The following is a 70,001-nucleotide window of genomic DNA, read 5'->3' on the forward strand; positions in this document are numbered from 1 at the left end:
TAATAAGCTATTAAGCTAAGTCATTCATATTCTTACTTTGTGCATTATGCGGATGCTAATTAATTAAACTTTCATGCAGGTCAAAGTAAAAACATGAATTAAAATAGCAGAGCCCATTTTCATTTCAGTCCTAATGAAAGGAGTATCTTTGCTGTTCCAGTTTCCCACCCTTTAAAACTCACACATCTTCTGACCAATTCCTTACATCAATGTTCAGTTTGGGTATGAGTATTAGTATTAAACACCATATATTAATGAATAAGCAAGAGTATTTAATGCAATTCAAATATTAATATTACAGGTTACAATGTGGCAACTTTAATACAGCAAATTACATAATCACGCAATTCCAAACAAAGAAAGTCAGGTAATTGACTAACCTGCTTCAACTTTTGAGGGCTTGAGGTAGAAAGAAATGAATATGGTAAACAGTTACAATTAATACAAAGTTGAAAGTTTAAAAGCTAAGAGATATACATTACAATCATTAAATCCTATGCATTTTAGCAAAAAAGAGTCAGTTACCACTACAACTTCTCCCAAACATTCAACTTACAGTAAATCGTTAACTTTTGTCACTAGGTGGTACTGTACTTACAATAGTTCAACTGACACAAATGTATTTTTCTGAAGTTATCTCATAGCTTATGACTGTACAGGTCATGTGGATGGTTCCTGCTTGGGGACTGACATTTCAATTGCCTCAGCAAACTGTAATCATCAGAATTGCAAACCAAGGTGTATTTACCAAGTGCTCAAGTTTCAAAAGTAGTGATCTAATTGTTACAGTCAAGTGCACTCCTTTTTGAGGCCATCTTCAGCTTAATCATCTTGTTACATGTGAAAACATCAAATCATACTCACATATTCAAATACTTGCTTGAATCAAAGTTAGGTTTTTTTTAATAACTGGCTTCCTTTAACTCTTTAATCCCTGATAATGACTAGCATCTAATTTCCCCTTTCAATATCACCCCTGAATCAAACATTATAAGGTTATGAGAATAAAGGCAATAATAATAAACTGAAGAACTTCTTGATTGTTAACAAAATTCTCCCCGCTAGCACATAAGGAAATGTATTGAGAACAGTATGGAGTATATGCATACTGATGTTAGGGTATAAAGGATTAATAGTGCTCCAAAAATAGTAACTAGTATTAGAGAGAAGGAAAGAAAGTTCTTATAACATTCTTTGATAAATGAAACTTTTTTATGAATGTTGATTGCGACAGCAATAAAAACATCTGTGAAGCTACAATAACAATTACCTTTCCATGTAAACAAACCATAATAAAGCATGATGTTGATAAATGTAATCTCGCCCAGTTTGAATCTGAGATCTAATAAACTTATTAGTGAATAGGGAAAAGCCCAATGTGTTTTTCCTGCTTCTGTCATTCTAAATATCACAAATCAATCATGCCACCACTTTAATGTGATTTTTTTAAGTTGGGTACTTTTTCTTATGGTCATCTATATTTAGTGCCTATCTTTTACCAGCTGACATCTAAGAAGAATCAAGTCCACACTGGTGATTTGACACATTGTAAGCAAACCCTACCACTAATTAAATTTTATTTGATAAAAAACATGAAGGGCAATACAAGAAATTGGTTAGCACAATTCAAGTTTCCCTTCTTAAGTATTCTGTGATTGTTTCTTCTACCATAGGGTAAAGGTTACAGTTTCCCTCATTTCACTGTCTTCTGTTCATTTGTTTGCTTTCCAAATCTTCTCTATTGTTGCTAACAAATGCCATGCAGCTAGGAGCATATAAAATGTGTACAGTTATTAATACTTTAATTCCTGAGAGTGACTAGTATCTAATTTCTCCTTTCAATATCATCCCTAAATCAAACATTATAAGGTCATGAGAATAAAGGAAATGATGATCAACTGAAGAACCTCTTGATTGTTAAACAAATTCTCCTTGCCAGCACATCAGGAGATGTATGGAGAACAGTATGGAGAATATGCATACTGATGTTAGGGTGTAAAAGGTTAAAGGCATCATGTGATCAGTTTTATATATGTAAAGTATTGCTTGATTATATAATTGTGGTGAGTGCAACTGCCTGGTAAACATCAGTTTATGGTCTTCTACTCTTCCACCTTGGATGGTGCCTTGTGTACAAAGAAACTTAAGTTCAGTGCTTTTACCAGCTTTTTTTGGCTGAAAAGATCAACAAAGAACAACAGCCACAGCAAAAAAATAATTCATGAAAAACACCTCTACAATGGTAGGTACACACAACTGACATGTTTGAGTGAAGCATATCAAGCATTGAGGTATGATTGTCAGTTTGCTTTTCATTAGTCACAAACAGCTTATTTCTATCAGCTTTGAAAACTTCTATATTCTAGCTTTCGCTTTCCCATCAACATTTAAACATTAAAGACATAAGCTACCAACAACAGGTTTTTCCATTGTTTCATAACATCACATTATTTTTTATTGCATTTGAAAGCATAAGAAAAATTTAATCAATTCAATATAATAAAATCCTCCATTTTAACTGTTTTGGTCCCACTAGTGACCTAGACTAAATTTCTCCTTACACTATCAAGCTGATAAGTAATGAGAATATCAACAAATATCAATCAGGGGATAATTTGTTGATCCAATTCTAAATTCTCCAACCTAACATCACATAAATTGTATGGCAGACAGTAAAGAGAATTACTTATGAAATCTTGAAAGTTAAAGGGTTATGTAATCATATGTACCAGAAAGACAGCAAATAAATGTAAAATACTCCAGTAAAGTGAATGAAAAATGAAATTTCCAACGCATTGAAATTAAGTTGACTTCATGATTCAGATTTCAGTTTAAGAAAGGTGTAATATATCTTTACATGGATGAAAAGAGAGTGCCATTTATGAATTTTAAAATAGTAAATGCAAAAATCTTAAAGATGGAATTTAAAAAAGACTGCTAAAATATGGCATACATATTCACTGAGATTTTCATCATTGGCTGGCACACAGAGATATAAAAGAGGCTTTGTGAAAAAGACCAGGGTGATAAAATTAAAGATTCAGGAGGAGCATATGATATGAATTAGTTTACTGATGTTCCCACCTGAATTCAGTCTGACTGATAAAACAGAAGTGTTGGAGAGTTCTCTTTAGAGTCTGTAAAGAGAACTCTGCAACACTTCTGTTTTATCTTCTCACACTTGAATTAAAACATAAAATTTAATTATTTGCTTCGGCAAGTTAAGGAGGAAATTAAAGGAATGGATATATGTTACATAAAAAGAAACCGCTTACAATAAAAATAAAGCAGAAGCATATTACCTACGCGTCTTTGCGTCTGAAGAAAGCTATAATAGGTATTTTTTAAACAATTATCTACATAATTATGTAAACCGGGTGCATTATACGGTCCTAAAAGCAATTTCATTATAACCTTCCTCCTTGAGGGGTGTTTTGTGTATCAAATATATCAAGTTTAGTACCTCCAGAGTCATAAGCCGGGCTTTTGGGGCTACAAAATAATAAAATAATCAACGCGTTATGGCAGGTCAATTTATCGAGAGTCAATTAAATGTTGCTTCCTAAAATCGTATGGAAAGTTTAAAATGTGCTTCATTTGTGCTACATATACGGATTTATCGTTCTTAATTACTCATTAAATTCCGAGAGTGTGACTCAATTAATTAAAAAGGAAATATCCAAGTAGGTTACAGAAATGGTTCACGAATTGTAAACTGATAATGTGTAAACAAAACCTCCCTAAATTATGGTGCCGATACGAATTCATCGTTCATAATCACTTATGGAATTCCAAAATTGTACCTCCTCGCGTTGCTCTTCCCTAGATATTCGTCTTTTTACTTATGTCTTTCCTCGTTCTCTTTCGCGTTCATTTCACCTTATTCTTCTCGACTCGCCTTACATATTTTACTACTTGATTTTTAGTTCGCTCAGTCTCTTTCTTTTTATCCTATTTTCACTTAAAGCCCTCTCTCCACAAACTCATAGCAATTTCCTCCTGTTGACAAAGCTTTAGTTCTGCCGGTATTGTTGCTTAGTGAGTTGATTAGAAATTGGAAATACTGAGAATAACTGTTCAACTTCAACCTCACTAGATTAATTTGGCGTTCAAAACGCGGGTTGCAAATTATTTGCTTACGCGGCTTCACATCTACTAGCCAACGTGAAATCCTCGAGCAATGCCTAGCCGTGTGCCCGTGGTACGCTACACTGAAGCTCGACACTCGAGTATGCGCACTTCATTGTCATCTGCCAGTGTTTCCTGGCACTCACTAATGGGGTATCTAAGTTACGCGCGCATTCGCGCATTCGCGCCTGCGCATTACCTTCTCCCTGGCCCTTCCATTACGTAATGGTTAAGATGGTGCCCGTGGTACAGTTGGCCGTGCATGCTTAAAATAGCACCTTGTACGGTCGGTTGTACGGTCACACGGTCGTATGGTCATACGTCCAAACTTTTTCAGCTTGATGGGTTACTACTATTTTGTATAATTATAGGGTTACGCTGCGCGCGTTCGCACGCTGCGAGCTCCGCTATTATGAAACATTTTTTGTGTGTAAGGAACGTGTCAAATCCATCGTCCATTGGTAATAAATACCAGCAGATACAAGCAGTGTTGTCTTGGCCCCAAATGAAATCAGTTGCGAAGTATGAATGTTCTCTTTTCGTGAACATGGAATTGCTGGATTTGAGAGCTAAATCTAAACTTCAACCCGACCTTTTCCAGTTCCTGAAAATTCAAGGGATTCTCAGAACACGTCGCACTCGAGCAGGCAAGGCCATGAAGCAATCGTATGGTTTCCACAAAATCACAGAAATTAGTTCTCTATGGAATGTTCGTAAACCTTCAAGTGTGAAATTATCTGTTGGACCTAATTTAAATAACTTGGTATCGATTAAACGACACCCGTTGAATTCTTCATCTGCAAATTCGCTAAACTTCTGCCTTCTAAATGCAAGATCCATCATCAATAAAACGCTACAAATTAAAGACTTTGTGGTTGACAAAAACATCGACATTCTTGCTTTAACTGAAACCTGGCTTAAACCCGATGACTGCTCTGACTACACTGTTCGTGATATCAGTCCCACCGGATATGCTTTTGTTCACATACCAAGACCTAATGGAAATGGTGGAGGTGTTGGCCTACTCTACAGGAAAAATCTGAAAATGGAGCAAATTAAATTGGATCCGTTTAAATCTTTTGAATTTAAAGAAGTACTGCTTCACTGTTCCTCATCTATCACACGTATTATTGTTATTTACCGCCCTCCAATTTCTGTCAAGAATGTACTTACACATCTGCTTTTTTTGATGATTTTTCCTCACTGCTGGAAAGGCTAGTGTCTTCTACCGGCCGTCTTCTTCTAGCCGTTGATTTCAATTTTCATGTCAACGATTCATCTGACAACACTGCCAATAAGTTTCACGACCTTTTAAGCTGTTTCAATCTGGAAGTCTGTAATGTCCACACCCCGACGCACAAAAACAACAACGCCCTTGACCTCATTATCACATGATCCGGCGAAGAAACTGTCTTAAATTTATCCATCAACGACCCGGTTATCTCTGATCACTTTGCTGTTCATTGCACCTTGGCTATCAAGAGACCACCTAAAGCTAAGCTCACCATCTCATCACGTAAACTGCGTACCATTGATCCAGACAACCTACGGCGTGATATTCGTTCCTCCGCCTTATATAACTCACCATCTCAGGAAATTACGGAACTCTATGACCAGTATGACTTGGTTTTACTTTCCATTTTAGACAAACATGCACCTTTGCGCACAAGAATCATCAATCTGCGACCTAATGCTCCCTGGTACAGCGAGGAAATCAGAAAACAGAAAACAACCTGCCGCAAGTTTGAAAGGCGCTGGCGACGCTCCAAACTTGAATCAGACTATCGACTTTACGCTAATCAACGCACTATTATTCAGAACACCATTTTTAAGTCAAAAATGGATTACTACTCTAATCGTATTTCAGAGGCTGGAAATGACAACAAAGCCCTATTTCGATTAATCGACCGTCTCCTCCACAGGAAAGCAGAGAAAAGTTATCCAACCAGCACATCAGCTGAAGACCTCGCTAATACATTTGTTACCTTCTTCGAAGATAAAATAACCCGTATTAGAAGTATACCTACTCCTTCTGAAATTCCGGATTACTTTTCCTCACTGGATATTTCCACCACTAATTGTGAGCTTAGCAACTTCTCACCTACTTCAAATCTTGAACTATCGAAGATTGCCCGCTCTGTTGTGCAGAAATCCTGCTGTCTGGATCCTTTACCAGCCACGTTACTTAAAGAACATCTGGACCTGCTCCTACCATCTATTTGTGGTATTGTAAACCTGTCACTGGTATCTGGTTTTCTACCTTCGTCCCTTAAAAACGCTGTTGTAACCCCTCTTCTCAAGAAACCGAACCTGGACCACGAAGTTCTTAGTAATTTTAGGCCTATTTCGAACCTTAAAGTTATCTCGAAAGTCATTGAGAAGGTTGTGGCAGTGCGTCTTCAAGCTTATCTTGACTTCTACCAACTCACAGAGCCGCTACAATCTGCCTACAAATCATTCCACGGCTGCGAAACCGCCCTTCTCCGTGTTCAAAATGACATTTTGCTTGCTATCGATAATCGCCACTGTGTCATGCTCCTGTTACTAGATCTCTCCGCTGCATTTGACACTGTCGACCATGTAATACTGCTCAAAAGATTGAATTCTAAATTCTCAATACGTGGCACTGCACTTGACGGGTCCTGCTCCTACCTTACTAACCGCACACAAGTCGTCCTAATCGATGGGAGGAAATCGCAATCTCGTGAGCTCAAGTGTGGAGTACCTCAAGGCTCCGTTCTTGGGCCGATCCTCTACCTACTTTACACTGCTCCTCTTGCCGACATTTTACGTTTTCACGACAGGCAATTTCATTTCTACGCCGATGATACTCAGTTGTACATTTCTTTTTCCGTGAACGATGATCTGGAAATAACCAGTAGCATTGCTAAAATCGAGAATTGCTTATCCGATGTAGATAAGTGGATGGCCTTAAATAAGCTGAAGCTAAACAAAGACAAAACTGAACTTCTCTAACTTTATTCAAAGCACAACCCTCAACAGTCTATACCTCCACTTCGTTTTGGTTCTGATATAATACAGCCGTCTTCATCTTCCAGAAACATCGGCGTCGTTTTCGATAGTACTATTTCAACGCTCCCTCATGTCAAATCTGTCTGTAAATCTGCCTTCTATCATCTTCGGAACATTTCCCGTATAAGGAAATTACTATCCATTAAGACCACTGAGACTCTAGTCCACGCCTTTGTAACCTCCAAGTTGGATCACTGTAACTCTCTTTTATACGGTGTCCCCAAATACGCTATCCAAAAGCTCCAATAAGTGCAGAATGCAGCGGCTCGACTTATTACCAGCTCTCGTAAATTCGACCGCATCACCCCTGTTTTGTTCGACCTACACTGGCTTCCAATTTCTGAGCGAATTAAATTCAAAATAATTCTGCTCACCCATAAAGCTCTTCACCAGCAGTCTCCTGTCTACATTCAAGACCTAATACGCCGTTATTCAACTTCAAGAACGCTCCGTTCGTCTTCAACATTGCGTCTGACTCCTTTCAACTTTAATCTCAAGTCCTATGGCTATAGAGCTTTTGCTGTTTCGGCTCCTGAACTGTGGAATAAACTACCTGATGACATTCGTTCTTGTGACAATTCGAATATTTTTAAACGTAAACTTAAGACTCATCTTTTTAAAAATTACTTTAATGTATGATCTCTTTTCTTATCCATGTCAAACGCCTATGTCTTAGACATCAGTTAACTTAAGACTTACTTTTAATGTTGTTTTGGCGTGTGATATTTTAATATTTTGTAAAGCGCTTAGAACAGGACTGGATAAGCGCTATATAAGTAGTTTTATTATTATTTATTTATTATTTCTTCTGCAAGTAAATGGAGTAGGGGTGTGGGTCGAATGCATCCATGCACACCACCCTCCTACCCCTGTGTTACATCCTTCTTCTCACTTCTGCTAAACACTTCATGCCATTCCCATTTATAAATCTTTAAATTTTGCACGCTATAAAAATTATCCAAGAAAACTTGCAAAGTCTATTTCGAAGTTAGTATGTTCTAAAGTCAGTCCTCTGATCTAGAATTTATTTTCTATCCGTAGATTTTTTCGTATAATCTCGGAAAATACCACACTTCTAAGTTTCGCCTTTTACAAGTTTTCCCATGATAAGCATCCTTGGTCAAAAAGTGGCATGGCTCATCTTAAAGAAAATCCAGTAAACCAGAGAAAGAAATATACACAATGAAGAAACATTTTACAGCGTCGATCTCTAAACTCTATGCAACAAATCGAAACAGGGTCAGGTCAATAATCAGTGGGACACTCCTTAATTTATCTGTTGCTTTATCTTTTTGGTATGGAAATCAGAAGTACTTGCTAGTGACAGTTGGGGTGTTCAACTTGCACAGCAAAGGGCGTCAAAATACTATGAAGTATTTAGTTTGTACAGTACGATTTAATAATTTGTTCATATTTTGTATGCAGTTACCATAGTTACCGTCAGCCCCCATTGAACAAAGCTACGCTTGAAATCCTTCTTACATACAGGGAGGATATAGTTTTAACTACTTGATGATTATTTACCCTAATAAAATCAGATTAATCATTAATAATTAATATATAATAATTCATTCAAGTACCTCTCAGCCTGATTCCATGTAGAGCGTCGAGGTGGGAAAAGGGGGGAGTGAGGGAAGGGAATGGCCTCTAGTGGCCTATTTTTGCTTCTGAAAGGGAAGTGCGTCTCGTTGTCTCGTTCAATCGAGCTTGATTTTGAATCTGCTGACAAGAATGATTTCGTTAGTTACGCCTGAAGATAAACAAAAGGCCATCAATGCAGCAACATCACAGTCTCAAACCATTATTTGACAAATAAAAGCAAGGTCTGGTCACATTTTAAGTACGCAGGCAATTAATTTATCATAGCATCCGAGTTGCACCTTGTTGCACCCAAAATTTTTCTCAATATGACCGGTTTTTAGGGTTCTAAAGTTCAAAACTACTCACCGGTCAAACTGTTGGTACTAAGCATGCGAAGTAGAACGCATGAAAGGTGCTCAATTTCAATGAATGCACAAGGCCTGGAGGGACAACAAGAAAACTCAGACATGATAAAATTTATTCGAGTCTCTGAATAAGGCTCTCTAAGAGTTCTATCGTGACCTAGTAAAACCATGTACTTTCTAGCTGGAAGGCCATCGAAGTGTTCAAAGTTCGGTTTACCTTGTATTTTGTAATATTTTGGGCCATTAACGCTACATGGTGGCATGGAAAACTCTCAGCAAGACATATAGCAGGTCCCAGTCATTAGCAAAGAGCGTAACAACCAATATGTGCTCGGTAAGAAAGTCATCCTGCGGACTGCTCTTGTCACGACTTTAAGAGCTTTAAAAGCAAGCCTTTAGAAAATTTAAGATCTAGTTTCATTGAAAGAAATGACCTTGCTTTGTATAACTTGAGAAAAACTAAGAGTTAGATCATAAATTCCACTTCTCCACACAGTATTATTCAAGTGAAGCTCTAGTAACAGTAATGTGGTGTTGTGAAATAGCTTACTTCGCCTCTTGCGTCAAGTGTCATCACTGACAGAGTCTAATAAACCGCCACAATTTTGCAATCAATTTTCCTTTTATTATATCTGTAGCACGGCATCCATGTAAATCTGTATCGTTAGTTAATATATTTTAATCTTTTAGAATAGGCAGAAGTAAGACGTTTTATTTGGAAGACTCAGTGTCTGTATTTGTATTTATATTTACAATTTTGTAAATCCTGAGGGATTAACCGTGGGTAAATGTAAGGTGTAGGTCTTTTACATCTATAAAGTGACACAATCTGACATGCGAAGGAGGCAACTTAAGTTAATAGCGTCTTATGGGATAATCATTCATTCCTTTATTCCTCTGTAAATTCATATATTGAATATGGTTTAAGCGTGACAAATCCTTGATGCATATAGAATGATGTTTTACTTGAGAACCCCAAACTCACGGCTTAAAAAAGGTCAAATCAACAAGCTACTGGTTTCACTTCTAATAATTTTTGGCTTTTATATTTTAGAGAGTTGTCTGATAACCCGTTGAAGATTTTGCCATCTGATATTTTCGCTACAAATGCTAAATTGGAGTGGCTGTAAGTAGATTTTTTCTCTATTGAGAGAAACCGAATGATCTTTGTCTTTATAGTTTAAGAGCCTGTCCACGAGAGGGCCGGGCAGGCGTGACACATGCCATCTCACCGATTTCTTTTACATTTTCACAGTTTATAAAAGTCAATAAGTTATTCAAGAATCCAAAGTAGTTCTAAAAACAACAGATGTATAGCTGGCGAGCTGAGGAGTCACTTATCATAGAAATTCTGTGACGCTGACACAGTCTATAAGAAAAAAAGATTCATAAATGTATGTACATATCATACATCAAACATTACCGAATCGAGTAATGGACGTCGGCAGTTGACAGCGACGTTTGTCAAATGTAATTTACACAAATGAAACACAGTACATACCCAAAATAATTTTACTCAGTTCGTCATAATATTTTCCTCGTTTTTTCTGTGGGAAGCTTTTGAGAAGTCTCCAACAAATCTTAGGTACATTACATTTAAGTTGTTCCTGTTACATTTAACTGTTTAGAGTAGTGTAGTCTATGTCAATTTTCCTCTTAGTTAACTACAACACTTTTCGGGGGACTTTGGCTGGACTGCGTTGAGGAGTTTGCAATTTTTGGAACGAAGTGTCGCAACTGTCCTTGATTTCGGAATTAAGGCCAGGCCACAACAGTATGAGCTCCGTTCCCTTTTCTTTACAAAAAGTGCGTGGGTTGTTTAACGTCCCCTGCTGACCAGTTATGGAAACTTGGGGTTCAGAGGTTGTTACATTAAGCCTTCAAACAGCCTTATATGGTCCGCTAAGTGGCTGAAGTAATCCCGTAGAAAACCCTAGTAATTAAAAGCTTTTTTTGAGTAGTTCCGGAAAAAGCCGTCCCGTTCCTGCACTCGCACAGCTTTGCTGCAAAAACTTAGATGTAGCTTCTTGTCTCAGAAAAGAAAGACGTGTCCTATGGCCAACACTACCTCTAAGCTTATTGCCACTGTAGAGGTATAGCTCCAAATCATCGAACAACCTAAACGACTATTTATTCAAATCCCTTCGAAACTAAATTGAATTATTTTTTGGTTTTAATGTGAGTATTTCTGAAATATTTTCATATTTAAAATCCTGTAAAATTTTACCAATCACGTTACCTAGAAAAGTGAAGACTACTTCTCGACTTATTCTAGCTAATCTCTTTCGTTCAATGTATGGTGTGACCAGATAATGCCCTTTATCCCAAACCATTTTCTCTATTTCCCGCTGACAAACTAGGGGGAATTTCATGGCCCAGTTCATAATTATGAGCATTTGGTAGGTGGCCAGGTTCTCAATAGCAGTGCAGCGTCCTAAAGGACAGGGATGTGCGCTATCCACTCGCACATAGGGACGGGCGCTATCCACTCGTTAATATCAGGGATTACGTTGACTACGTCATGCTGTAGTTCTTCCAGCTGACATTTGCTCTAATCATCAATTAAAGGAATTCCACCAATACGAAAAAACTCTGCTTACCGTTAGATAAAAAAACAAATCTTATAACTTTTTGCGTTCTTTTGACAATGGTAAGCCTTCATAAGCTTACTTGAATCAGAAATCTTCCAGTACGAATTCAGCGATACCCAAACCAGCAGATGTTTGCAATCGCCGTCAAGCTACAATTTAAAGTCACATGAGGCGTATTATGAAAGAAGGAAACGACTAAACAATGCCGGTGACACGAAGGCTGCGATTGAACAGTATGGGGAAGGGGGATGGATGAAAGGGTGCTACGTCATCGACGCAAAAATTCAAGACTTTTTTCCAAAATGTAAAGAAGCACGGCATGGCTGCCATTTCAGCCTTGAACAAATTTTCCTTTGAGTCTGAGAGCTTAGTCTTGAAGAACGTCTCGATGTTACGCCCCTGAACCAACCGAATGGAAAGAAACCTGTTAAATTATGTGCTAAGTGCAGCCGTTGGTGGAGCTCCGTCTACAAATTTATATATCTTGCGACAAGAGAATCGACTGTAGCACCAGCCAACTTTCCATCTTTCCATACTCGCGTGCAAAGTGAGGAGACCATATGAAGGCTTGAAATTATCGTACGATCGATTTTCATCAAGAAATGGGTCAGGAATATTTCAAAATAGTGTAAATAATCGTGAAAGCTGATCGCGGAAAAGCGATTGCGAGACGCTAGGTAAAGTTGTAAGGTGACATGTTATCAGATGCCAGACGAAAAAACTCTTTAGATTCTCAGTCTGCATTTTGCACCCATTCTGCAGTCCACATTTTGTACCTAGTCCAAATTTTGCATCCGGTCTGCAGTCTCCAGTCTGCATTTTGAACTAACAGGTATCTGTGCCACTAATACAGTTTATTTTTGGTTACAGCTATTCGCAAAACACACACAATCTACCACAAAATACCTGTGTGTGAGCTAATTCGACATTTGCGGTATTTTCCGCGTTAATACTATTCTCTTCTTTTTTAAGAATGTACACATCACCTACAATGTTTCAAGTAATCCACCCGCCCCCCAAAGTAACTCTTGCATGCATAGCAAGCCTATGTTTATTTTAAGCGAAAATATCTCACGCTAAAAACTCAATAATTACCAGTTTGAGTTATCTACACACTCCTCAGGCTGCATTTCTAAGATGACTTCATTCTATTCGTCATCTGGTTCATTGCTTTATGTGCACCCCAGCTCTGTACAATGCTATGCTAAATTTTCGTTGAATTCATAGGTACCTGTATGAAATGCAATTGCACCACCTACATCCAGGAATCTTTAACAAGAACACACAGCTAATCAAATTGTGAGTAAAACGTTTTTTCTGAGTAATACGCGGGTAAAGATACTTCAGGATCGTAAGCTTAATAAAATTAACAAAATTTTGCAAATCCTTTATTCATAATATGTAGCTATTTAGGTGCATAAAAAATTCCCCTACATTTAATACCACTGGTCAACTTTAGCACCTGCTCACTGAAAACTCTGATCCCAGACCAGCTGGACGACAGTAATAAAGGCCTCCAACTGCTTTTTGTTGTTGTCTTTGGTTTTTTCAGATTTATCAGATTATTCGTTTCGCTTCGAAAATTATGAATTTATATCAAACATCATGAAGACCATGCATCGACTGACCGATTATGAGATTTCATTCTCTGTATGAAAGGCATTACGAAGTGCCTTCATTGAATAAAAAAATCATTCAAATTTCCGTCAATAACAAATTTCCATATCTATGTCAAATGTAATCATATTCTAATGTTATAAAATGAGTATTACGGGTGAAGTTAGCATAAACAATTCTTTACTAGATGAAACTGATGCCGACTTTTGCTCACATTTTAAAACATTCGTAACCATCTTCGACCACAGCCCTGAAAGGCTTCAGTAATACCCCCATCCGAGCAGACAATTTTCTATTGGATGTTAAAAATATTGATCAGTTTTATATGGTAAAAAATGCAGACGCCTGAATGACAACGACATGAAAGGTTTGGATGGAAGTGCCTTCAAAAACTTGACAAGGCTAGAGGAACTGTAAGTTAATGTCTTAATACTGTTGTAGAAGGAATTTCTTATCCTAAAAACAAAATTATGCATGGTAAAAATTTATTGATTCCTTTGGCTGGATCAGTACATATCGTGGTTTGCTGAATTATGTTGTGAAAATAAAACAGAGACAGATAAACAAACAGCACTAAAAAAAAAAGTTTTGAAAATAGTTATTCAAACTGTAAAGTTGCCAAATGGTCTCAATTCTGACTTAAGCCGTAAGAGACATTAAGGCTTTGTCTTCTGACGCAAAGTACATTGCACGTTTTAAAATTTCAGAAATGAGAAAAGCCTCTTTTGATTTTATAGCACTGCATCGAGCTTGGGAACAGCAGTAGTTTGGTTAATTTTTTATTGTGTCATTGATATATTGGTATGCTGAATCGTATTTTTGCTTATTGCGTTGCATCCCATTGCGTTTTATTGTATAGTCAGAGATAATAAGTGGTTGTTGTGCATAAAATCATGCAGCCACCAAAAAAAGCTGTTTTCATAACGCAGCAGCATTCCCCTTTCCTACCGCCCCATCTATACTTGTTTTTCCATTTCCTTTTCTCTTTTCTCTTTTTTTCCCTTCCCATCAGTGATCATAAAACAAGGCGGTAAATAACTGTATTAATAAAACTAAATATATTTTAAGTAAAGATCATGTTTTTTTCAAATTTAAACACAGATGGTTGCAAGATAACTACTTCACTGAATTGCCTCCTGATTTATTCCAAGATCTAGAAAACCTGATAGAACTGTAAGTTAATTCTACCAAGCTTTCCCCTTTAACTGCGTAGTGTTCCAGCTTTAATTAAAATTTCCCTCTCTTTTGTGAAATCACAGCTCGTGTTGGCTAGTGTATTTTTAAACAGATTCTGCCAGCATTATACATTTCTTTTCTTTCATTAATCAAAGCATTTAAAAGGAAAATATTCTGCAATTTAAGATTTTATAATCTTCCTATCTGCACTGATAACATATTTTGGAATTGAACCATCCTGAATGACGTGTTTGTTACTGAATTGATATTCTCATTGACAACGATCAACATACAAATAGCAAATTTAAGAGAGATGCCTCAGCCAAACATTTGAAGTTGTGAGAGTTTGCTCGTTTGTTTGCTGTGATGGCGTGTTTAACTCTGGTCTTTCCTTCACAAAAATTAAATTCGAACGGCACACTCCAACACAAGGGAATTTAATGCGGCCTTTTCTCAAAAAATTCCTTCAATTTCTGTTGTGCAATTTACGGTACAAATGTCCAAATTGAACGGAATTGGAAAGACTCTCCGGGAGCGTATATTTGTTGTAGAACTTAAATTAAAACTTCGCTCGCTCTTTCACTATGAACAAATTTCTCGAGAAAATTCAGATATTAAATGAATGAAAGTTCCATCGTTCAGTTTAACTTTAACCAAATACCTCACGTTTCAACTTTCTGGATACTTTTTGTGAACGATTAAAATTAATTGCAGACGGTTTTTAGGCCGCTTGTCAACCAACGTAATGACACTATTGTTTATACAAATTCATTCTGAAACCAATATTTTTCTGTCAACCAAAGCGATTTGATAGAGAGAAAAGAGAGCATTCATAAGTTATTTATCGGCTTGAGGTAGTGACCGACGTGTTTGCTTAAAAATACTGCCCAGCCGGAAAACGAGGTATATTTATGAAAAATGACAAGGAAAGTTGGGATGTACTCGGCGACTCACGAAAGCGTTACCGTGGCCCGTGGGCAGAGATAGGAAAATACTGACCGGGTAAAGAACCAATCAGATTGCAAGATTCGTTGCCGTGCCCTCTAAAAAAACAATAATAAAGTTTATGCATGTTATGAATGTCGTAACTGTTTTCATGGGATATCTTTCTTTGTTTTGAACCATGTGGGAATCTTCTTAAATAACAAGCTTAATAATTTCTTTATTAATCCACAGAAGTCAGCAATCGGCTATGTTTTTCAGTGTGCACGCAAATTTCAAGATTTCAGCGGCCTGTAATTGCTTTTTTTAATAGATATTGACAAAACTAAATGAATGAAGTAACTCCTGGATATTTTCGCCTAACCATGAGATACATTATCCATGTCTGTGACCATATACTGCTCTTTGTTTGCTTTTAATGACAAGTATCTTTCGGTATTTTTACTTACAAATTTTCATTTGCATACTTAAAGACAATTCATTTTCTTTTCTCGTCATTCTTATCAGCTATTTGTCAAATAACAAGTTGAAGAGTCTTCCAGACGGACTTTTTAACAGCCTTTCCAAGCTGACACATCTGTAAGTGAAATAGTTATTTAACCAAGAAGATTATTGGGTAGAACTAAATGATCATTTTTAAAATATAGTTTACAAAGGTACAGCCGTCATAGCTAAAAAAATCATGAAGTTTTCTAGCTTGTATTTGTAACTCTGATCATTTGAAACAGAGGATGTTATTTTTTGTAGCAGTTGTGCTTTGGTTAGAAATATAAAAGTACTAGGAGGAGTAAAAGCTTAAAAGCTTCTGTTTAAACATACTTTTTTTTGGTTTTTTGAACCTTTTTTTTTATCTTGTTTGTTTTTTATTACGGTGAGAGGTTTCCCCCCGCAAAAATGTCGGGGATGGATATTTTCTTAATTGGCCTGTTTTTCGATTTTGTATTCGTGAAATACGTTTCACTTCTTGCTTTCTCTAAAAATGTAAACAGATTTTTTCATCATAGCGTTCTCGGTTAGCATAATGTGCTAGGATCTTCTTGAGTTGGAATCTAAAACAGTAACCTTTTTCCTAGTAAAATGTCCCAGGGATTTATGGAAAATGAACTGAAAAGGGGAAGCAGCTGCACAAGTAAACGATATTTTCTAAACGTTTTCCACCAGAAACCTCTGATTATTATTTTTTTATGAGTTCAGTTGGTAGTTCTGTCATAAGCGAAATCTTTGGAACTGTGGTAATAATTGTTTGCAGGGATTTGTCAAACAATGAACTTGGAGATCTGCCACCGTACATTTTCAGGAACATTACAGCACTAGAATTTCTGTAAGTAAGATTTACATGGGCACAAAAGATTAAAAATTATTGTTAGAGGATTTTCTTGAAAATAACAGAACTTGGTGGCTATAGAAACTTCCTAGTTAATGACATCTTACATTACAATTTACTCCTGGAAGATAAAGAATCTTTGTTTCCTTGTTACCCGAGTTGACAATATCTAAGAATTTGTTTTATTGCAGGATCAAACTACCCTGTCACTAATTTTCTAATTTGTAACGGGAAGTGAACCACCAAATGATTTTTAAATTCAGCTTTAAAAAACAGATCTCGTTGGAGGCCCATGGGAATAAACTTGAGAGTTTTGGTGCCTAATGTTAGGGCATTATAAATATGTTTAATGTGTTCTTTGAAGATTAAGATATAAAATTGAGAGCTATTTCACCGGAAAACATTGCCATTCCCTGCCTTAACTACAGTTACCTAAAAAACAGCAGAGTTAAAGATTTAACCACCCATGACGTTTTCTTCAGGAAAATGGACTACAACAAAATTGAGAAGCTTCACGAAGACCAGTTTAATGGCTTGGTAAAGCTATTCGATTTGTAAGTACATTTAGAGTTTAAATCTTTTTCCATGATGATCTGAATCGCACACCGTATACAGTAATATCATTTAATGTCAACTCCGTTATCGCGCAAATGAAAGTTGTCCTACCCAATCATATTTATGTTACTGCATTTAAATATTTATTTCATTATCTATTTTGCATGTTCAAGATATCTCTCGGAGAATAAAATCGGCGCTTTGCCTGACAAAATTTTCAAAGGCGTCAAAAGCCTGAAAGCTCTGTGAGTACAGTTAGTCACATAAAAACACATTCTAGAATATTTGAGGCGATGGAATGAATATAATAAGCGTTCAAAATCTGAGATTTTAGTCCACAAATTTAACATGATGTAGAACAGACGTGGTGCAAATTACCTTGCTCAACGAGGCAATGGTGTTCTGATTCATGTTGCACTAGAAATGTGCCTTTTTATATGAAATACTTTTAGTGAGCCAAAGTGCATATTATAGAAACGGAAACAAACATTATGGGGATCTATGTAGTTGTGATGAAACTTCATGTAAATTTATTAGGATGAGGAGAATGAAAACTGCAAGCTTCCGTTTAGGAGCTAATTGTAAATGATTACGTTCTTCGTTTCAGCAACATCTTCGGCAATAGGATACAAAACGTTAGCAGCACGACTTTCAACTATGCCCACGAACTGCGATTTTTGTGAGTTCACTGCAAATGACAGATGTTCATTTAGGCAACGAAACTTAGTTGTATATGTTGAAATCAGATATATGTACGACAAGCATGTAGGAGAGTATTCTTTCGATTTTTTTTGTATTCAAAGAAAAGACTCGTTAATAGTAATTTTGAAAGACAACATAAATATACCAAAAGAATGTACCCCTGAATGACTCCGGAAAGAGGCTTTTAAACAACGAACGAACACAACTGAATGGGCTGCCACGTCACAAAATCAGTGGCCATCAAATATTTCCAAGAAAGCAAGACGAGACTTATCTCATGCTAACTGACTAATTTTATGAAATATTTGAGAAAATGTCAAACTAAGGTCTGTATTAAATATCATCAGTTAGGGTTCCTAATTACGTTTATGTATTCCTTGACAGTTTATTTGAACAATAACATTAGCTAGATGAATCTTATTCATGGAGATTCATTTTTTGGAGTAAATCAAATTCTTCTTGTCAGGTCAATTATGATATAAACCAACTTAATGTTCCCATTATGATTACTTGATATTACAGGTTCATGCATTACAACCTGATGGCTGAGCTCCCCAAAGGCTTTTTCAGGCATTTGACGCACATCATCAGAGTGTAAGACTCATTTTAATAAGTCTATGATATTAATCGATTAAAGATTTTTAATGGCTTTAAATGATACAATAATAAAGTGTTATTTCTTCTCATATTCTCTTCTTTTTTTGAAATCTAGAACATTGGACACCAACCTGATGTGCTGCCATCTCGATCTTTTGAGGCAGGATGCTGATTGTGAATATGCCTTCAATGATAACTTCGCAAGCTGCCACTCAATGTTCCGCAACCGTGCTCCGAGGAGAACTCTATGGGTTGTCGCTCTTCTGTCGTTGTTAGGATCTTTGTTTGTAGTTGGGTGGCAGTGTTTCTTCCCTGATAACAATGTGGTCCAATCTATTATGTTGGCGAATCTGGGTGTGTCCGACGGCATCATGGGTATATACCTTATTATTGTAGGTATAAAAGACCTGCAATGGTCAGGGGAATACTACCTGCATGACTATGAGTGGCGCACCGGTTGGTTTTGCCATTTCAATGGTGCCATGTCTGTCTTTTCAAGTGAAGTGTCAGTGATGATGATTTCCCTGATCGCATGGGACAGACTCAAGAACATCGTGTTTCCTTACACCTTTGCAAAAATCACACCAAGGCAGACCCGCATAACGTGCTTAGTTATCTGGCTGTTGGGAGGCATTATGGCATTCCTTCCCTTGTCCGGAATGCACTATTTCAGTGAGAGGTATTATGGCAATAATGTAGTGTGCCTGCCCTTGCAACTTTCCCCGCGATTAGAAGAAGGCTGGGAATACTCCACCTCCATTTTTATCGTTCTGAATTTTTTCCTATTCATCTTCATCACGGTTGCTTACGTTGCCATTTTGTGGAAATCATGGTCATCGAGCAGACGACTCGGTGGGCATGGAACCATCCGTGAAATACGAGCAAGGGCACAAAGTGCACAGGCCAAAAGAAAAAGAGCACTTGCCAAAAGAGTCTTTTTCATTATTCTGACCGACTCCTTGTGCTGGATGCCAATCATTTCTATCGGCATCCGGTCCCACGTCGAGAAAACATTTGATCCTCCTGGTGATCTGGCGGTGTGGATTGCAGTGTTCGCTTTGCCGATCAATTCAGCTATCAACCCATTGCTGTATACGCTTTCCACTCCACAGGTAACAGTTTTTTTTTCTTACTTTGGAATAGCACCTACTGTTATGTTAAATTTGCTTTCGCGTCAGAGCAGACTGGCAACTTAATTTTGTAATTGTAACGATTGACATACAAAACAAGCATGAAAAAAGTAAATGATCGGACAGATTTTGGAAGCTTCTTCACCGTTGACTCTAACCATAGTGACTTTTAAAGAAGTTACTTGAAAGTCTTACATAAGCTATCCCATACATTTCGAATGTCTAGGTGCAGGCTGTGTTGAAAGCAAAACTGAGGAAGCTGTGGTCCAATGTTCGATCTATTTTCAGCAGAGGCCAAAGTCAAGAAGGTACAGTTTTAAGCTCCATTCAAAAAATACCATGGTAACAATAATCATATTGAAAGTGAAATGTGATCATCGCAGTAAATTTTCCAATTTAAGCAATTGCTTAAATTGGAAAATTTACTGCGATGATCACATTTCACTTTCATCTACAACCGCAGTACAAATATGAATTATTTCATATAAAACTTCACAATAATCATATTCCAAGCATTGAAATGAATAAACTTTAAGGTTCATCAAACTGAGTATGAGCAACCCAGTTTTCTTTAAGTAACTTTTGTCATTTTTACTCCCAAGGCTTTAGAGTTGGAAAAGGTTAGAACTGATATCAAATCGCAAAAAATTCATGTATTTCTTAGTTGTTTAAATTTTTAATTTTTTAGAATAAGAGACCGAACAAATTATTGGAACCACGGTGGCGCAATTGGTAGTATGTAAAGTTGTAGCAGGCATAGAGGAGAAAACTAATCAAGAGAGTGATTCTAGATAGAGATGGGATCAATGTAATAAATAATCGAGAAGAATAATAAATAATGAATGCAACGACGAGATTGGAAATCATGCTTTCAGTTCCATTTTTACAAAGTTAGTATCTCTAAAGTTATGCATTAGAAACATTGAGACAAATGGGTGCCATTTGCAACAAATTTTTCAAATGATTTTGGAAACAATTCTCAAAATATGAATGGCTATAGTTCTGTCATAATTTATCCAAATCTGAATCGTAAAATGTGTTTTTTTTTCTTTGATAAACCTGACAATGGCCAATAACTTTTTATTGGTGTTTTTTTTTATATAGAAAAAGCAGACAATGATCAGCAGGGAGAGATTGGAAATGGAGATGAACATGCTAACGACGAAGAAGGTAAAAATGTAGTGCTTCTCAGAGTAAATCACATGCAAAATATCTTCACTACGCCTCTGGGCAGGGTTCTGTGTGTAATAGTTTCTTTTCCTTTTTTTTCCATTCTTAATTCCTTTTATTCATTTACTTCCCCATAGGAGAAAAAATTGAAATGCAGGTAATAGAACACAACAAAATCCCAGAAGTGGAAGCCCCTGAATTTCCTGCTCAACAACCAAGTCAGTAAATAAATATATAATTTTAGATGCTAACAGCAATACTGTAATTGACTTTGTAATTAAACTCTCTTGTCGGGCATGTATAGCCTAATCAATAAGTCTTCCACATATTAGCTCTTTCAAATAAAATACCTGGAAACCTCAGCATTCATTTTCTGCTCTGGTAGCTCCTGAAGCTGCATTTTGAGTCAGAAGAGATTTACGAAGGGTCTCCCATATGCCACAAATGTGATGAAATTAGGTTGTATTACTTTTGAATAAAGGGGTAAGTTTCTAAAGAAACTGTGGTGCTGCGTCGGTGGGAGAGTATAGCAGGTAATTTAGTGCTAACAACTGGGTTGAAAACGTAAATTAGCCACTGTAAAGGGTAAAAAAGCTGACGTTTCGAGCGTTAGCGCTTCGTCAGAGCGATTAGAGGAATTGTGGGTTGTGTGTGGATTTATATGTAGGAAGTGGAGCTACGCCATTGGTGGGAATGTGGTGACGAGAAAACAGGAATAAATTAGTTGAATGAAAAGCGCTCGTTGATTCCGTGGGGACTAAGGGTGCCGATTTGGAATATAAATTTTTTTTCTAGTGTTTTACGGCTTTCCGAACTGCCTAGATTAAAGGAAAGGCCGCAAACTGCCATATGCTGTTTAGAATGATAAGGAAGATTAAAGTGTCTAGCGACTGGTTTGGATGCGTCCTTGTCATTTCTTTCCACATCGCGAAGGTGTTCTCGGAATCGGTCACCCAGTCGTCTTCCTGTTTCGCCGATGTATAACTTATTGCAATAAGTGCAAGTTATGCAGTAAGTAACATTGGCGGAAGTACACGTAAAGTGATCAATGATCTTAATGGATCTTTTGGGTCCCGATATTTTCTCTACGTTATGAATGAAAGGACAAGTTTTGCATCGTGAGCGAGCGCATTTAATAGTTCCAGATTGGTCATAGGTTTGAAATGAACTCCTGACTAAAAAGTTGCCTATGTTTTTGTCGCGTTTGAATGAAATAAGTGGGGGTTGCGAAAAGATAGTGCCAGTCTCTGAATCGTTTTGGAGTAATTTAAAATTTTTAAGAATGATAGATTTAACTGCGTGGTTGTGAGGGTGAAATGTAAGAGTAAATGGAATGCGGTCAGTGTTTTCCTTCTCGGCCGTTTGTAGTGCTGCCTTTCGATCGATTAGTTGGGCACGGTGGTAGCCCGCTTGAACGACAGAAACAGGATAGCCGCGTTTATCGAAAAACTGGCACATTGCCTCTGATTTTTCGGAAAAATCAGAGTCGTCACTACATAAACGACGAAGTCTGAGAAACTGTGAAAAAGGTATGGAGTTCTTGACGTGTGATGGATGTGAGGATGAATACAGCAAGTAACTATGTGAATCTGTAGGTTTGTAGTAAACACTAGTACATAAGCCGTTGCCTTCAATTGAAATTTTGATGTCTAGAAAAGCCAAAGAAGTGTCGGAAATTTGCCAGGTATATTTAAGAGCCGGATGAAAGGAATTGACGGCGGTTATAAATTGAGTGAGCTCCTCCTTGGTAAAGGAGGTAGCGCCGATGCAATCGTCAATGTAGCGGCCGTAGAGTTGAGGTTTTGGGCCGTGGTATTGGCTAAAAAATTTACTACTCCTAGAACTTCATGTATTTACTTTTTACCTACAATCCACAAACCTAACAACCCAGGTCGACCCATCGTTTCTGCCTGCAGTTTTCCCACTGAACTAATTTCCAGCTATTTAGACAAAATTATGGCACCTATCGTCAAAACTCTACCGTCTTACATTAAGGACAGCCAACACGCACTTGAAATTTTTCGTGACTTTAGTTTCCTCGACCAAAACAAACTTATTTTCACCATGGATATAACATCTCTTTACACTGTCATTCCCAATGACGAAGGTCTCCGGGCCCTCAAACATTTTTTTGATCTACGCACTGTTAAAGAACCTAGCTCTGAAACACTGCTCCGTCTGGCCGAACTAGTACTCACACTCAATTGTTTTTCATTCGGTGGTAACTACTACAAACAAACTAATGGCGTGGCCATGGGTACTAAAATGGGACCCAGCTACGCCAACCTTTTTGTAGGTTTTATCGAACACCAATTTTTTAGCCAATACCACGGCCCAAAACCTCAACTCTACGGCCGCTACATTGACGATTGCATCGGCGCTACCTCCTCTACCAAGGAGGAGCTCACTCAATTTATAACCGCCGTCAATTCCTTTCATCCGGCTCTTAAATATACCTGGCAAATTTCCGACACTTCTTTGGCTTTTCTAGACATCAAAATTTCAATTGAAGGCAACGGCTTATGTACTAATGTTTACTACAAACCTACAGATTCACATAGTTACTTGCTGTATTCATCCTCACATCCATCACACGTCAAGAACTCCATACCTTTTCACAGTTTCTCAGACTTCGTCGTTTATGTAGTGACGACTCTGATTTTTCCGAAAAATCAGAGGCAATGTGCCAGTTTTTCGATAAACGCGGCTATCCTGTTTCTGTCGTTCAAGCGGGCTACCACCGTGCCCAACTAATCGATCGACAGGCAGCACTACAAACGGCCGAGAAGGAAAACACTGACCGCATTCCATTTACTCTTACATTTCACCCTCACAACCACGCAGTTAAATCTATCATTCTTAAAAATTTTAAATTACTCCAAAACGATTCAGAGACTGGCACTATCTTTTCGCAACCCCCACTTATTTCATTCAAACGCGACAAAAACATAGGCAACTTTTTTAGTCAGGAGTTCATTTCAAACCTATGACCAATCTGGAACTATTAAATGCGCTCGCTCACGATGCAAAACTTGTCCTTTCATTCATAACGTAGAGAAAATATCGGGACCCAAAAGATCCATTAAGATCATTGATCACTTTACGTGTAACTCCGCCAATGTTATTTACTGCATAACTTGCACTTATTGCAATAAGTTATACATCGGCGAAACAGGAAGACGACTGGGTGACCGATTCCGAGAACACCTTCGCGATGTGGAAAGAAATGACAAGGACGCATCCAAACCAGTCGCTAGACACTTTAATCTTCCTTATCATTCTAAACAGCATATGGCAGTTTGGGGCCTTTCCTTTAATCTAGGCAGTTCGGAAAGCCGTAAAACACTAGAACAAAAATTTATATTCCAAATCGGCACCCTTAGTCCCCACGGAATCAACGAGCGCTTTTCATTCAACTAATTTATTCCTGTTTTCTCGTCACCACATTCCCACCAATGGCGTAGCTCCACTTCCTACATATAAATCCACACACAACCCACAATTCCTCTAATCGCTCTGACGAAGGGCTAACGCTCGAAACGTCAGCTTTTTTACCCTTTACGGTGGCTAATTTACGTTTTCAACCCAGTTGTTAACACTAAATTACCTGTATTACTTTTTGTTGATGAGTTATTTCAGACATTCTGGTGATAAATTGCCTTATGCACTTTTGCCACCTCCACTCACAAGATCCCCATTCCTTTACATTAGTAACCTGCTTAGTGTATTATGGAAGGAAGATACCATCATCTCCCATATGACAAGGTTGTAGTAAATATATGATACATATATATTGACAATGATCATTCATTGTTTCAAGTTTTCAGTTGTATTGTATGAAGAATAACTTAAAGATAACTCTTTGCTCTTTTGACAGTTATTAAACAAGCCTGTGGGGGGCATGCGAGTTCATCTTCCTCAGGTAAAAAATCTTTTTATGAACGAAATATAAAAGGAAGGCAGAGAAAACCGCTTTATTTATAAGAGTAGTGCTACAAAAGTCACAGTTATACCATGCGACTTCACCTGCATAATGCACTTTACAACCGGTCATAAGAATCGCCAAAAAAGAAAGAAAGGCAATGCATCTTAATAATTGTAATTGCAGATTTTCATGTGCGTAAATTAAGTTTTAGATTTAAATGTGAGCTTTGTAACTCAGTGATATTTAATAAATCAATGAATAATTGAATACATATGGAAATCTTACGTAAGTAAAATACGTTTGTAGAGAAATTTATTTCAGAATAAAACATGAACCATAGGCATCATGAAAGGGTTTACTCTACTTGTTCCTTAAAACAGATTATGAAGATGATTTTGACATCAGACCAGCCACTACAAAGACTGTGGAAGGTAAACACCTTTCCAATTTTCAAGTTTTTTTTTTTGGAAATTTCATAACTCTACAAACCAGCGAATGGTGGCTGGTGCTACTAAACTGGCGCACTTGGTATACTTGATTGCATGGTTTTGTATATCACATCAATAGGATAAGGGTTCTCGTGTAAACGCTTAATCATCAATCAGATCATATATCCTTGGTCTGTCTCATGAAAAACTTTACGAGAGCAGCTTGTTGGCCACTATTTCTGGAAGATAAAAAACCCTCTCCTAGTTACTGAACGTAATGGGCCAATGCAATTTAAAAAAGGTCCTGTTGGAACGTTTGCTGTTGTCAAAGACTTAAGACGTAGCTGTGTTATTAACGTTGAGCCTCTCAGGAACCACCCGCAGTCTATTTAAATGAATGGCATTCTTTATTGCAGTAACTGTTCATCATGGCGAGAGCCAGTATCGACGAAGAAGACAAACAGAAGGTAATAGTCGACATCTTGTGTAAGTAGAAGTGTCTCTAAACACTAATAGAAGTTTCTGATGTTGAGAATTGCCTAGTTTTATGGAACAGTTAGTTCCAATTGAAATTAGCCTAAAAACAGGTCTTAAAAATTACTGGTATTGATCGAAGGTTAAGGGTACTTAAAAGAACCTTTGTAATGATGGACACTCCCCTTCAGTGTAACTTATAGCTTCTGATACAATAACTGAAATATGGAGCGATTGTTGCGGATTTCAGTGAGCACAATACTTCACTTTCTATAACGTCAAGATACATTTAATGGAAACTTGTAAAACATTTCTGATAAAAAGCCAGCACTAGCCTGATTTTAGTCATTCTTAGTTCATTGCTTTGACAGAGTTACATTTTTGTAAAGTTCAGGTGTAGCTACTTGTAAGCTAGAGGGACTCACTCATCCAGTATGATAACGGGGGCAAAAAAGAAGTTAATGATAGGGTAAATTAGTAGCCTCCAGCCAAGGTTTTTAAAAGGTGATAAAAGTACACAGCTGACTGTTCCAACAATCTTGCATATTCAAGTTCCGCCCTGTCCTTGGTGATTCTCCCAAAATATCAATCACTTCGTCGAATGCAAGGACAAAAATTGAATATAATATGTCTTAAATATCTGTGTGCAGATCAAGAAGGAGGAAGTAGGCCTGAACCTAAAAAGCCAACTGAGAAAGGTAAACACGATGAAATGCTTTTTAGGAACTGAACATTTGTCCGCCATGGGTCTCATTTATTTCAGCATATAGTGTAAGTAGCACCTGGACTAATTTACTGGCTTGATAACGGGCAATGGGCCGCGATATCTAACCTCATAGATATTAACAATTAAGTCGATTTCACACAGCTGGTGAATCTGAGGAGCAGGAGATTAAAGATATTTCAGTGCCCAGTAACAAAGGTAAAGGAGATAATGGTTTTTGAGTGGTTACTGAAGAGATTAAGGCATTTTTTGTGAGTAGTTAAAACATCTCTTTTATCTTGGTAGTCACTGGAAAAATTCTAGTGTAGAAATTGGTGAAACATTAATGATTTTAATTCCTAAGTACAAAGACAAGATTTAATGACTGAATACTAACTTATTTTATATTAAAAAATCATTTTCTAAAGAAGCTAGAGAAGCTGAAGAAAAAGAGACGGTGCATGAGCCTGGCACGGATGCCGCAGAGGAAGGTAAAATTTTTTCATTACCAGAAGACATAAACTCAAATTGGTCCACACAATGCTTGATAAGGTGATGTATAATCAGTCCACTCAATTGCCAGAAGAACACTAGAAGTGTTCAGTCGAAAGGTCGCGACTCACATCTGGAGGTGACGATATTGAAAAGAAAACTACACCGCTTGAGAATTATTATACTTTCTCGTAACGAAGAGCCATAACTTTTTATGCAATGCCAAAATCCAATATTTAAGAATTTATGGAGCCGTTTTAATTGTTTGTTTGTTTTTTAAAGCGGTACATTTATAATTTGCCCAAATACAGAAAACTTAGCCGCCTCTTACCACAGCTAATAGAATGGAAATAGCGACTTTGATGTTGTGTACCTCAGTTTTCAAAACACTTCAACACAGACATGCAAAAATTCAATGAGCTGTGATAAGTGGCAGCTCTGTTTTCTGTATGTGTGCAATTATTACTGTATCGCTTAAAAAAAGTGAGCGCGTTGTATTTCTATCTCTTTTCGTATTCCATCCAGGGGAAGAAGAGGTCTTTGATACCAGGCTTTAGTTCTTTGTTTTCGAACTAAGGTAAGGGCCTATTACGTTTGCTTAATTATTGAATACCGCGGAAAAAGGGATGCAGAAAAACAAATCCCTTCAAAGAACTTGTGTTTTGATTTTAACATGTATCTTATAGAATTAGTGTAATATTTGAGACATCGGGTGAAAATCTCTGGTGCGTTACCGTGTATATGTATATATAGTTGACTCCTGATTACTTCAACAATCAGTTTCTTGAGCCCGATTTATATTTTGAATCAAAAGTGACTTTTTTGATGCCATCCTCATAGCGTAACTCTATCCTAAAGTTTTTAGCCCCTTGCTATTTCAAACCAATTTCAAATTTAAGATATCATCCGCTGCAACTGCAATGACTGAAGTTATCGGAGATGAATAAGAAAGTCTGATTTGTTCTAGCTATCATATCCTGCTTGCCTTTTTTCAAAGTCACTTGTGAATTGTTTTCAGGCATTCCATTCATTGTTGTCAGAAAGGGTACCAACAAATTTTCAAACTAATCAGTTTTTCTCTGCTTTTGTTGATATATACCGATTGACTAACTGACGGGTCAGTAGATCAAACAAACAACTAATTGATAAGTAACTTTTGCATTCATTGATTGGTGTGTTTTTCCCATTGCCCCCGACAGTTTCCAAGAGCCAAAAACATTGCATTAGTATGGAGACCGTGAGGGCTATGGACCAACTAGAAAAAAATGACAAAGAAAAGGAGAAAAGTAATTATATTAATCAATACTTTCTGTCTATGATAACATCTTAACTAGAAAAGTCTGGTTCTTAATTTCTTTTTCTTAGATTTAATGTTAACATTACTCTTTAGAATTGTTGTCTGAATTAATCACGATGATACGGTAACAAGGTATAGTTGGAGTGGAGCATATTGCGCTATTTCTAAGTGGGTGTGTAGAGGCAGTTCATCTTCTTTTTGTTTTATTTTGTCCGTTTTTTGTTTGTTTGATTGTTTGATTGTTTTTTTTGTCAATAGACCACTTCCGAGTTCTCGCGGTTCATTGAGCCTGTTCCAAAATTACGGCGCGAGAACGAGGCTAAGTGCGAAGTCGCCGAAATTACGGCGCAAGAACACGGCTAAGTGCATAATCGCTGTCGTCGGTACAAAGATCTAATTGCCTCGGTAGTAAAATTTGGGGAAAATGAGGGAAATTCAATGGAGCAGAATGAAAGATTATTTGTTTGAGAGGCATTCAGTGAATTGATGGCGGCAAAGGGAAAAAAGGAGAACTGTTCTATTTATGCAAGACAGCTGCGGCAATGGAGCAAATTAAAATAGCCTCTTCTTGCCAAAGACCGTAAAAAGCTGTTGGAGGAGAAATTACAAACAAGTGACAGCAAATTTTCAGTACCAATAATTTTAAATTCTTGAACGAGCAGCTTCTCTAACATTCCAGAGCTCTCGTTTGGCGTCCGCATGCAGCCTTGCCGTAGTTGTTTTTGATGTCATCATTTAACCATTGCTTTATGTCTTGCTGATTCGTAGCGAGGGCTTGCTGTAGTTTATGAAACGAAATTGAAATCAGTTATTTGTGAAATGAGCTCATTATGTGTATCTTTTGAAATGGGAATCTGTAATTAACTACACAAGAAGTGCAGAAAACTTAGCCACCAACCGGAAGGATTAATCGGTCAGTTCACTACCAATGTGGATTTCATACGTAACCTAGCAAATAATAACAACTACGGAAAGAGCGAAAGGAAAATCTTCGTGGTGTACTTTGCAAAATATTCATTTGAACGTTTACGACGCATAATTCAAATGCGTGACAAAACACTTTACTTGAGTTGGAAACGTCACGCATTCCTTTTCAGCAGGAAAACAAAACAGTCGTCTCATGCCATTGTTCTCATTTACAACAAAAATCTTCAAAGATGGAGGGAAATCAGAGAAAAGTTTAGCCTGGGGTTCAAATGTTAATAATAGTTAATATCATACGCTAGTGTCAAGCTGACCCACCCAACCTTTGCGGCCGGTTGAGTTTACCGCACAGATTCTCATTTCGTAAATTGCAAATTTTTCTTTCCCATATTACTGCTTTTCGTTTTGCTAATAACAGATTTGAATTCATTTCGCAAATAACAGATTTGCAATCCGTTTCGTTTAGATCGTTTCGCAAATTTCAGTCAGCCCTCGCTTAGAATCAGCAAGAAAGAAACAACGGTTGGTTGATGACGTAGAAGAAACTGAGGCTAGGCTTGGGAAATGGAAATTAGCCCTCACTTGTTTGTTTGCTTCGTTGCCGCATTTTTCTAGCATAAATCGAACAGTTCTGCTTTATTCTTGCCTTTGCCGCCATCACTAAGCTGACGCCTCTCGTCTACAAAAATGTTTTCTCTCTCTTAAAATTAATTCCGAGAATTTTCTTGTTATTTTCACCACCACGGCACTATATTACCTTTACCGATAAGAGCGGCTTCGCATGTAGCTTCGCCTTCGCACCGTAATTTCGCCACCAGATCACTGAACCACGAGAACTCGGAAGGGGCATGTTATAACATGTAAATGTACCTGACACTGTCAGTTTTAACGTATTTCTAGAGACCATAATTCTTAGACCGCAGTTGAGTCTGATGGCTCAAGACGGAACACAACAATATCAGAGGTGTAGCCAGCATACAGTCCTCTACCCCCTGGCCTAAATATTTTTTTTGCGCCCACTTGACGTTTATCATAAAACTTTTGCAAGTTTTGAAACAAAATTGAACTTTCTCAGGGTGTAGGCCCACGACAAGTCGAAAAGCTGGCTATGCTGTTAGTATGATAAGCCATTTTTGTCTGCATGCTGATCTTTCCAGCATTAATCATAATATAACTGAGTAAATGTTTTGATTAGGAATACCTCACTGGTTTTAAAAGTAATTTTTAAGCTCCTTTCCATGGAAACTGTTAAGCTTCTTCAGAGCTCACTCGTAGTTGAGAGGGATTTGATGTCACTGAATAACTTCCTTTTAGAGTTTCTAATATAGAAAAGAGCAATGAAGGTTAATAACGTGATAATAACAATAGAACACTAACGGACTTAGATGAGAATTATCAATATTTATTAGTAGAACAACCATTTGGATAGCTCATTTCTAAAATTTTGTTTAAACTCGAAAAATCATCCAAGACTTGACAAGAAAAACGTAGACAAATGTACGGGTCAAAGACGTCCACTAACTAGACTTTAGATAGTACGCTGGTAATCTAAATAGTTCATTTCTTAACATTTTTTAACTCATCCGCAAGTATTGAAGTCACACGGAGTTAAAGTCACGTTAATTTTGGGTGTCATGTTATATCAAAGAATTTAGACTTACGGTTAAGATTTCAGCTGGTAGACATTAGGCAGTACAGCAACAATCTGAAGAGTTCACTGACCACAACTCGTCCAGCGAGTATTCAGAGTACGTGTCGAGTTGCTTAATGTCGTTAGTATCTGTAGTTGAAAAACGGTTAAAATATCACAAAAAAAGAAACAATTACTGGATGAGACGTCACTTATTAGAGATTTAACAGTATGTTTAATGACCTAAGTAGCTCATTTCTAGAATTTTCATAACTCGTATGAGAGCATAATGATAGCTAAGAGGTAGAGTGACGTCTATTTTCACTATGTTACTACGTACGTTTTGAGTGCAAATTACATTAAAAAAAATATCAGAAAGATGTTGTGGAAACGAGTAACAAGTCAGATATAGGATATGAAGTGGTACAATAACAATTTGAATATTTCACTTCCGCAACAAGTTTACGCGTACTTTGCATGCAGACTGCGTTTAAAATTATAAGAGGAAAATACGCAGGGTCACAATTCATTTGTTAGAGATTTTGTAAGGCGCAAACGATCTAAGTAACTCATTTCCTAGAGTTTTCATAACTCGTTTGCGTGCATTATAGTCATTAGTTACCTCTGTCATGGCTGAAGCTTACGTCTCTACATAATTCGTCATTATTACTAACTTTACCCTGAAAATCGAAAAATAAGAAAAAAGAAAAAAGGTCTGTGATACCACTAACTTAGATGTTTGGTAGTGTTTTTAAGTCTAATTTTTAGCTCGTTTCTTAATTTTTTTAACTCAAATCGAGAATTCTAGTTCATTGTAGTATGTGGTATTTTTTGATAACTTTGTTCAAACGTGATCATGAACATGGCTTCTACAGTAAGAATAACTTGAGTGTGTAAGTGGCTTTTTGTGGGAAGTCACACAGAGTTACAAACAAGGGTTCCAGATCTACTGTAGAACGAAGACTTCAATAAAACATCTTTAAGACCTTACACATGAGTTCGTTCTCAGTTTACGCTATAAAGGTTTCTAAGTCTCGCTTCAGCTTCATCCACAGTGTGGATTATGTGCCACAATGACCTTGTGACCAGTGAACTGATACAATATTGCTTTTTTTCTTTATCTCTCGTCTTAGACGATTAAACGAACCTTGATCGCACGGGGGGGTCGGGGGGAGGGTAGATAAATGGCCTTGAATTACTCCTAATGTTTAACTTTTTGTTTCAATGAATTATTCAGTTTGAATTTTTCCCAAAAAACTGAGCTTTTCTTTTGACACCATAATGTATCTCCTTTACGCGACTGTCTTGAGGGGTTTTGGTTGTTCCCGATGTGAGGGGTCACCACTGTATATTTCCGGGAGGTTAAGAAACATTTTTAAGCTTAGCATTTTCTTTCCAAAGACTTCCTCCTGGTGAGGCTGGGGGTGACAGTAAGTAATTCAAAAAACCTCATATGTGAAATCTTTACTACACTGTGATAGGTTTAGAAATCTCGCACCACTCTTTGTTCTGCCTTTCAGGGTATTGACTCGTCATTAATTTGAGTCCTCAGTGACTACCTGTGATATTTCGTTCCTGTCAACCGTTGAGATAACTTGGAGAAATTCAATAATTTGCTGTTGCGGTTTAATTTATTAGGGGATAAGAATTTAAAGTCCAAATTCATATTTTCATCGAATGACTCAAAGCAATATCTGCATGTAGAGCTACTCAGCTAATTATGACCAAACTTGAAAGAAATCATGAGCTAAATCAGAGTAAATCGAGCTACAAACCGAAGTGAAACTAACTTTACGAAAACCAAGGTCTGCACAACCCACTAGAAGCAAACCGAAAAATCTTCCCGTCCATTCTACATTCTTTCTCATATTACGCGGTACAACTTGCCTCTGAAAGCCCGACACAGGAAAATCATTTTTGAGGACGAGCATAAAAGCGGGGTGAGTGAGAGTAAAATCTAACTAAGATGAAGGAAGGTGTCAAGCCTTCCCAGAACCTCGCCGAGTTTTGCTCGCTCTCTTTTACTCTTCTCTCCTCTTACCAAGAGTCTCTGACTGAAACAAAAAAAAAAAGAGACAAAAACAAAAAGCCACGAGTAGGTTCTCTCACAAATTTAATTCATTCGGAGCACATTTACATCACTTGGTCATTTTATATGATGAAACGTAGCGATAAAAGATAAATCAATAGAGGGTGTTCATGCAAATCACCTTGTAAATGTACACTTTTGCAGTTAGACCATTGTGTAAATGTAATTACAAATACAACATTCCTTTGAAATATGCTCGAACTTAAATTATCTTCAAACTCTCAGGTATATTTTGTATAAATTCCGTTGACGGGGCAAGCTAAACTTTGAACTCCACCATTCACTCCATTTTAGTTCGCATCTTTGATACGACCGTGGAACACCAGGGTACGCTATCGTCGACTCTCAAGTTTTTCCATTCCCATCTGAAATCGCGCCAGTTAATCGTATTCTTCCAGCCATTCTAGGCATCAAATCTTTACTGCCCTGTGATTCGCGCCACCCTTTTTTTCCTACATACGAATCTGGAGGACCAGGGTACAAGTTTGGTTCGTTGGCGCGTATTGTCGAATGCAACGCCTTTACGCATTGACTGGCGGATTGGAGAAAGACGGAATGTGGTTGAGACTAGGTCAGAATCATTTCATACCACTTCGATAAACGAATCATGGCCGTTGTTAGAAATTGACTCCAATAGCACGAATGGTAATATACTCTGAAGAGGTTCGAATGGCGAGGACTGAGCTACTCTCCTTGTTTCAGCCTATATGATGAGCACGTGATATTCATGTGATTGCACTGTGCGAGAGTGCAATGTGATAATGTCATAATTGGTCCAATTTTACGCACTATGAAGATGGAATTTTGGTCTGAATTGTTTATATCGATAGACGTCTACAATACAGCATATACTCAAGATTAAAAAAAAACAGATTTTCCTTTACAATTTAAAATTAAATTTTCTCGGCTAAAATAACCCCTTAACCAGGTAGAACTTTCATTTTCTCATTCAATTTCCCACTAATTCTTTAGCTATTATAAGGACCACGAGAGAAATGAATTCATGTAAGCTGAGAATCTCATTCAATTTCCCACTCATTCTCTAGCTACTATAGAGATCACAAAAGAGATTCATTTATTCAAGAGTCTCGCCGTCCCGCCAAAAGGGGCGAGCTCTGTGTCACGTCAGTTGTATGTGCAGGCACTCGACGTGATCAGCGGTCCGGAACAACGAATGATCACATTTCTTTTGAATCAAATAGAAGCTACTTCAGTGTATCACGTATGGCTCGTTGCAAGCGGCTCTGTCTCAATTCTTCGATGCTACTTAAGCTTCTGATGAATTTTAATTTTTCAGATCGGTTGTGAACCCAGGAAAAGACAAGAAGGTCGGCGTCTTTGACTTCTCCCTAAGTGGCACAAGAGATCGCGGAGTGGATGAACTCTGAAATGTTTAAAACGTGTTTAGTTTTAAGAGCAATTTTTTTTGAGTGTCGAAAGAGATCCCGGATTGCGTCTGTTTTGCATTTCTTTGCTTTCCGATTAGTCCATGCTCTTAACCAATCAAGTGAAAAACTGAAAAAATCGCACACTAATCTCTCAACTTTTCTCGCCAATGGAAAGATTGCTTCTTTTTACTTTGATATCTGACTAGCCCCTTGTGATATCTTTCCTTTCCGTCGAGATTTGCTCCCTTTTGATTTTACGACTGTTAATCGAATAGCGCCTAATGCGAATCGAACACCTGTGCCTTGGCCTACGGAAGACAACCTGGGCGGAAACCCTAGAAATTTAGACCTCGTTTGTTAACCTGGTAATTAGTGCCAAATTGATACTAGGCGGATATCGAACATCTGTTGCTTACTAATCAAGGGGCACTACCCTCAAGCTCTTTATTTTCATTATTGAAAAAGAAAGAACAGCCGGCAGCAGAATCACGACAGGTGAATTGTAGACGACACAGGGGAATCTATTTCTTTTCTCAAATAGCTACAATTGGCGGGAAAACATACCTCCCCGACATTTTCCTTCAAACATGTTACACGAAAAATGTCTTTTGAAACTTTATACAACCCTTACCGACATCATGTATCACACTCCAGTCGGTGCCTGGGACAGAAAAACCAATGAAACCAGATTCCCGCCAAAACTTAGTTACCAAAGGGCGCCCCTCGCCGTCGTAACCCAACACGCTTTTCAAGCAGTAATGCTCGACATTCACTAGGTCCCAGTAACATGGACCATCCAGTTTTGTGGGGCCATACAGAATCAAGTGCGAATATACGCGTGGTGTGACCAGGATGCGACACAATAACGTCTTGGCGTGGACTGTAGTTTCCAGGATGTAGTGATGCCACCTGTCGACGTCATCGTCAGCCATGGGGTAGCGTGAAGGCTTCTTGTTAACAAACCCTGTTTGTGGCGATAAAAATTAATGCGTAAGTTAGTATAGCACTTTGGAAAGAAAATTTTGACTTACAGAGAAGCCATTATGGCACATAGACCTTTGGGAACAAATTTTGAAAAGACAGAGCCAGAAGACAGCAGTGATTGTGATGTATCATCTTGGAAGTGTCCAGAGCAAGAGAATATCAACTGATATTCAACTTGATATTCTCTTCGTACAAAGAAATCATTTCCCTGAAAATTATGAACATGCTTTTCGGCGCATTTTGGAAAACTATTCGAGGAAGTGCTTTTTGTCACCTTCGTTTAACCCACTCGTAACCACGCACATTTGTGCCAGTGCATTTGCTTTCTTTATCCCTCTACATTATTGGTACTTAATTTCGCAAAATATAAGACCCGCGAGTAAGAATCCTCGCGATATTTAGACAAGCAAAAATTCATCTCCTATGGAAAATTCAAATAACAGAAAAATTGATCATGTAATAACAACAACACATACATAGCATAGGTATCGCTGTATCGACAGACGCAAAAATTATTAACTGTTCTTATTCGGTAGGTTCTGTTTTGTATCTCCTGTCGTGAAATGACGTTTTAAAATTTGCAAATATTTTGCATATGAAGTAGAGAATCTAGCTACCATCTTCATCTGAATCACTAGATTCGTACAAATTTTATGGAATATCTTTCGTACAGTTGCCAGAAGCTGGAAAAATTTGGAAAAAGGAAATTGAATCGAGAACGCTTAAATTGAGAAATTTGATGCCCCTTCAGTTAATTGCCTATCGATATCACGAAAATAAAACCCTGCGAAATACCTTCTCGCCAAAATCGCGAGATTAAGCACCAATAAGGTAACGTCGGCTGTACATACTTCAACTTTCCTTTTTTTTCTTCTCTTGCTCCTTTACCCAAAAGTGTAGACGGGCAACAAACGGTGCCTATTTCTTATTCAAGCTGGGCTTACTTTGTTTGTTTACCATTTTCTGTCCCATTTGCCTTTCGTTGTGTTCTATGGAAGCCCTGAAAGGAAAGCAGTCTACAGGCTGCTCCCTGGAAAGTCCTCGAGTTATTGCCAGGAACTGGCTAAATTTATCGATCTTGTTGCGCAAGGCTCCGCGAACCACCAAGCTCCAGCTGTAAGATGATCATCCTACGAAATAAGAATCATGGCGAAATTATAAGAGTTAGTTTGCGAATATTTACGACCGCTTTTAGGAATATAAAAATACGGTCATATTCTCAATAAAAATACCTCACCTTCCTTCCACAGTGCATCGCTTGTTATCTGACCGCTTACCATGTTGAAAAGAACCCATTTTAGCGAGTTATCCATTTCTGGGTTTACTACGTGCAAAAGAAAACATGAGAAGAGCCCAAGGCTGCACACTCCATTTCCGAACGCGCGATCCGAGAAGCGAAAACTCCAAGGTCAAAATGACCGAGCGGCCACAAATCCAACTCAGAATTCAAGCACATATACCGTGGTTTCATTTCAATTCACTACAAACTCCATCTTCCCCGTGAAACCGATGCCATCTGGACTTCCTAAGTACACATGACGGTTGAAAACCAGCTTGTTAACCCTGCCTCCTTTGGACACCGTAACTTGGCATCAATAAATTGTTTTAGAACCACGGGTGCTAAGTGACGGTGTGTGAGAATTTGACTGTATTTTTTTATTCCTAAGAGCGGTCGTAAATATGCCCATACAAACTCTTATAATTCCGCCTTGACTTTTATTTCGCAAGATGATCATCTCACAGCTGGAGCTTGAGCCGTCTGTGCGCGAACGTGTAGAGAAAAACAAACACTGTTCTACACCAACCTGAATCACCATGAAGATTAAGCAGCCACTTGACCCGCAGCCTTTTTTTTTCCTTTAGGATTTTCTTCAGCTCTCGGAGGTTGGTGTCTGTATTTGTCTCAAATCCAACACTTCTAACTTTCACGGACTCTTTCGCAAGAGGTGAGTCGAATGTTCGGATTTCTTGATCTATACCGTTGTCCTCAATCACTCGTCTCGCCTCAAATCGTTGAGAATTTTTCATACTTAGCCATTAGTTTAAAGTGGGCTCCTCTCCGTAGAATGAGGCGAGGTCGATTTCGCGTAAATGCCGAGACGGCTTTGGAAGCCAACGATTGACAGTGGTAATTTCCTTGTTCGTAAGGTCATCGTGAGACGTGCCAAACTTTAAAAGTCTTCGCTTTTGTACCTGGAGATGAGTTATCAAGAAGGAGAAGAAATCTCAACAAGCTAATACCATTTCTTTACCGCTCATTCCCAAAAAATATTAAAAAATTATTAAGAACTGGGTTTGCCTCATAGCAACGTATTTACACGCAAATTTAGAATATTTGTTCGATCAATAGAAACTATTTTAAAGTAATTTTTCTGTGGATTGATAGATTATGATAAGCTTGCAAACAGTTGTGGTCAGTCAACAATTAGTTAGAGCCAGAACTTACAAGGTATGCAAAGTAAAACCGGATACTGTCGATGAGTCGAGAATCGGCCGAGTGCGGCATTTTGTACATGTTACACGTGAAGGCATCATAATTCTCAGCTACACCCTACAAGTCATTTCTAATTTAGATAATCCCAAACGAACGTTGAATATCGTGAAAAAATCTAGCAGTTATATAGCACTCTTTCAAATGCCAAAAAAAAAAAGCGAACTTACCATAATATGTTTATTGCGACTTACGCGGTATTGTTTCTCAAATCTCTGATAGAGGTGAAGTGTCCTCTTCACGGATCTCAGAATATCTCATCAAATGAATCTTTCGTTCAGTTCTAGGTTCTTTAACCGCGAATTTTAGAGCAGTTTCTCAATACATATGCAATTGCATTTATCATTGGGAAATATCTTTCTTTCAATCAACTCCACACAGTTATGACTTATAGTTGCGCAAATCTGTTCAATTACCTCGACCAGGCGTATGACGCTTTTTACGATAAATCCTGTGTAGATTCTCAAGATATGGCGTTGAATAACTTGTTTTTTTCCCCGCATTTTGACGCAGACCAGCGTAAGAAAATGTTAGATGTTAGACAGCTTTGAACAAATGTTTGCTCACTTGTATCATTTGACTGGTGTTGGGCAGTATGAGGCTTCCTCAGTCTTAACAAACTGCATGCTGTGTAATTAGAATAGACCAGCAATAGATCAATAGAAACGTGCTTGGTAAATCACAGGGGACCGATTATTATCTGTTGTCAGAGTGGGCGGGTGGGTGCGTGCGTGCGTGCGTTCGTGTGCGTGTGCGTGTGCGTGTGCGTGTGCGTGTGCGTGTGCGTGTGCGTGTAGGGTAGGGAGGGGGGGGATTGCGGATGGGAGAATATCGCCCGCTCCTAGAACCAATCAGAACACAGAATTGTAAAATACCGCCCGTTCACGAACTGGAAAATAAAAGAGAAAGTAATGGTCAGCTATTATCCGGCTGAATAGTCTGCGTTGCTGGCGGTCTACGATTTTTTTTCTCTCTGCCCTCAAAATCGCAGAACGCCAGCAACGCAGGCTACCGACTAAGAGAAGATCCGTACGGTGAAATATTCCGACCTTGGACTTGAAAATACTGCCCTTTAGTGGAGATGTATCTTATAAGGACCTACTAGTCGGTGAAGAACACACTTATCTTTCCACTGACATGTCATTTTCAATCCAGGGACATTACATGGCGAAATAAAGTTATCGTTTTCGAGAAGTCGATGAAAGAAAAAAAGAAAATCCATTTACGATGAAAGACGTAGTTTTGGAATTCCCGGCTCAAAAAAGTAAGTCGGTGTTCATGAAAATGGAAAAAATATTTAGCGCAAAGAGAATTTGAAAAATACTGATACGAAAATGATAAAAACGTTGGTTCCGGTGAATAGTCAAGTTAGTCACGTCATAATTTCTTCAGTTCCTCTTTGGGATTAAAAGGGAAAAAAACGGTTTTTAGTTCATTACAACATGAACATGAACTAGTTATTAAAACTGCTCAGAAAGAAAAGGGAAAAAAAAAAGAAAAAGAAATAAATCTTATTTTAATTTCTCTTTTGAGGTGGAGGTGGACTTGAAAAAATTTCGTGATGGAAATTTTTGTCTGCCTATAACTCTCAATTCATTAAAAACAACAGTTAAAACAGCTTTAAAATCCTTTACCTCTGTATGAATTAATTTTCTTCTGCTTATGCGGATAAATGCGATCAGATTCTTACGGAGTAAAGGGAAAAATCAACATTCAGGTACTAAACGAAAAAGCTTCGTTTCTTTCTGTTGTTATATCATAACAGTTTAATTTATCTCTCTCGCTCATTATACGGTACAAAAGTTAGATTTGAAAGAAGTGGGTATTTGTTTGATAGGAAATTAGCTTCCTAGGTGTCGACAGATGGCAATCCTATCGATGAAATTATTTTTGTTATGTTTGCTACCACAATATTCATTCTAAACTATTGTAGCTCCCAGACTTATAGTTCTGTAATTCGATCATTTTAGTTTTTCTTTCTTTGTTTTTGTGATTTTTATGTTATCGTTAAGTTCATTTTCCGCGTTTCCTGAGAAACAAAGGACACGAAAAGAGTGAAAAGTAGATATTTTGTTTACATAACACTTTATATAATCTCTCAGAATCAAATTTCTCCTTACTAATATCGGTTCATTTTCAAAGAGAATGATGTTGAGAATTAAGGAAATTGTACAACATAGATCGAGTCCAAATTTTTCGACAAACGCAAATAAAAGTATTGCCTTCAGAATAATAAAAAAGAGTTTTTGTTTTCTGATGGTATTTTACAATAGAGATGAGAATTTTACCGAAAAGGAAACATATTCCTCGTAAGTTGTTCAAACGTAAATTTGAAAGTCAAATGACATCTGAGAAAAAAGACACGAAACAGTAACTTTGCAAACGATAAACAGGTATATTCTCAGAGTAACGGACGTAATCTTTAGAAAAAAGAGAAAAGTTTGCTACTCTTCAATTTTGTCGAGTCGTCGCAAAAGCCTTGTTCAAAAATCTATGTCCTGATAAGAAACTGAAAAACAACACAGGAAGGAGAAAATATATGCTGAATTAATTATTCTTTTTATTTGACATAGTAAGCGCACAATGCGTACAAATCTTTTTTTCTGTGAGTTCTTCGAGGATGTGCCTTGTAACAATTAATGCAGTAGAGTAATAAAAGCGCAATTTCTCCTTCTATCTTCAACACATGTAGATACTTAAGCAGATTGGCTGTGAGAATAACGAGACCGCTTAGCCCGCAAAATTGCAAATCTAACATTTCTCCAGCTTTTCTGCATATAAAGATTAAAAATGCTTTTAAATTTTTTTAATCGTTTAAAGAGCAATGGGCGTTCTCTTGCCAAAAAGATCGAACGGTTTCCGAATCACAGATAAATTTTAAAACAATGAGGAACCTCGTTATTCTACTACGAGCTCATTTTATGTAAAGGCGGTTAACAGTTCGGTTTTATCGCAAGATAACTACATATACACAGTCAGTACAGATGTCGATCTGTTTATGAACATACTACGTGCTTTACCACAATACAGTTCCTGATATGTCTAAAGTATTTCTCTATTGCAAAATCAACTTGATTCCTTTCAGTTTTTAGCCATAGTATCTGTGAGTTATGCTCTAGCTGTGCATTTTACGCCTTGCCAAAACCAATACACAACAAAATGAGTAAACTTGAATCAATTCATAACAATGTTTCTTTAATTCATCGAAATCTCATTTCCCTCCATGAACATCGTTATATTGTCAACAAAAATGTTGTGAGGATTTTTGGCAAACGATCAACTTCATCAAATGGAAAAGTCAAATGACATCAGAGCACAAAACAAGAAGCAGGCAGCTTGTAAAATTATCAGCTGAGTGACGGATAAAAGGATAACTATTCACAGCGCGAGGATTTCAATTTTTTTTGCCCCAAAACTTCAGATGTATCATCTACATTCTTGCTGAGGAGATTGGAAAACACCACAACAGAAACGAAGATGAGTTTCGTTGTAGGAAGGAAAATTCATACAATTTTGTAGATTCTCTCTTCGTGACATTAAAAATGCATAAACATAATGTTTATTTTGCGCAACGATGAGGTTGTGTTCAGCGCTTCAAAAGGAATAAAAAAATCACCGTTGTATTTCTTGTTAAGAGGATGAAAAGCACCAAATATAGTATGGAATATTATTATCGGTCGCCATGAATTAGCAATAAGTCTAACAACGATTCATCTTGTCGTTAGGTAGTCGCTTAGTAAGAATTGAGAGACTGATCCATTTTGGGTGGGTGCTGATGAACTGTGTTATTTAAACCTGACAATATGAACTCGTTCACATACTTAAGGTTGTATATGAAAGAAGACCAGAATCATGACAAGAAAACATAGAAGAACTAGCTTTTGTCACCTGTCTTTGATCAAAATAAAAAGGAAACAATGATTTTTATTCAAACGTTTTAATTAAAAAAATGGCCGACTCTGTGTAGATGAAGTTATTATAAAAATTGGTTTCTTATTATGTGAATACAAGCATTTAACTTATTTCACAAATGGCTTCCTTAGATACATATATTACTCCACACGTTAAGACAGTGCAAAAAGAATCCCATTCGTAAAGCTCTTTCGATTTTTTTGTATTCTTAGTCTAGCGTGAAATTTTACTACGTGTTTATTACTCTTTCTTGTTGCTTTTTGCTGACCATAGATAATGACTTTTTTCTTCGTTTTCATAAAATAAGGGGGGGGGGGTGGTGCGGATGGGAGAATATCGCTAGAATTCCCAGAACTAATCAGATCGCAAAATTGTAAAATACCCCCCGTTCACGAACTGAAAAAATGAGAAAGTAATGGTAAGCTATTAACTGGCTGAGGGAAGAATTGAGAGACTGATCCATTTTGGGTGCGTGTTGATGGACTGTGTAATATAAACCTGACAATATGAACTTATCGAGATACTTTGAATAGCCTCTAATCATTTTCCTGGATATTTTGGCTAAGGAAGGAAAAGAAGAGTAATTATCCACTCTATAAAGACTTCGTACATATGTTTGAGGTTGTATATATAAAAAATACACGAATCGTAAGAGCAAAACGAAGAGGAACTAGCTTTTGTCATCTGTCTTTGATCAAAATAAAAGGAAACGATGACTTTTATTAGAAAATTTCATTAAAAAATGGCCGACTTTATGTAGATGAAGTTAATATAAAAATTGTTTCTTATTACGTGAATACAAGCTTTTAACTTATTTCACAGATGGCTTCCTTAGATATATATATATTACTCCACTCGTCAAAAAAATGCAAAAAAATTCTCATTTATAAAGCTCTTTCAATTATTTTTTCTTTTTATTTCGTGTTCCTATTTTTGTATTCTAAGTCTACCCTTAGATTTTTCTTTTTGCTGACCATAGATAGTGACTTTTTTCTCCGCTATCATAAGAGAATGAAAGCTTAAAAAAAAAACGATATTCGAATTCAATTTTTATTTAAATTCTGAATGCAGAAAAGTCATACATCAGTAATATGGGTTCCAAGAATTAATATATTTTTTAAAGCTGATATAAGATGACATCGGGCTTTGTAATTAATGAAATACATTATACCAATTTCAATTTTTTGTTGTCCACTTGAGATCAACTTAATGCTAAGAAGAAGACTTAAGCGATATGCTAAATAATTTTTTCAAAGATGGAAGACGCAAGAAAGACTGGATTCTAAATTATACTTGTATTTTAAGGTTACGGGTATTCTTTTTTCAGCATAAGAAGAGTTAACTTTTTCAACGTATCAACACTTTTTCAAGGAAACAGGTATCGAGATTCATCATTCATGGAAAATCCTGAATAAACCGTGTAATAAAGGATCTTGTTGTTTTCAATCTTGGTCCCAAACTACGTAATGGACTGAACAAGAGATTCGGCATTTTTTTTTTAATACACATTTCTTAGAGTTAGTTCTCAAACTGGGAATGATTTCCAAAACTCAGGTGAAAAAATGGTTTATAGAAAACAAATTTCAATCAATTCGTCCAGGATAAAAGCATACGTAAACATTATTTTCTATTTAAGTAAAAAGCAGTTGTTGCATGTCACTGAGTTTATCTGAATAATATTTACAAATCTCTGTTGGCTTGATCTAAGCTTACAATGAATGTTGAGGTGGTTCTGAGATAAGTCAACATATCGCTTCTGCTTCCAGTATTAGAGCGTTTAAACTGGCGTCTGATGAGAATAAAGAAAAACGTCAACGTGCGAAGTCAATCGACGACAGCGCCCCAAAAACTAACAATGAAACGGACAGAATTGTCCACTGATCGAGAGCAAATAATTGTGATATTATTCATAGAGAAAGGAAAACCAAAGGCCTAATCATCATCTTCGATGGATACCGATTACTTTGGGACTGATGGAAGCAAATCGACTAACACTTTTTGTACTTGGATAGAACTAGTAAACGGGTTCTAAAAAAGTATACATACAACTTGTAAGTAAATAAATTTCAAATTTACGTTGGCAACGATGTCTACTGAAAGGATAGACATGTAAATTAAAAATCAGAAGGAAAAACTGACATATCAACTTTACTTCCTTAGCACACAACATTGTGATGGTATCCTCAATGGCCAAGTGGAGTTTCCTTCTTGTTTTCTGTAAGCACCTCTGCTGTTTACGACCATTAATTAAAAATTTTAAGCTGTTTTAATTTTTTTTCTAATGGAGAGGGGTAGGGTAATAAGAGGAGTATCCGTCAAAGGAGGCAATCAAAGGGGATGAACGAAGATCGCTCCTGCTGAAAGATAAGCAAGAGATCATTATCTCTCAAAGATGATTGTTTCATGCAACTTTAATTAGGCATGTGAAATGAGTGCATTGTTTGTTAGAAGATGTCCAAACGTCAACAAGTTTAACAAAATTTATTTAGATTAAAATTCAATAAAACAATTCCAATGAAATATACTTGAAAACCAGTAAATAACCAACTTTTCCCTATCTTGATACAAATTTTTGACAAGGAAACTAGGCTTATAGTCTTAATTCTAAATTGGAAGCAATTTTTCATTTGGAATCGGAAACTCTTTAGTGTAATAGCTATAGCCCACGTTGGTGAGCCCCAGCCCTGACCGAAAATTTCTGTTGCGTATTGAGCTAGATACTTCACAGAACGTCTGTGCTTATTTTTTCATTTAATTTTTGATTATTTTGTTTCTGTGAACGAAACTGCTCATTTTGGGATAACCTCTAAGTATATTTTTACGTAAGATTTGCCCACTCGTCTAAAATCTAATAAATGGAGTAATTGTACTTGCAAGACAGAACTCAGCTTTTATGCAAGCCACTGTTTTTTGTACCACCACATTCTTCCTTTTTCTTGGTCCTTATGTATCATTTATAATTTCTCTATAATAACCATTGATTGTTTTTTGCAACCAGAGTAATTGACTTGTTGCATTTATTGCAGGTTTGTTAGAGTATCATAAGCAAGCACAGGGATGGGAACAAGTCCAAGAGTTTGACGAAGAACAAATTCTCTCAGTTCCACAAGGGCATTATGTAGAATTAAACTTTACCATGCGCGGCGAGTGGCCACTGCTATGCCTATTTGATTTTAAACTTGAAATTCGTGATGGCAATAATCAGTTGGCCAATTTTCTTGGTGAATTCTGTAGAGAGTACGAAGTTGGAGTGGTGCGATCCAGTGGACGATACATGTGGTTGAAATTTATTGGGAAACGGCACTATGATTTTACTGCGTTCTATACTGGCAGATCCAACAATAAAACAGGCATGGAGTTCCTTTCTACATATTTATCTTAAGCAATAATATGAAACGAATATTTTCGTTTTCAAAAACGTTGCAAATTTGTAAATTTATATCAAACATATACACCTCTCCTATTCTCATCAGAGAGAGACACCTTTTGATGAAAAAACAAAAGGTACACACTCACACACATATTTATGGGAAGTCTGTGTTCGGTTTTTCCAGAAACAACTAGTTTGTCATTGTAGGTCAAACTGTATTGAGCAGTTGTAACTTCGCCTACACTTTTTATTTTGTAGAAGTAATTACTACCAAGTTAATGACACGGTAGACCTTCGCGGGTGTCCTTCGCAAAATGAAATTTTTATGCGCTCTTTGAAGCATAATCATCAAACACTATATATCAATGGAAAATGTATGGAATGCACTATTCGGCAAAAATTATTTCGTTTTGACGTAAATCGTAAACCGATCTAGTCGTAAACGATCTAATCGTAAACCGAAAGGGTGCGACAATTTGAAATGACACTGGTTCCTATAGCGAAATAATCGCATTTCAAATCTGATCGCACAAATGAAATTTCTGCATAATTTCAATCCTGAGGGGTTGGTATTAGCCTGCTCTGTGGTCGGTATAGAACGACTATAGATACCGATTTGTAAGCGCTCAGAACTTTCTGATTCTTGATTTCTTGTAGAGTATGTTTTATGTAGATTATGAATGACGTAGCTAAAGTGACCTCGAATTATGCAGCAGAAACACAATCTCACCCTCAGATCGGGTAGGATTGAAATCGCGTGTACCTGATTGGTTCCCTAACCAATACAAAGGAAAAATAGGAATAATACAAAATCGATCCTCAAGCCTAACGATCTACGTATAAAAAGGTCACAGAAGCAATTTCCACTCGGGAACGGAACTGAGAACACTACTCTACCTTCCACCGAAAGACTTTGCTATTGCAACAATATCTTTAATCAACAACTGAAGAGACTCGTGAAGAGTCGAAACCGTCGTTGCTGTTGTAGCCACCATAAACAGTTACAACAGTTGCAAATGTCTGCTTTTGGCAACTCTCTGGTGGAATACTTTACATCAAGTCTTGATGAAGAAGACGAAATCTCACCACCAAAGACGCCAGACTATCGTCGCAATGACGAAAACTAGGACCATCAAATGATTGTCTTTAATGTAATGTATGATGACCAAACCCACTAAAACCCATTACAAGCCGACTGAGACCTTCCAATTTACGCAGTTCGGCTCGTGCCACCCACCAGGCGTAAAATATGGTTTCATTAAAGGCGAAGCAATAAGATTGTTTAGAACTAACTCTTCGGGAAAAAAAGGGTTTGAAGGTTTTAAATTCAAACAACGCCTCAAAACAAGTGGGCACTCAGAAAACATCGTAGAAAGGTCTCTGACTGGGGTCAGCTTTGCCTTTGGACAATCGGCCTCTACACACACACACACACACACACACACACACACGCACACACGCACACGCACACACACACACAAGTCAAAAGGTCACGAACGTTTATTGCCTTTTGTCACAATGTGCCACCCGGCAGTTAAACTTTTAAAACAAATATTGATGGAACATTAGAGTCTCATACAAAAACAGCCCTCGCTGAAAACAATTTTTATAAAACCTCCGATCACCTCTTACAAATGAGAAATCCCTTAAAGACATGCTTGCGAGAGCAAAAATTTATAATGAGAAGGCGATAATGCGACGCGACCACAAAAGCTAAATGGCGAGTCCGCGCCGGTCTGTCTTTACCTTTATTCTCAAGAAGGAATGCGCCGCCTGTACAAAAGCGTAGCTTCAATTAACATAATAGCACATTAGCACATTAGCACATTACTCACGACAGTTGTGGTGAATCCACACGCAGTTTCCCATTTTAAGCATGAGACCTTCACCACATTGCAGTATTCCCAAGACTTTGGAATAATTATCAAGGAGTCGTTGAAGAGAGTAACAAAATGGGCAGCCAAGTATTTTACTCATGGGAAATCCTACTATCCTGTCCCTCAGACCAGCAAGGAGTTTGCAATGTCAACTTTAAAAATGTCAACCCTCAGAATAGATCAACCCCGCGACTGAAAGTGCTCTAAAAGAATTTGCGGAGGAGTATCGTCCGCTGATGCAAAGGACAGCTCGGAAGGAAACTACCAAGGACAAGGCAGGGGCCTTACCACCGCCGTCTACACTAAGTAACATGATTCCGCCAAAGTGGACTTGTTGGCGGGATTAGGGAACGAACAAAAACTTTCCAACATTTCGACCGGCTAAGTGGTTGAAAAGGAATGTTTCAATTTTCAGCACGGGCAAACAGGAGTTTGCCTGCAGAAGAGATGTAAATTATTTAAACACACTTCAAACAAAGGTTGACAGTCACTTGGAATTATTTCATTCCAGAATTGAGAAAAAAGAGTCCTTATTGTGTCAATTTTTGACTTGATTTTCGAGTTTACGCTATATATGACTTTTTAGCCCAAAATAGGGTCGGAAAGTAATAATTAACTCACCAAGTTAATTATCAACAGTCATTTAACTGACAACTGACAAATGGCCTAAAAGTTAGCTGAGAACTGATAAATGGCCGAAATTTTAACTGAAAACTGACATTTGTCCCCCCTTCCATCCAGACCCTCATGCGTTCATTGGAAAGTATAATTGAAACAATAATGCCAAGTTTATCATGAAAACCAAAATTAAAAAGTATTGGCACAGGAGGGTCTACCGTATCTTTCAATGACGCAGACAGACAGGCGGAGACAGTGAAAGGTGGAGAAGGATACAAATATAATTCATATGTTGCTTTTGCCTGAACATTGAATCGTGTCAGGATTAGAATGATATTTTTCGATGTGGATGTAAAATGGGTTATCCTCTCATGCTGTGTCTAATATTTAGTTGTTCTGTATACATGCACTGTAGTCATTTCAACAATTACTTTCTTTTTTTCTTTGAAATCTAATATAGCCAATCCTACGATGGACCTAGTTCCAAACCCGCAGTATGTATTTTTGAACAGAACCTCTAACCTGTGGTGCCCGGTAAAAGGTGCGCCGGCTCCATGCATTGTATGGAGAAAAGATGGTGTCGCTGTTCAAAATAGTACCAGCATAACATTTCAGCTCAATATAACTTCGAAAAAAAACGTGAACTACAGCTGCGAGGTAAGAAAAGATGGAGAGGTATTAAAAAGGAACATCAGCCTCAGAATTGAAGGTGAGTTATCATTGTTTTACTGAAGTATATCAGTACTTTTCATGCATGTTTGGATTGTCTAAACCTGTAATTTTTATCTGCTCAAAATTCTAACCATCCAGAAAAGCGATTGTTGTTTCACTTTGCTTGTTGAATGTTATTTAACCTTTCAAAAGTTATCTTTCTATATTCCTTTAATTTAACTTATATGCTATTTCTAGTATTAAATGATTATTACTGGTAAGGTATCTTCTGAAAGGTAGTTATCTTCTGAAAAGGGACAGCGTAAATGATTAGAAGCAAAGGATATTCTCACATTTATACGCCCAAACCTACTTATTTCTATTCCAATCGAAGTTACTATGCCACAGTTTGTCAATTTTGGCGCCTGCATACAGTTTACCTGAAGTTCGTGTTTTCGATCCATTTTTCATCTTTGATTCATGATCAGTTTTTGAACCATCCCCGTTCTTATTTATGGGTAATTTTTACATCGTAACTCTGAAGTTTTCGTCTAATCTTGGTAACTGTGATTTGGCCGTTATGTCCGATCCAAATGAAATATTCTTCGTTGCCAAAACAACTGACTTAACCCTTTCAAATTTGAAGCCTTTGATGACGAATTTTAAAGGCCAATCATCTTACAATTTTCTTTTCCTCATTTTAGAGTGCCCAGACCCCTGTGAATGTGACTTTTCCTACCAAACTATCATTAGTGTGAATTGTGGTGGAAAAGAACTTAATTCAATGCCATGGAAATTTCCACTTGCCATGTCAAAATTGTGAGTACCACTAAACAGTTTCAACCACCAAGAAAAAAAATTGGTCTAGAGGACTGATTCTCCACTAAGAGCCTTATTCGTAGAGGAATTCCACTCATGCTATAGTAGGTCTAATTCCCCAATTAAGGCCTTATTCTCAAATGAAGTCCTTTTATGTTATTAAAGAATTCAGATCAATTAGGACAACCCCCGGACAATGTGTGATGTACCACGCTGATAGACGAGTTGTGGGAATTCTTAAGGAGCACAATGTTCTATACAGGATTAGCCGTATCCGCCTAGAATCTACAAGAAAGGATGTGAACTTAAAATAATTAAAGAGAGAGATTGGCCCAAGAATGAAGCGCAGGACCTAAGCCGTGCGCGTTAAAGTCCAGCTTTTAGTATAAGAACAAAGTGGAAAATGAGGGATTTGCTTCATAGGGTTAACCAAAGTCTAAGTTCTAAGTGCGACATTTTTTCGTGTTGGATTCTTTGCGTGTTTTAAGTTCGTTATTTAAGTCTTTTCACCCCGTAACTAACGAAAGTTTGTACTTGTTGTTTCATTAGCAGCTTTTTGTTATTTATTGCCACCTTATTGCCACTTCGCACAATTTATCGATCTACATATGGCAGTAATATACCTGTTTTCTCGTTTTTAGCGGTAAGCGCAGTTCAGTGATGTACCGCCGTTTTCGCTCGTCCTTTCCTTTTCTTTTTTTTCGGCCGTAGCAGTTTCGCAATCTCAGTATCAATCTTGGTCTTTTCTGTGGCCGTAACAGTGTAAGTGTTCTATATTCCCCTTTCCGTCGTTTTGTTTGTTATTTCTTTATATCGCATATTGTGCAACTTTTGTAATTGTTTGTTATATTGGTTCCACTTACGTCATTTACTCTATTGAGAAATTAACCTGGATTGTATTTATTTCTACATGACGTGGAATTGTTTTTTTCGTGGCCACAAATTTCGCGTAGTGCAGTTTCATCGTTAAAAATTGATGCGGGTCACGCCGTTCCATCATGAGTAACAGGATTGGTCAGTTTACAGAGCCAATTGGTCGACGGTCGGTGCTCGTGTGCAACAACCGAACCGTATGTTGGACTTGGAAGCCGTTAAGTTGGAAATAATTTGCTTGACGAAAAATTCGAGATAAGTTTACGCATCCGCCGTTACCGCGAAATCGAACAAAATTATTGGTTTGATACCTGATGACCGGAACCTTCAAGAATTGAAAGAGAAGCTTATTCATGTGGATAACGCTTTCCAAAGACTCCGAGAAGCTCATCACGATTATAGCAGCGAGATTATGGACGAGGATGGCATCGCTAAGTAACAGCTTTACCTTGAAAGGCAAAGGCATCAACAGCCTTTAATGCTTCTAAGGTTTCAAACTCTCAAGTCAAGCAAGTTCGCGTTGCAGCCGCGCCTCATCAGTCGCAATTGCGAGAGCTAAAGTCGCCGTATTGAAGGCCGAATTCACCATGTTTGAAAAACGTCAAGCTCTCGAGGAGAAGGTTTCGTCTGAAACAGGAAGAGTCTCGCTTAAAGTTGGAGGCTGAAATGGCGAAGACATCAGCAAAGGAGAGAGCCCTCGCTGAATTGACCACCCCATTTTTACCGCAGCTACAGCCAGTCAAATTGGAACCGAGGTTCAATGACGAGGATTCCGCTGTTCTCTTCCGCGCATATAGGGCTATCCAGGAAGGAGGTCCATATTCAGCGCAGGGCGATCCTTGTAATTTTATTCTACGTGCCTTCATAATATTCATGCGCCCACAGCCAATGAAGATTTGAGGAGAGAGACCATCGAATTACAACGACAACAGACCGCCCTTCACCTTCAACACAACAGGATAGTTGAGCTGCTGGCGCTGAACCAGAATAGAAGCAAACTTCCACAACTTCGTGTTCCTGTCTTTGACGAAAATCCCATTGGTTGCCACAACTTCGCTCGAGCTTACGAGAATTTAATTGAGTCCAGAACATTTAGCAGTACCGACAGGCTGTACTACCTGGAACAGTTCACAGCTAGAGATGTTCAAGAACTTGTACGATCCTGTCACCACCCACCACCGGATGAAGGTTACAATGAGACCTGCCTGCTCCTAAGAAAGAAGTCTGGTAATGAATACTGCATAGCATTCGCTTACGAGACAAAAGATTTAGAGTGGCCAAACATAAGAGCTGAAGATGGTGTGGCTTAACAACGCTTTCCGATCTTTTCGGAAAGCTGTAAAGGCATTCCCACGGGAGGCCGATAAAGCTTAAAGTTCGATCAGCCGGGAAACATTCAAAGTTAGTCCTCAAACTTCCTTACAATTCGAGAGAGAGATGGCGTCGTATAGCCAACGACATTATGGAGTTACGGCCAAAGCCTATGGACTTCAGCGACCTCACTGCTTTTGTTGATCTGGAGGCTAGCATAGTAAACAATCCAGTCTTTGGCAGGATTTCTGACAGCGTTAAACCAGCGACTGGTCAGCGGTCATGTGGTGGCAAGACAGCCCTAAAAAATCTTGAAAATCTCAGTTTTCTAACGCAAGTAGATGGATGTGAATGTTTCCCTAGCGAGACAGGCCTGCCAGACGCAAGTGCACCAGGCGCTCGTAATTATCGAGAACAAAGTTTGCAGTCTCGCGAGGTACAAGCACCCGGTGCGAATCCCGTTTCCTGTCAGGCTACGCAGCACGCAAACTGATTGTAAAGTAAACTTGAGAGAGAGAGAGCCCAGGTTGTTGGAAGGTTACAAAGCCTTCATGGAAGACATTGTGCCTTAGGATTAAGCATGTAAAGTTAACCCTGATCAGAGTAACCTCGAACAAGATAGAGCTTGGTACATAACCATCATAGGGTATATCATCCCCACAAACCGGAGAAAATTGCTTGGCCAAATTTATGGGCAAGTCTCTCAACGACATGTTCTACAAGAGTCCAGACCTAAGTAACTCACTTGTGAGAATTCTTTTAAGATTTCGCGCAGACAGGGTAGCAGTGATGGCAGACATAGAATCAATGTTTTACCAAGTCATAGTTTGAGACTGCGACGTTTCCTTTCTACGGTTTCTTTGGTGGGAAGACGACGACTGGGCGCATGAAATGTGAGAACTCCAAATTGGTGTATACCACTTCAGAGCCGTTTCGTGACCGACTTGCACGAATTCGGCACTCTGAAAGACAGCAGAAGATAATCAGCGTAGCTTTCCTCCAAGCGTCATTAACACTGTTAAAAATTATTTCTATGTGGACGACTGTTTAAAGTCCCTCCCTTCCGACGCTATTCAGCACGCTTACAGTTTACGAGTCCTACTTTCACGTGGTTTTCTTAAGATAACCACATGGATCAGCAACAGCCGTAACTTCCTTGAAACCATTCCTGAGTTGGAGCGATCAAAGGACATCAATAACATTGACGCACGCAAGTACGAATGGCCTGTTCAGCGAGGTTTTAGAGTGCAATGGAGCCCGTATAAAGTCTGTATCCTGTCCGCGGCCAGTAGTACCTCTGATCCCTCAGGTTTCCTCGCGTTCTTCGTTCTCACTGCAAAAGAAATTCTTCAAGACCTGTGTCGCATGAAGTTAGGGTGGGATGATGAGATCCCAGATGAGTACAGGTCACGTTGGGAGAGTTGGTTAGCGAATCTTTCAGAGCTCTCAAATTTTACGGTAAGTCGCCGTTTGAAGCCAGTGGATTTTGGTTATGTCAAATCAAGTCAACTTCATCACTTCTCGGATGCTTCTGAGGCTGCCTTCGGCTTAGCGTCCTACCTTCGCTTGGTCAACGATAAAGGCAAAGTTCATTGCTCTTTCCAAATTGCGTCTTGCGCCCTTGAAAGCCGTTTCGGTTCCACGCTTAGAACTCTCAGCCGCGACCGTTTTTGTACGCTAGGAAAAGATGTTTAAGAGAGAGTTAGATATGCCACTGAATGTTGATTCCGTGTTTTGGACAGACAGCATGTCAGGTCTTCGTTATGTGAAGAATGAGAGTACGCGTTTTCACTCGTTCGTTGCGAACTGAATCGCAATGGTACGAGATGGTTCAACTCCTCATCAGTTGCGCTAGGTATAAGGTGCAGTGACCCCCGGTGATTATGCGTCAAGAGGGACGACCGCCAAAGCCTTGATAATTTGCCAAAGATGGCTAATGCGGCTGGAGTTCTTATGGAAGCCGTAAGAAGATTAGCCCTAGGACCCTTCGTCGCTCGTTACTTTCCCAGAAGGGGATCTAGAAGTGACAGCAGTCGGCAAGCTCTTCTTGCTGTCGATATTTGAGTCTGTTTACCCTTTGGTCGAGTTTCCGACATCGCCTCGTGGCTGTTACGATACCTTGAAAACTTGCGAAGCTTGGTGAAGCGCGAGAAACCAGCAAAGTCGGTTGAATCTGTCCCTTCCAGCTCTTTGCCTTTAGTCACCGTTGACGAGATGGACCTCACAGAACTAGAGATCCTCAAGAGTGTACAGAAGTTCCAGAAGTTCAATTTCCAGGAAGAACTCGAGTTGCTGAACAAGAGTGAAAGTGTGAAGTTTTATATGAAATAATTCATATTTGTACTGCGGTTGTAGATGAAAGTGAAATGTGATCATCGCAGTAAATTTTCCAATTTAAGCAATTGGAAAGAAGAAGCCTGAAAAAAATCAGGGCTTCAACGGGATTCGAACCCGTGACCTCCGCGATACCGGTGCGATGCTCTACCAACTGAGCTATGAAGCCACACATTGGGAGCGAGGTCAATTTATTGACTTCATATCTTCCCGTGCAGTGAAATGATGTGAAGTTTTATATGAAATAATTCATATTTGTACTGCGGTTGTAGATGAAAGTGAAATGTGATCATCGCAGTAAATTTTCCAATTTAAGCAATTGGAAAGAAGAAGCCTGAAAAAAATCAGGGCTTCAACGGGATTCGAACCCGTCACGGGATTCGAACCCGTCACGGGTTCGAATCCCGTTGAAGCCCTGATTTTTTTCAGGCTTCTTCTTTCCAATTGCTTAAATTGGAAAATTTACTGCGATGATCACATTTCACTTTCAAGAGTGAAAGTAACGGGCATGTTAAGAAAAGTAACTCTCTTCGGTGGGAAATCGGGCTTGGCGTCCACAACATTTGGAGCTAAGCATCAGATTGTTCTGCCCAATAATGAACACGTGACCAGTCTCGTAATTGAACATTATCATCTTTCTGGGCATTCTGGCAGAGATTTTGTCTTAAGTCTGGCGCGCGAGAAGTTTTTTGATCATGAATGCCAGTACCGTCGAGGGAAGAGCACTCTCTAAGTGGGTTGACTGTCGGCGCCGCCAAGGCCCAGTCTGTGAACAGAAAATGGCTGTCCTCCATGTTGATCGTCTGACTCCTGACCGATCACCCTTTAAGTCCGTTGAGATCATAAAGATCGCACACAGCTTGGAAACAGATTCTTTTTCGGCGGCATTAAGACGATTTATAGGGAGAAGGGGCCAAATTAAAGAGATCAGACCAGATAACGGTACAAACTTTACCGGGGCGAGAGAGAACTTAGGGAATCCATCAATGCATGAAACCACAACAAAATCCATGAGGCTGTATTACAGAAGAATATCATGTGGATATTTAACCCCCCCCTCCCTTCATATGGGTCAACTTTCGACGGCGTTTGGGAAAGCTGTATTCACACGTTCCAAAAGAAGGATTCTTTGTCGCGATGCAGGTGGAGACAAGTGCAATATCATGCCAACATTTTTTGTAAACGATGGTCTAGAGAATATCTGCCCCTGCTCCAATGCAGATTAAAGACCAGCCGTTGGAAATATTGTCCTTATCAGGGCAGAAAATTCACCTCGCAACACGTGGCCTCTTGGTAGGGTTGTCGAAGTTCGCCTCGACTGGAAATCTTTGGTTTGGCGTGTCAAGATGAAAGTAAAGAAAGCTGTTGTGGAGAGATCGATTGATAAACTTTGCTTGCTTTTGGAAGCTTGAGCTTTCTCACCGAAATGACTTTCGATTATCCCATAACTGCATTTAATCGAGGACTCTTGAAAGAGATACTTATATCTAATTCAATTAAAATATAAGTGCCTCACACGCACTCCGCACTTAGGAGCCGGTATGTAAGTTCTAAGTGCGACGTTTTTTCGTGTTGGATTCTTTGCGTGTTTAAAGTCCATTATTTAAATATTTTCACCCCGTAACGAGCGAAAGTTTATACTCATTGTTTCATTGCTACTCGGCATAATACATATCGATGAACACATAGCAGTAATATGCCTGTTTTCTCGTTTTCGCGCTAAGAGCAGTTCCGTAACATACCGCCGTTTTCGTCCTTTTCCTTTTCATTTTTTGGCTGTAGCAGTTTTGCAATTGCAGTATCAATCTTGGTCTTTTCTACGGCCGTAGCAGTGTAAGTGTTTTATGGTCCTTTTTCCGTCGTGTTGTTTGTTATTTCTTTATAATTACTGACCCTCATAAAATCCTATTGTTCTCTCTCAGCATTATATCGGCGATTTCAGCCTGAGAAAGTATTCATGTTCAGTCAAGTCCAACTGTCTGAGGAAAACGGTGGCGGTCCTTTTTGGTAGCAGGGAAATTATCAGGGGTAATCCTAAACGCGCTAAAACGTTCAATATTGCAGTGGGCTGGCTGCACTGCAATATTTTTAATAATGCAGCCTGCTTCCAGCAATATTTTTAATATTGCTGCATGACTGTGGTATTTACTTCGTTACTTTTCCACTCAGTAATTTTTGAAAATTCGCGAATGTCCGCGCATAATTTATGATGAAGATCTGAAGTTAAAAAGTAAATGAATACACCATGAGAAGTACCATTCCAGGAGACGTACAGACGAAAACATTTTACAGTTTATTTAGGGCACATCTGACAATGACAGTCTTTCTCACTTGTAAGAAATAACAATTTTCGTACTGTGAGTACTAATTACAACTGACTGATTATAATCTTCGCTCTGGTTTTCGTCTAAAACCTTTTCGCTTAACCCCTGTAACCCTATTTCTTCCCTCTGACTCTGCGTTATGAAAATGGCAGATTCGTCTTCCGAAGAATCCTCCATTAAGCTTCAAAACAGTAGCAACTCTTTGCCTTCCAACAAACAACTCAAATAACCAAGTGCATTGCGTTAATATACAATGCAAATTACGTTTGCATGAAATTCAATCACACACCTGAAAGATGTGGAAAGTTACATAATCTTTACAAGGATTTAACAATGACTAAATTCCGGGAAATGAAAAGGGTTATGTAATTTGTATAACTACTAGACAATACGTGCTAATTGCATTGTTGGAGAGAGAAAATAGTAGGATTTCATGAGAGTCAATGATTATATCATCTTTGCAAGTAGTTCACAATGGCTGAATTGGGGAATGAAAAAGGATTATGCAATTTGTATTATTACTGGACAATGCTTGCCAGTTGCATTGTTGGTGTACCAAAACATCAATATGAAGGGGCGACTGAAATCGTCGATGTAATGCAGAGAGAGAACAATAGGATTTTATGAGGGTCAATAATTATAATAGTTAATTACTTCGGTTCGCAGCATTATTGGGTATAATGCAGGCAGCTGAGGCCTGCAATTATCTATTAAATATCGCATATTGTTTGTTATTTTAGTTTCAACCTACGTTATTTAGGCCATTGAGAAATTAAAGTGAATTGTATTTATTTCTACAAGACGTGGAGTTGTTTATTCCGTAGCCACAAATTTCGCGTAGTGCAGTTTCACAAAGAGTGCAATTAGTTGTCAAGCCACGCTCAAGAAGAATCTACACTGAACTTAAGTTACAACTCTCGATTTTAAACAAAGTTTGCAGCATACGAAGCTGAAAACGTTCCATAATACCTCACTGACGTAAAAGTGAAAAACGGAAACTTATCAGTCCGGTTTAGTTCGTCTGCCGACGTTGCGACGAATACAGATAAGGAATAAATTCTTCGACAGCGAAAATTGAACTATAAACCATTACTCAATACCAAAGGAAGTAAAAGAACGCCAATCATAAGGAGCACTGGATGAGTTAATTGCTAGTGCTACTCTCACCATTGCAAAGCTCAGTGGCCAACTGGTGTGGGTGTTTGACTCCAGATTGACAGGTCCGGGCTTAAGCCCAGGCCAGCTTATTATGTTGTGTTGTTTGGAAAGAAATTATGCTCTCCAGCCAGGGGGTGAAAACCAGATACAACGAAAACTACATACACAACGAAAACTACCGATGAAGTTCCCCGCGATGGACTATCGTTCCCTCTAAGAGGAGTATCGTTACTTTCAGTTTCCAAATGCTTCAGAAAGGGACAAAAGATCTGACGGACATGGGTAATTAGGCTGGCGAGAGTAACCTATGATTCAAGATACAGTCAGACGACGCGTGCTCATCAACATAATAATGCTATGTTCAGCGTTAATCTTCCTTTAATTTCCAAGTGCAGTAAAAGGCACTAAAATAATTTACATCAAGGTTTCATGGACGTATTAAGTCAGCGACTTAGTGGTTATCTGTTCGTTGCTTTCTTTATATATTTCCCTATAGTTTTGACAATGAAGGGATTAAACGTTCAGGTGCCTTTTTTATCGTAACGTAACGATTGTGTTCAGCATGTACTTTACACGTTTTTGACGATATCTTGATAGGTACTTAAGCAGAAACAAGCTGAAGGACTTGCCCCATGGCATCTTCAGTAATTATACCCAGCTGGAATTCCTGTGAGCCAAAACTCATTTTTATCGATCTGAAAGTGAATAACTAAATCTGTATTTAACGCGTTCGTAATGATTCTTTATGGGAATGTGAATAGAAGTAACCTAAAGAACTTCTCTCCGAGTAATCTTCGGTTGTATTCCGAGCCTTTCTAGCTCCCAAAAATCATGAAAAACTCACTCCAACCTTTACATAAACATCCCAAACGAAACGTACCTAATTCATTACTTCAGTCACCGTGTCAGTAACACTGACTGACGTGTGATGTTGTAGCCCGATCGTCCGGTTGAGGGTAGTCCTGAGAAGGACTGTTATCGACTGACAACAATTCTTCTATCGATCCTTATGATGACCTCCGCCGGACTCATCGAAACGTTGGACAATAGTTCCGAAAACAACCCTTTGCAGGACTACTCTTACCCGGACAATGAAACTACACGATGAAATCTTCTTTATTCGGGGTGGAGCGAAATTACAAAGGGCGAAACCTCCAGATACCTCAACTGCATCATTAGTGATGCTTTGGTGTCACTGATCTCGGGAGAGGAAACAAACTTCTGGGATTAGCTTTTCCACACGAAAATGAACCCCCCCCCCGCCCTGCTATTTACCCAATACCCTCCCTCCTTTTGGCTCTTAGTTTATATAGAGCTCCTCAATCTAAGAATTAAGGCCAGTCTCCAAAAATAAAAATACTCGACGTGAAAATGGAACATGCTCACTTGTAGTCCTGGTTAAGCACAAAATAGGTTAGATTCATGGCAGATAGAAAATAAAGGATTACATAGCTTTTTTGAGCCCCCATAACAAAGCATGCAAGGAAATACTGCATTACCGGATAAACCTCCTAATTTAACGTTATTATCGAATAAATCGTGATGAACATCACCCTCTATCACTTTTTGGCAGGGAAATGAACACAAATCTGTTAAAGGAATTACCATCAGGCATATTCAGTAACAATACCAAGCTGTCCATTCTGTAAGTTAGGACCTTTCTTCTTTTTGAAAAAAGGCAAAAATCCATCTTGCACTGGGCAAGATACTAGCAGATCAGGGCACGCTACCCTTTTTACGGTAAACATTCATAGTTCTGATCAGACAGAGGCACTGAAAATGAAAGTTAGTTATGCCTCATTTTAATTATTGTTGTAAGGTTTGGGATTCATTAGGTGTACTAGCCGAAAGGCTGCATAAACAACGTAACATATGTGTTAAGGTAATTATGCGTTACAAAAACGAGGCTGGACAGTCTATATTAGTCCTACATCATCTTGGCTGGAGTTTTCTAAGCGAACAAATAATTCATATTAAGGCTGGACAAGTGTTTAAGGTTCTCCAAGACTTGGCACCTGTGAGGCTTTCGAATATTTTCAGGGACTCGTGCTCGGACAACAATTATAATTTAAGGAACGCTGATAATAACTTGGCCATTCCGTTGCCAAAGACTGAATTTCTAAAGAAGGGTTTGAGCTATCGTGATGTTAAGATCTGGAATTCATTTCCAAATGAAATACATAGTTCTGAAACTTTGGCTTCGTTTGATGAGCTTATTTCAACTTATAGACCAACTGTGAGGTAATTTATTTCTTTTTTCGGTTATATTTAATGCATTGATAGTTTAAGTCATGAATATTAGTGTATACATATATATATTAAGTAGTTTTTAGCTTTTATAGTTGGCTCACGCCCCTACTGCAAACCAGCTTTTTATAATGTTAATGACAGGGTAGCGTATTTAAATAAAATTAATCTATCAATCTATCTAGTGATATGTCTCAGCTGTGGCAAACAATGAGTATATTTCTTCCTAAGTGCCACTGAAAAGCAATTTTTATCTTAAAAATTTCTTGAACTTTGTTCACGAAAACAATGTTGATAACACTACTTTCTTTGAATTATTTTTGGTAGGTATTTAGGAAACAACAAGTTGGAAAAATTGCCATCTGGTATTTTGGATAACAACACCAAGCTGACTTTCTTGTAAGTTTGGAGCCTGCCTTATTAAGTAAAGAACGCTTTAAATCCATACCACTTCAGCGAGAATATCATCAGAACTAAGCAGTGATTTTAAAATTTTCCTTAGCCCCATCTTAGTTTCATTGAATAGTCACCTTCTCAATCACTACATTCCTAAATTTCGTACGATAAGTTTCCTCGCACAAAAACTGGCTAGTTTGGTTGAAAAGAAAACTCAGTAAAACAAAGAAAAGCTTCTATAAAATATCATCCGGTGAATCGACATTGCAAAGCGTCAACCTTTAAACTCTGTGTAATCGAAACAGGAACAGGTCAAATGAACAGTGAGGTACTCGTTAACTTACCAATTATATAATACATCTTTGTGGTATGAAAGACACAATACTCGCTCATATTATCTATGATGCTCAACTTCTGCCTAATTTTTATCCTACTGACATCTTAAAAGGAAGTCAAGAGGGGATAACCAGGGAATATCTGGAATACTTGTATCAGTTAAAGTATTACAATAATTAGACTTAGTCGACAAAGTGACAAAATGTACTATTTGATATATCAGCCTTAAAAGGCCTGGCATCCACCGATGTAAAAAGGCTAAGCTTTTAATTCATCTTACATGAAAGAGAGATATAGATATTCATTGTGTGGTAATTATCTACGTTAATGAAATGGAGCTAATGATATAATTTACTGATCCATTCAAGCACTTCTTAGCCTAATTTTTCGTGTTTTGAGGTGTAAAAAGTGGTGGTGGGGGGGGGGAGGGAGGTGGGAAAGGGCGATGGCCATTAGAGGCTTATATTTGCCTCCTTAAGGGAGGAGAGTTCAGTCCCATTGCGCTTGATTTTAAATCTGCTATATGGTATGCGTTTGTTAGTTACATAAAATAAACAATAGACCATCAATGAAACAACACAAAATAAGACAACTGGTAATTTCGAATTAATCGTAAGCAAGTCACCAATTATTCTAACATTCGAGTTGAAACTTGTAGCGTGGTGACGTTATCTCACTTCACCGGTTTCTGAGGCTCTAAAAGTCAACAGTACCGGAAGTAGCTTTAACAATAAATATATCTATAAACATTTCTCGCTAAACAAATGATCAAAGAAAATTTGTGAAGAGTATTGCGAAGTTAGTGTTCTGAACTAGAATTTCTTTTCTGTTCGTAGTTTTTTTTGTATCATAAGTCCTTGTCAAATACTACACTCCTAACTTTGGCCTTTTACGAGTTTTCCGATGATAACCTTCCTCAATCAAACACTGGTATAGCTGGTTGAAAAGTAAATCCAATAAACCAGAGAAAGAAATTTATACAATGAAGCAGCAGCACATAGCGTCAATCTCTAAACTTCATTAAAAACAAATCGAAACAGGGTCAGGTCAATGGGACACTCCTCAATTAACCTATTGCTGTATCTTTGTGGTATGAAAGTCAGAAGTACTTGTTAGTGACACTTACGGTGTAAACCGAAGTATTTAGTTTATTTAGTACGATTCAGTCATTCGTTCACAATTGGTATGTAGTTACCATTAATAGGAATTCAAATTCCAAGTTATTTAGGTGTAGGCCGACGCAATGAGTTTCCAGGTTGAACATGTGTCGTTTAACTTCCATTATTAGACGCGCATAGTTTGTCAACTAACCTCCCATAAAGCTGTTTCATATGTCCCCAATATTGAACTGAAATGTCTGTAAATAAAAATATAAATACTATTCTTTCCAGTTTTTATCCATCTGACTTTGAAAAAGGAAGACATGAGGACACAAACAAATAATTTCAAGGGTAGTTAGTGGCTTAGTAGTATTTATGGCATTGCAATAATTAAACTCTGTCGCTTAAGTCACAGATTCGTATTATTGTTTGATACATCAGTCTTTATAGACCCTTTAGCCCCCAACATAAAAAGCTAAGCTTTTAATTCATCCTACACGCAGAGGAAATATAGCTTTTTAATTACTTGATGATTATTTACTAGATTAAATCAGATTAATCATAAATACTGGTAACTAATATACAATAATCCATTCTAGCACTTTTCAGCCCTATTTACCTTGTCTTTTCTGATATTTCGGGCCGCTAACGCTACATGGTGGCATGGCAAATTCTTAGCAAAACATATGATAGCTTTTAACTTGTGTTTTAGTCGAATTTAAGCTATCTTTGACCCGAGAAAGGGCGACAGAATCTTGACAAATATGAGGTCGCAAGCAGATAGCGGTGGCAGCGCATCAGTTCCAAGCCTCAAACAAATATTCGCGTCTAAGGTTCCAGTTCTTCGAAGGCTGGATCTTCGTGGAGATCTAGAAAAGAATTGGAAAAATTAACTTTAAACATGGAATTTACCCTCAATTTATACTCAAAGCTGGACGACTATCGAATAGCGACTTTCATCACATGTATCGAGACAGAAACTTTCAATATGCAATCTGGTTTACCCTTTGCATCAAGGGTAGAGAAAGGTGGGATCGATGAAGTCTTAGAGAAGCGGAATAATTACTGTGTAGGCAAGACGAAAACAATTTTCAAGCGATAAACAAATTTCAGTCATAATAGAGCAAGCCTTAAAACGCAATGATAAAACAACCAATGTTATATGGATCAAGTGTTTGGTCGAACTGTTCAAGGGATAACATAATGAGAGTCTTCAAGCTTCAAAATCGCGCTGCCCGAGAAGCTGACACAAGGTCCAAAAGTGTGAAACTCTTTAAGAAATTAGCATGCCTCCGTTCCTGTGACGAAGTTAAGTTAAATAAGAGTACTTTAGTCTTTAAGCGCTTACACGAAGCTATCCTGCTTATATGTAAGATCTCAACTCAAATTTAATGCAAACCTACACACACGAACTGGTCGTTACAGTAAATTAAATCTTGGCTGCCCTCATTTCAGTCGCGAAACCGAGGGAGGGAGGACCTTTAACGTATCTGCGAGAAAACTGTGGAACCAACTACCCATTAACCTTAAGAAAGAGGCGACCACAGTTGCTTCTTTCAGAGAGGCCTTTCAAAGACTTCCTATTGAGCTATGATGAAGTGGAACTTTTCAATTCGAATACGATTTAACCTGACCCAAGCAGCATATTTTATTTTATCAAGTTTTTAGCTTATATCCTTATAGGCCTGTCGACCAGTTTTATAATCCTCTAATACATTTGACTTCTAAATCATGGTACTTTTAGGATCGAGGGCCACTAGTTCATCAGTTGAATCACTGTTGTTGTTGTGTGTTGACCTCCTTAAATAAAGTTATTATTATTATTATTATTATTATTATTATTATTATTATTGAGGAGCAAAATTCACCAAGCTCAATAAGGAGAAGTTCGAATTCAAATGAAACGAAGTGCCATTCATAGCACCTGTGATGACGAAGAATGGATTTATGGCAGATCAAAGGAAATGAGACGCACCAGTCAAGATGGAGCGACCAACAGATGTGTCAGCAGTGCAGATATTTATAGCGCTAGTGAAGTATCTTTCTAAATTTCTTTAAAACCTTTCAAAGAGCTACTATACCATCTGAAATGCAAGAATGCCGAGTGGATTTGGACTTATGAACACAACGATGCCTTCGAAAAGATCAACAACACTTTTTCCAAAGCACCAGTACTGAAGCACCTCAGCGAGAGTGACCTAATATAGGGCCAAGGAGATGCTTCCAAGGATGGATTTTGCTTCTTACTGATGCAGAATAGTAAACCAGGGGCCACCCCCGATACGAGAGAGAGGAAGTATTACCAGATCGGGCAGTAATTTTTGGTCCTGGTCTTTGGCATGGAGCGTAACCACCAATATGTGTTCGATAAGAATGTCATCCTACGGACTGATCAAAAAGCCCCAGTGTTTATTACGCAGAGGCCCCTAGTATCAGCACCCAGCCTTGTCGCCACTTCAGCGGTGTTACTACGAGATACAAGCTTAGGAAAGGTATGCTGCTAGCCGGCTTTCTATCAAGAGTTGTCATGTAGGACTGCAAGCTTTCCCCTGCATTAGAAGTCGTTAAACGTATTCATACCAACCACTTCCTTTCCTTTCCAGACCACCAACTTAATGAAACCCAGGGAGAGAGAGAGGGAGAGAGAGGGAGAGAGAGGGGGAGAGAGAGAGAGAGAGAGAGAGAGAGAGAGATTTGTGACCTAACACCACAAAGGTTGAAAAACACAATCTTAGATGGCGTCCCATGTGCAAAAGATGATCTCTTAGCAGCCTCTCATTCGACCCACTCCAGACGAGCCTCAAGCACCTCCGTTAGCAGACGCCATAAAATTGCTTATACAACTAGACAAAACCAAAGTGGCAATATCAAATAGGGCCCAGTCTCTGTCTGGGTTTCCTTACTGCAAAAGATGATCTCCTAGCGGCAATCCATCCGAGCCACTCCAGAGGAGCCTCAAGCACCTCCGTTAGCTGAGGCTCAAATATTACCTAAACAACTAGACAAACCCACAGTGGCAAGGCCAAGTAAGGCCCATCCTCTGTCTGAAACATCTGGCAAGCTCCAATGAGTGGAGGCCGGACCACTAGATCTGTACGGTTGTCAAAGCCATCAAGTTCCTTGCAGGACTAAGCATAAGTATAATCCAATGGCTGACCGTAGACCACTGTCCTCACCCATCTCGTGCAAGACATGAAAGGGTTATGTTCTTTGGAATATTTTTGCCTATAACTATAAAACATAACCTAAAAGCAGTATTACAAAGGTACTCGCATATCGGTCCTGCCTGAGCCAAGAGTCAAGAGTCAAAAAACGTCAAGAGGTACAGGTTGACAAGGCCACTCAAAATCAAAGGTAAAAAGCTACTTAAGAGGGAAGCTAATTTAGCTTTTATATGCGCTTGGTGATGCTCAAAGGACCGATCACAAAATCAATAAAAACAGAAGCGGAAAACAGAAGAGGAAAAATGGAAGACTAATGCTTGAGATTTCAAGAGCTAATAGATTTAATGGAAATAAAATACTTGCGGCATTTTTACTCTACGGTGATAATGGAATAGATGAATGGTTTAATAGACATCAGAAAACAGAGTGACATTTAGAAATGGAATTGATTAATGCTTAGCCAAAACATCTCTAGCTGCTTCAAACAATTGATGATGATGATAATGCGTTTAGATTGTTAAAGCAGCTTAATACTTGATACGCGCACTAACTCACAATAACTGTCGTCATTTGTTAAGGCCGATGTTGTTGCACACGGACAAATTATAAAGAGGGTCTTGTAATAGTAGGACTGTGCTGCTAGGTATCGTGACTTAGGAGAACCTTGTGCTTTGGAGCTGGTAGGCCATCAAACCTGTTAAAAATTCTGTTTACTATCTTTTCTGATATTTCGGGCCGCTAACGCTACATAGTGGCATGGCGAATTCTCAGCAAAACATATAGCAGCTTTTAACCTGTGTTTTGGTCGAGGTTAAGCTGACTTTAGACTGAGACACGGCGACAGAAAATGACGTCGCAAGCATGATTGCAGCAGCAGCGCATCAGTTCGAAGCCTCAAACAACGCAGCAAATCTTCATTTCTAATATTCCAGTTCTTCCAAGGCTAGATCTTTGTGGAGATCTAGAGAAGAACTGGAAAAACTGGCTTCAAACATAGAATTTACCCTCAATTTACTCTCGAAGCTGGGAGACTATCGAGTAGCGATTTCCATGACATGTATGGGGAAAGATGCCCTCGATATCCACTTTGGTTTACCCTTTGCCTCCAAGGCAGATAATGGTAGGATCAATAAAGTCTTAGAGATGTGGAGTAATCAGCGAACAAAATTTTTGAGCGAAAAAAAAAAACTCAGTCATAATAGAGCAAGACTGTTATCGAGCAAAACAGATCAAAATCAACAAAATGAAGTTCCAATTCAAATGAAGCGAAGTGGAATTCATTGGACATGTAATGACGATGATGAGCCAGCAGGCAGAGATTAATAAGCTGGTGAAGTATCCTTCTAAATTCCTCACCCTACAGAGGTTGAAAAAAACAATCTTGGATGGCTTCCCGATGCAAAAGATGATCTCCCAGCTGCCGTTCTTCCGAGCTACTGCAGAAAAGCGTTAAGCACCTCCATTAGCAGACCCCACAATATTACCTAAACAACTAGGCAAAGTCACAGTGGCAATACCAAGTAAGGCCCAGTCTCTGTCTGTAACATCTGACAAGCCCCACGTAGTGGACGCTAGGACCACTAGATCTGGACCATTGTCAATGCCATCAAGTTACTCGCAGAACTATGCATACGTATAATCAAACAGCTGACAGTAGACCAATTTTCACATCCATCTGACTACAATCACTGACTACAAGGCACACAAATTTTGCGTTACAAAGCCTGATCAGGAGACCAACATATCCGTTCTCTATTAATTATCTCTTTGGAAGTCTTAAACAAAATTATTTTGAACATAACTTTGATTTAATATCATCTCTATGTCTGGCAACATAAACCGGAACATGGAGTTTTCATGCACCTGCTCAATTGAACACGCTGTATATAACTTTAAATAAAACTTATGAGACATTTTTTGCTATTATCTTAAGTTTTCCCACTCTTGTCCTTTCTGGTAGGTAACCCTTAGCCTCCCCTGCTATAATGTCGTCTGGCCCATTATGAGGACTACACTACAGGACCGAATATAATTTTACCCGTGATATGTATTATTGGGCAGCTCATTAATTTATTTTAGACATTAGTATGGAGCACCGAGGAGAAAACATTACATCTTAAACAAAACAGGGCTAAGGCTTAGCGGGTATTTTCTAAGATCTCATGTAGAAGATGAAAAAAAAAGTTTCTTTTTTTTTCTTGGATTTTTTGCCATAACTAGAAAACGTAACCTGAACGAAATAACGAAGGTATTCACACATCGGTCCTGCTTGAGCTAGGGATTAAGAGTTAAAAAGCGTCACTTGAAAAAGGTCGATCAAAATCAAAGGGATAAATACTTTAAAGGAATGCTAACTCTGCTTTTATATGCGCGTGGTGATGCTCAAAGGACCCATTACCAAATCAATAAAAACAGAAGTAAACATAATAACTACGTTCGTGACTAAGACGTAGAGACAATTGTCACTGGCGGTTAAGAGATCTTGTCTCTGAGCAGAAAGGACCACATAGTGCTACGGCTGTTTGTGCTCTTAGCATCCAACCTCTGATCATGAGTCTACAGGTGGTGTCCACAGCAAAGTAGTGCTCGTTCACCGATGATGCGGGTGGGGAAAGTTCTGCTACGGAAATCAAGAGATGGTGGGATATGCTGAATACCCTGGGTCCAGACTTTGGCTACCTCTCAAGCGACAAGAAGTGATGGATTATCGCAAAGCCAGACAAGAAAGAAAGTGTGAAAGAAGTATTTCAGAAAACGGATATTAGAATAACAATGAAGGGAGAAGCATCTAAAAGCGGCGATAAGCTCACGAGAGTATCTAGACGAATATGTCAGTGAGAAGGTGCTAATTTGATCAGTGAAGTGGTTCAATTGGCAGAGTTTCCTCACTTTTTAAGAGCACTGCCCGAGTACCAGGATCTACTAGAGTCACGGGAGAATGCAATATCTGTGATACTTATTCCTGCGATAACGGGACGCAAGTGTAATCAGCGAGATAAGGACATCCCAACGCTCCTAGCCTGCTTGCGAGGTGCCTGTGCCTTGCAAATCCAAGATGGGAAGCAGGTCGGGAGCTCACTTCCTCGGTCAAAGTGACAACGCTACTCGCCGACCATATAGTATCTTAAACACATCAGCCGCCAGAAGAATCTGTTGTGAAGTCGGCACAGAACGTAGTCAGTTGCGAATTTGCAGACATAGGGCAGAGAGGATTAGGGTCAGAGGACCACCAAAGTTCAAGCGAGTGCTAAACCTGGCAGCTGAAAAAGGGTCATCAGTGTGGGTGACCGTACTTACTCTCCGAGAAATAGGCTCCAACCTGATTAACGGGAGGTCCTTAATGTTGTCAAACTTCGCTAAGATTGGTTCGTCAATGATATTCCCTCCACTCGTGTATGCAAGGAAGTCTGCATTAGGCGCCCCATTATTGCTGAAGGAGGCTGATTTGTCTTACAGCCACATAATGAGCTCAGAGGCCTGGAAGCTGAACTAGTAAGTGCCGTGTGCAGCGATTTTGAGGGCAAACCAGTCCCACAAGACATAAGCAGAACAACTGAGCAGAGGAGCTAACTAAGCGCATGGCGTAAGGTTAGTCATTCTTGCCTGTGGATTCTGCGAACACTAACAACCGGCATTCTCCGATGTCAGGGTCTGCCCCCAACTGTTATATCCTGTATTTACCACAACCGAAAGAATGGGCGTAGAATTCTTGAGATACCAAGAGCTGATATATTTAAAGAAGGGAAACTATTTGTGGCCGTTATGTACTGCCGTGACCATGGGGAATTATCCTTTCCCTTAGCAGTCTTACAGTAAGAATTAGTCATAAATGATAAAAAGGGAATCAAACAAATTTATCGGGATCCCTCATAAGGAGGATGTAATTGGAAAAATCATAGATGGATGTTTCAATAGACACCAGCAAACGAAGAGTGACATTTAGAAATAGATTTGATCGATTCTTACCGAAACATCTCTAGCCACTTAAAAGGATTGATGATAATGATAGTACGTTTAGATTAATAGAGCAGCTGAATAATCGTTACACACACTAACTGTCGTCATTTGTAAAGGCCGCATGTATCGCACACGGGAACATATTTGTTAACAAGCTGGCGACATTTGACTCTGAAATCTCCTCCTCTGTTACAGTTTCAAAGTAAACCGTGCAATAATGATATTAAACAATCAACCCATAGACTAATGAATGTTTGTGCAGTACAAAAGACATATTTGCTGATTTTAGCAAGTCTCCAAAGAAATAACTGAAAGAAGAAAGAAACGCTACGATGCATGTCTTTAACGTGAAATTTTCCTTTCCTACAAAAACTCTCGAAAGTTGTTCGCATTTTTTTAGCTTCCCTGATCAATCACCTTGTATAGACAGCTATGGAATGTAGGTTTATTTGCTCAAGTAACTGCCTAGAGCTAGATCTGCGTGACAGATGTAGTTGAGAGAACTTGTCACAGTCGCAAATTTTAAAATGCGTCCAAGACAAAAATAAAGCAGTGCCTAAAGATCTTTTTGATGGTTTTTAGAGATGAAATAATGGATTATGAGGGGGGAAAAATTAGTGTAGCTTTCTGGCAAGGAGAGATATTTGACCTGAAAGTTATCAAATATTTGGATGAATCGAAAAGTCTGAAAGCACAGTAATTTATTTGTCTCTTGAGTACATTTATTAGGGATGTAAGAATACCTATACAAACCTTTTTAGAGAGCTTCATACAATTTCCCCATTTTGAAGCGATTTCCCTGGTGAAAACCAACAAAACCGGAGAAGTAGTCCATCTACCCACGGAAATAAAAAAACAGAAACCAGTTTGCTTGTTTGAGTTTCAGGGTAGACCCTTTGAATTGGCAAAGTTTCATTAAAATAGTAAGATGGCATGTAGCACGACTGCCTGGCGCTCTCGTGGACACACTCTTAAGTGAGCTAGAAATAATTTTTTACGGAGATTTTGTTTGTTATATATCTTTAGATATTTTTTTCAGTGCTGAACAAAAACTAAACCAAGAAGTCTCAATTAGACTTGTGCCAAATTATAACCCCCCTAGGTCTCTACATATGTAAAATCGAAAAGAAGACATCGGTTCTTGGATAATTTGCCTTTATTTAGCAGATTAAAACAAAATACGAAATTTTAGAGCATACACAGTGCCCACACCATGCTGACAAGCACAATGTAATCAACAACCCTTTCTATTACTTTTGGTAGGTTCTTGGACTACAATCAGTTGAAGAAATTACCATCAGAAATTTTCAGTAACTACACTCAGCTGAAATTACTGTAAGTTTTCAGTCTGTCTTATTTGTGTAAGGAACGCGTGAAAAATACTAGCAGATATAAGCAGCGTTGTTAGGGATCCAAAGTTAAATCAGCTACAAAGTAGGAATATTTTATTTTAGTAAAATGAACTTCATTTCCTCTGCCAGTAAAATAACCACCCTCCTACCCCTGTGTTACATCCCTGTCCTCACTTCTGCTAAACACTAAATGCCATTCCCATTTATTTATCTTCAAATTTTTCTCGCTATACAAATTATCAAAGAAAGCTTGTGAAATGTATTCCAAAGTTAGTGAGTTCTGAAGTTAGTGTTTTGGATTAGAATTTCCTTTTTATCCGTAATTTGTTTTCTTTTTTTATGTAATCTCCTTGTCAAATACTACACTCCTAACTTTCGCCTTTTACCGATTTTCCCACGATAAGTATCCTTGGTCATAAAATGACATGCTTATTTAAAGAAAATCGAGTAAAACAAATAAAGAAAT

General features: G+C 38.3%; 2 protein-coding genes across 2 annotated transcripts; both read left to right on the plus strand.

The window, feature by feature from the left end:
- Positions 1-13,675: 13,675 nt before the first annotated feature.
- LOC113667594 (uncharacterized) lies at positions 13,676-27,490 on the plus strand. The gene is made up of 20 exons (XM_089199543.1): positions 13,676-13,728; positions 14,417-14,488; positions 15,668-15,726; positions 15,907-16,012; positions 16,683-16,754; positions 17,240-17,311; positions 17,486-17,557; positions 17,920-17,991; positions 18,537-18,608; positions 18,727-19,723; positions 19,968-20,049; positions 20,846-20,911; positions 21,049-21,129; positions 24,789-24,833; positions 25,217-25,267; positions 25,681-25,731; positions 26,389-26,436; positions 26,607-26,660; positions 26,870-26,932; positions 27,459-27,490. Exons 1-20 carry the CDS (start codon positions 13,676-13,678, stop codon positions 27,488-27,490), a joined length of 2,220 nt encoding a protein of 739 aa, XP_089055669.1.
- A 16,335-nt stretch (positions 27,491-43,825) lies between these two features.
- On the plus strand, positions 43,826-48,987 carry LOC149048755 (uncharacterized). Its single transcript, XM_089199544.1, has 4 exons — positions 43,826-43,865; positions 44,675-44,998; positions 47,974-48,222; positions 48,869-48,987. The coding sequence occupies exons 1-4, from the start codon at positions 43,835-43,837 to the stop codon at positions 48,985-48,987; spliced, it is 723 nt and encodes a 240-aa protein (XP_089055670.1). The 5' UTR covers positions 43,826-43,834.
- The last annotated feature ends 21,014 nt before the right edge of the window (positions 48,988-70,001 follow it).

The sequence above is a fragment of the Pocillopora damicornis genome, chromosome 3, assembly GCF_964200805.1.
Source record: "Pocillopora damicornis chromosome 3, jaPocDami1.2, whole genome shotgun sequence".
NCBI lineage: Eukaryota > Metazoa > Cnidaria > Anthozoa > Scleractinia > Pocilloporidae > Pocillopora > Pocillopora damicornis.

What these genes read in the sequence shown, in the direction of transcription:
- LOC149048755 (XM_089199544.1), top strand. Translation starts at nt 43,835, where the DNA reads ATGGCCAAGTGGAGTTTCCTTCTTGTTTTCT. An exon ending in GAGTTTCCTTCTTGTTTTCT is followed by an intron (nt 43,866 to 44,674) that starts GTAAGCACCTCT and finishes CATTTATTGCAG; the next exon opens with GTTTGTTAGAGTATCATAAG. An exon ending in CAGATCCAACAATAAAACAG is followed by an intron (nt 44,999 to 47,973) that starts GCATGGAGTTCC and finishes AATCTAATATAG; the next exon opens with CCAATCCTACGATGGACCTA.
- LOC113667594 (XM_089199543.1), top strand. Translation starts at nt 13,676, where the DNA reads ATGAAAGGTTTGGATGGAAGTGCCTTCAAAAACTTGACAAGGCTAGAG. An exon ending in ATTTCCTGCTCAACAACCAA is followed by an intron (nt 21,130 to 24,788) that starts GTCAGTAAATAA and finishes CTCTTTTGACAG; the next exon opens with TTATTAAACAAGCCTGTGGG. An exon ending in TGCGAGTTCATCTTCCTCAG is followed by an intron (nt 24,834 to 25,216) that starts GTAAAAAATCTT and finishes TCCTTAAAACAG; the next exon opens with ATTATGAAGATGATTTTGAC.